A 71,254-nucleotide genomic window follows, 5' to 3' on the forward strand; every position below is an offset into this window, starting at 1 on the left:
CTGGGGGCTATTCTAGATTGCATTAAAGAAATGTGGAACTTTAAAACACAACGAAAGAAGGAAGGTCTCCGTTTAAGATCCCCCCATTATTCTATGTTTTGGTTCTATTGGCAAAGCGTATGTTACTAGGCTGCTGGTTGGAACCTTCAATCCCGACTTTACAGGATTTCATCTCACAATTAAATCTATTATATCTAGAAAGAATAGAAGCAGAAAAAAATAAGAAACTCACGAGCAAATAATTTGTTAAATGGAAAAGTTTTATTGAAAAACACTGTAATAAAGAAGAAATCACATATTGTAACGTCATTTGTTAACTCTGTTTGGTGTCACACCGAGACATTGAGAGGGTCCCTAGAAAAACTACAAGACCCAACAGATGATTCTGCAAATATTGTTTGATACATAAGAATCTATTGGGAAAAGTAATAGATATTAGAGCATAATGAGAAACCAACTTGCATAAAGGTGTGAAATGGTTAGACAAAGATTAATAATCAATAGCATGTAGATCAGGGAAAGGAAGGAGGATGAGAATAAGAACAAATTAGAAAGGAAGGATTGGTCTATGTCATAACGTATGGCAAGATCCATTTGGATTGATTTTTTTCTTGTGTTTATGTTTGGATGTGTTTTGAATGATCTTTACAATCAAACCAATAAAATGTTTTAAAAAAATAATAATAATACTATGGGAGGCCATGAAGGCCTATGCTAGAGGAACACTTATAAGAGATATTATTAGATACAAAGCTAAAACTAAAGAATTCACACAAAATTTCCAAAATGGGGTACAACAGGCTGAGGTGCAATACACCCTAAACCCATCAGCTGGTAATGGCCGGGAGTAAGAGGCAGCTCAGAGATTATTTCATGATCATCTTATCTCTAAGGCGGAAAACAAGCAGTTCTTTACAAAGCAAAAATATTTTGAACAGGCGGAAAGTGTGAGGCATCTTCTCTCTACCGTAGATAAATCACAGGAGGGTCCATCTTATGTCACTCAGTTGATTATGGAAAATGGAGATACCACATCAGGAAACAATAATGTGCTAAATGCCTTTCATACTTACTATTCTAATATTTATGAATCAAGATTTAGAGGTAATGAGGACGAACTTGGGATTGTTTCAAGATGATATAAAATTACCTAAAGTTTAAAGAGGAAAGTAGCTCCTAGGAAACCCACTGACAATGTCTGATCTTGAGGATGCATTACAGTCCCTTGCTAATGAAAAGGCACCGGCTCTGATCGACTGCTATGTGAATTTTTTTAAAAATATAAGGTTCTCCTAGTTCCTAAACTATTAGATACTTTTAATGAAGCATTAGATTCGAGTCACATGCCAAAATCTACGAATGAGGCAATTGTGGTGGTCCTTTTAAAACCAGGGAAAGACTCGCTGCATCCGAGTCATATCGTCCCATTTCTCTTCTATCGGTAGACACTAAAATTATTGCAAAGGCCTGACAATTAGATTATTTCACATTATTGCAGAGATTATTCATCAGGATCAATCAGGCTTTATGCCAAACAGCAATGAATTTATTATAAGGCTCTTTTTGAATATTCATAAATCAGATGTAATAATGGGACACAAAGCTATTCTTTCTTTCTCGCAAAGCGGCTAAAGCATTTGATGGCGTAGAATGGAAATACCTGTGGGAGGTTCTGAAAAGGTTTGGGGTGGGTCCCAAATTCCTATCATACATACAGGTTTTGTACTCTGGACCTCAGACTAAAATAAGAAATAACGGTCTCTTATATGCTTCAATCATGTTGGGGAGGGGCACGCGGCAGGGATGCCCCCTGTCTCCCCTCCTTCTCGCGATGGCCATTGAACCTTTGGCCTGTATGTTGAGTGCTAGTCCGGATATTGTAGGCTGTAAATATGGTAACTTAGATGAACAAGTTTCACTCTATGCTGACGATTTACTGATATATATATATATATATATATACACAGTTGAAACCAGAAGTTTACATACACTATATAAAAAGACACATATGCATACTTTTCTCAATATCTGACATTTGCGATGAGCGAGCATGCTTGTTTAACCCTTTAAACGAGCGCACTTGGGTACTCGCCGAGTAGTTTCAGCGTGCTTGGCATTTCAGTTGAAACAGCCGCGTCTGCATGTGTCGCGGCTGTTACACAGCTGTGACATATGCAGTGATTGCCTGTTTGTTAGGCAATCCCTTCATGTGTCACAGCTGTATAACAGCAGCGGATGATGGCGGAAGCTGGTAAGATTGTGTCAATATCCACCATGAAACGAGTACTGTATCAAGATGGGCTGAAAGGCCACTCTGCCAGGAAGAAGCCATTATTCCAAAAGAAACATAAAGAAGGCAGATTAATGTTTGCAAATGCACACAGGAACACACACCTTAATTTTTGGGGACATGTCCTGTGGTCTGATGAAATTAAAATTGAACTTTTTGGGCATAATAACCATTGTTGCGTTTGGAAGAAAAAGGGAGAAGCTTGGATGCCTAAGAACACCATCCCAACTGTGAAACACGGGGGTGGCAGCATCAAGTTGTGGGTTTGTTTTGCTGCAGGAGGAACTGGTGCACTTCACAAAATAGATGGCATAATGAGAAAAGAAGATTATGTGGCAATACTGAAGCAACATCTGAAGACACCAGCCAGGAAGATAAAGTTTGGGCGGAAATGGGTCTTCCAAATGGACAATGACCAAAAGCATACTGCCAAAATGGTAACAAAGTGGCTTAAGGATAACAAAGTCAATGATTTGGAGTGGCCATCACAAAGCCCTGATCTCAATCCTATTGAAAATTTATGGGCAGAGCTGAAAAGGCTGCGAGCAAGGCGACCTACACACCTGGATCAGTTACAGCAGTTTTGTCAGGAGGAATGGGCCCAAATTCCCACCAACTATTGTGAGAAGCTTGTGGAAGGATATCCCAAACGTTTGACCCAAGTCATTCAGTTTAAGGGCAATGGCACCAAATACTAATGAAATGTATATAAACTTTTGACTTTGCAGTAAGTTATAAAAATTCCTTATAACATTCTCTCTCTCATTATTCTGGCATTTGGCAAATATTATAAATTATGGTAATCCTAATTAACCTGAATCGGGAAAGGCTTAATCTGATTTCATGTCAGATATTGAGAGAAACACACTGATGTGTCTTTTTATATAGTGTATGGAAACTTCTGGTTTCTACTGTAGGTGATATCCAGACGTCTATTGATCCTATTCTGAACATTATTGGAGAGTTTGGTGAATGGTCAGGACTGTCCATTAATTGGGATAAGTTGGTTATTCTACCATTTGATGATATCCCTAATTCGAGCATATTAGAACATGCACGAACACAAACGGTTGAGAAATTCTAATACCGAGTATAAGTATAACAAAAAGATCTCCGGATTACATTGCACTGAATCTATATCTTCTTCTGGAAAAGTATAAAAAGAAAATCGATGTGTGGTGCAGATTACCATAATCATGCACACGGGAGCGATTCAACCATATCACCGAGCAGCTGTAAATACTCGGAGCTCGGCCCGAGCATACTCGGCGAAAGGGTTAATAGAACATACTCACTCATCACTACTGAGGATCAATGGAGAGCGGTATTAGAACTGGTACCCCAATTATCTGTAAATGAGGCGCAGAGATTTTCCCAGATCATATTAATACACAGGAAATATAAGACGCCTAGATTCCTATGTAACATAGGATACCGGACTGCTGCTGAATGTCCAGGATGTAACATGGATGCTGCGGGCCTATTACATACGCTATGGGAATGCCGGGAGATAGGTAAATACTGGAAAGGAGTTCTGTCTATTATAAAGAGGGTGTATAAAATAGATATTCAACCAGACCCAAAAAATGCCTATTAGGTATATTAGAGGATGATATGGAATTTGACCCAATTTCATTAGGATTTCACATATTTTATTTCAAGCTAGGAAACATATTGCATCCAAATGGATTAACCCCTCACCTCCAGAAATGAGTGAACTCAAAAATAGGATAAATAATATTATCAGATTAGAAAAAGGGGTATATAAAAAACAAAACTGAATGAATACATTTGAGAAAATATGGGGCTTATGGTCGGATACACCTGGAATGCCATCAAGGGGTTATTGTTGGAGAGACAATGACTTATGGGAGAAGGGGGGTATTGGTGAGGTCTAATGTTTCATTGTAATGTGTATTGGAATTCCTTAACATGTGGTATGGGTAATATAGCACACCTATATGTGTATAGGATTATAATGTTTATTACAATATTATGGTTATAAAAGAGATTTCAAGAATGTGGAATGTTAATTGTAAGATATAGTAACTGCAAGTTATCAGACGGTAATCGGCAAGCTGAAAGGATATATAGGAGAGATGCATGTATGTCATCCCTATGGTATGTTATTTGATTATTGTATGTACTGGTTTATTGCTTTGTCAAAAAAAAAAACTAGTGAAAAAAATCTCAGAAGTGAATTGGATTTAAAAAAAAAAGATCACGAAAAAGGCTTCTCCCCTGTGTGGGTTCTCGTGACTATCAAGAATCATTTTACGATTAAAACATTTCCCACATTCTAAACATGAAAAAGGCTTCTCCCCTGTGTGAGTTCTTTGGTGATTAACAAGATTTGATTTCTGGTTAAATCATTTCCCACATTCTGAACAAGAAAAAGGCTTCTCCCCTGTGTGAGTTCTTTGGTGATTAACAAGATTTGATTTCTGGTTAAATCATTTCCCACATTCTGAACAAGAAAAAGGCTTCTCCCCTGTGTGTATTTTTTTGTGGCTATCAAGATGCGCTTTCCGGTTAAAACATTTCCCACATTCTGAACAGGAAAAAGGCTTCTCCCCTGTGTGAGTTCTCTGGTGACGAACAAGATCTGATTTCTGGTTATAAAATTTCCCACATTCTGAACATGAAAAAGGCTTCTCCCCTGTGTGTATTTTTTGGTGGCTATCAAGATGCGCTTTCCGGTTAAAACATTTCCCACATTCTGAACATGAAAAAGGCTTCTCCCCTGTGTGTATTTTTTGGTGGCTATCAAGATGCGCTTTCCGGTTAAAACATTTCCCACATTCTGAACAGGAAAAAGGCTTCTCCCCTGTGTGGGTTCTCTGGTGTTTATTAAGATGTATTTTCTGGCTAAAACATTTCCCACATTCTGAACATAAAAAAGGCTTCTCCCCTGTGTGAGTTTTCTGGTGACGAACAAGATCTGATTTCTGGTTACAACATTTCCCACATTCTGAACATGAAAAAGGCTTCTCCCCAGTGTGTATTTTTTGGTGGCTATCAAGATGCGCTTTCCGGTTAAAACATTTCCCACATTCTGAACATGAAAAAGGCTTCTCCCCTGTGTGAGTTCTCTGGTGACGAACAAGATCTGATTTCTGATTACAACATTTCCCACATTCTGAACATGAAAAAGGCTTCTCCCCTGTGTGAGTTCTCTGGTGATTAACAAGATTTGTTTTCTGGTAAAAACATTTCCCACATTCTGAACAGGAAAAAGGCTTCTCCCCTGTGTGGGTTCTCTGGTGTTTATTAAGATGTATTTTCTGGTTAAAACATTTCCCACATTCTGAACATAAAAAAGGCTTCTCCCCTGTGTGAGTTTTCTGGTGACGAACAAGATCTGATTTCTGGTTACAACATTTCCCACATTCTGAACATGAAAAAGGCTTCTCCCCTGTGTGTACTTTTTGGTGGCTATCAAGATGCGCTTTCCGGTTAAAACATTTCCCACATTCTGAACATGAAAAAGGCTTCTCCCCTGTGTGAGTTCTCTGGTGACGAACAAGATCTGATTTCCGGTTAAAACATTTCCCACATTCTGAACATGAATAAGGCTTCTCCCCTGTGTGACTTCTCTGGTGATTAACAAAAACTGATTTCTGGTTAAAACATTTTCCATATTTGGAACAAAAAAATCTATTGTCCGCTTTGTGTATTTTTTGATGTTTAAGAATAGACTTTTCGAGAGTAAAACTATTTCCATTTTCTGAATGTGAAAATGACTTCTTTGCTTTAGGAGCAGTTTGTTTTTTAATGCTTATTTTATTTTGATTTTCCTTAGTAGTCGGTAATGAATCAGAAGATAGGACCTGTTTCATAGAAGAAGTAATGGCATTCACTTCAATTGTATCCTGTGGGATCTCAAGATCATCCAATTTAAAAATCTCTTGTCCCTCTGATCTCCCGGTACAGTCATCTGCCAAGAAAAAAAACAATTATTAATTTTTAATAAAATATCCTTGAAATTTATATTTTTTAACATTTCTACTTAAAATGTCTAAACAATCAGATCCCTGGGCTACATGCTAATCCAGGGAAATGAAGAGATATATGCGCAAGTTTAAAAATCTATTTTATTAGACACAAATCTAAAAAATAGAGGATTTTAAATATTCCTCTATTTTTTAGATTTGTGTCTAATAAAATTGATTTTTAAACTTGCGCATATATCTCTTCATTTCCCTGGATTAGCATGTAGCCCAGGGATGTGTTTGTTTAGATTGATTTAGAAGTGGTATTTTTCAGTGGGATTCTTGTGTTAATTGTACTTAAAATGTCTGTAGAAATGGGAAGTTATTGACAGAATGACAGTTCACAGTCTAATAGAAAACCTCATAGGATGAACCAGTAGAGCGTGGTGTCCAACTGTTCATTCTGCCTCCAAAATATGGAATAAGAAGCCATCAAAAAATGTTATGTAGGCAAAAATAATACCAATAAAAACTTCTACTCATCTCACAAAAAACAAGTCCCCACTCAAGTCAAACAGAGGATTCCACATTATTAGATTCTCAAAGGCTCTTTAGAATCAACATGGCTTCCATAAACCAATCCAGCAAAATCCGCTCTTTCGAAGTCAAATCCCCCACTCGCTTCTGCGCCCAAACAACATTTGGCATCCATGTATTTGGCATTACTATAGTGAGAAGAACCCACGTAATTTACGGTGTGTGTCTCCTGGAGCACAATCTGGGCACTATGTGTTTGGTAAAAAATGGCCAATGTGCAATTTTTACTCTCCAACATCCACTGCGTGCTAATTTTCAGAAAGTGCTTATTGAGTCAAAATAATCAAAACTCCTATAGATTCATTCACTGAGGGTTATAATTTCCAAAATGAAGTCACTTTATGGGGATTTCTACTGCCCTGGTTTTCTGACATTTTGTCATATTAGGGCTTCTGTAAATGGTGCATCCCATCTCCTCTGGGATCTGCTCCTGCGACGTCGGCTTCTGTCACCAGGAGCCGCATTATTCATCCTGCAGGGGGTGCTGGTGATGGAGGAGACATATGAGCCAGAAGCTCTGGGCGGGGCAGGCTCTATCCAACCATTAGGATTTGGATGCCTGTGACCTGTAGTACCATCCAGTCTGGCAGTATGGGTGTGTGTGCTGTCCAGCTGGAGTAATCTGCTCCCTGCTTCAGCCATTTGGAAAGCACCACACCCTACTAAAGCTGGAAGCATATTGCCAGAAGCTGCCAGATACAGCCTTGTTCTCCTCTGGTTCAGTCCTCTGTGCTCAGCTCCCGACTGGTGTGTTTTTGTATCTGTTGTGACCTCGGCCCGTTTACTGACTACTCTTGTGTCTTCTGATTTTGTATTTTCTCTGACCTCCATGGTTCTGACCCAACTACCTGACTATTCTTCTTGCCATCTCTCACCACAGAACAGCAGGTAACACAGTGGCCCAAGCCTAGGGGTCTCTGTGCAAGTCCAAATCCATGTAGTGGGGTTAAATAAGTGATGAGCAAGACGATCCCTGGGATCTAGAAAATGGAGTATATAGCGCCAAGCTTGTTCGTGGTAGCCATCTTTTGAGCTGCCAGGTGACCATGAACAGCGCCCCCAATACATTGTGTCCGCAAACTATTCCAGCAAGATCTGCATTCAAATATCTAAATGTTGCTCCTTCCCTTCTTAACCTGCCATGTGCCCAGACAGTAGTGTACAACCGTATATAGGGGATTGTCGGACTCAAGAGAAGCTGGAAAATAATTTGTAAGGTCCATTTGTTTCCTATTATCCTTTGTGAAGAATTCCAAGGTTATCACCACATAAAGTGACACACGTCAGATTTCAAAAATGGGGCATAATTAGGAACACAATACTGGCTGCGGGAAGAGGTTAAATCAGAGTATTGTCTTCATCAGTAATAAATGAGTAACTAGTGGGGAAACCTCTCTGGGGTAATTAGAGTATGTGGCTCGGTGGCTCTTGACAATCTAAACTATCATAAGGGACAATATTTTCTGTCAGATGACTTTCAAGAAGAAATATTAGACATTGAAGGAGAACTTTTTATAATAGTGAAGAGATGAGGTGTCTTAAATTTAGACCTTGGGCATTGGGAAGACGTAATGGAGACCTTCTTTTAAAGACTACCAGGGAGTTACAGAGTCACATAAGTGAGTCAGGCCGATCCCACCACAATAAAGGTATCATACAAAATGAACCTGTAAAAAAATACAGAATAAAAGATATGTTACATCCCCAACAACAACATATGTATCAGGGGAGAGAACTTCAGATCTAAACCGGAGTGGCATTCATTTATGGTGGACCATTGGAGCTACTATGACTCCTGAGCAGAAGAATAGAGAAAGTATTAATGCCCCCATTTCAGGAGAGATTGTGCAGTAATCTGAATTCCTTAGGATTGAAAAATAATGGAATTTATGACGTTGAGTGAATCCATGAAACCAGGGCTGGAGCCAACACATCTCCTGCAGGCGTGAATAAATGTATATTACAGCCATCAGCCACGCACAGCTTAGAGATATATCATGGCACAGGAGTAATGTTTTCTGTATAGTTTATCACAATCCTGTTTGAAGTTACTTGGTTTGAAAAGAAATAGAAAAGTCAGGATAAAGGGAAACTCTGTTGTTATTGTACAGAAATTCACACTTGACCTCACTGCACATTTAATATTTTCAATCATAAAAGTTAAGTTAGGTCAGGGAGACTGGACCTGGTCTTGTAGGGACCATATGAACACATTCAGCAGCACAGAAGAGAGAGAAGGTAGATTCATCCAATAAGATATCAGGGATCTAGGAAGCCAACAGCATCATTACCCTCCGCTTTCTCTTCAACTGAGTTTCTCACTTGTCAGCACATTCTACGTACGTTGTCATTTGGTTTTGTAGTTTACAGATCTGGGTAGGTAACGGTCAGGATCATCTAATCCCAGGGGGTAGGTGGATCCTCCAGGTTGTAAGTTCTACAGAAAAGGTCTTTCACAATCACACAAATTAATGTGAACATTTTTGGATGGAGGAAAATGTTGTGGTCTAGAGGTAAAATGGTGATCACACAATTATGATACAACCGGACTACACCACTGATAAAGCAGCCACAGCCGGTGACTGGGAAGAATCTGTGACTTCTCTGCATTTAGTGGTCACTACTCACCTGGGTAGTCATATGTAGGAATCTCCTCTTTACACCACTCATCACCCCTCACATATGCCTCTGTAGTATCAATATGGGTCAGATCTTCACCCTGAAACAAATATTGTAGAAGTCACAGACAGATGGAGAAGTCACATCTATGATCAGCTCTTATCCTGCCATCTCCACCGTCCTCATTACACAAGTATAAAACATATAATACTGGTGGATAAAACAAGACTGAACACAAGACCATCACAGCCGTCTACACATCATAGGGGAGATCTCATGACACCTTCTCTCCATCTACCTGATGATCCTGAGGAACATTGGGCTCTTCTTGTTTACAGTCCTGTGGAAGAAGAGGACGGGGACATCTCTCTGGTGTTGTCCTCTTACTGGATAGATCTGGAGGAAACACATACAGGGACTGAATTCATTCTTTACATACAGATAATTATAGGCCGTGTGTATTCAGTCCTGTCTATTACCTGGTGATGTGAGGGGCTGGGGAACCTCCATCATGAAGTCCCTGTACAGATCTTTGTGTCCTTCTAAATACTCCCACTCCTCCATGGAGAAATAGACAGTGACATCCTGACACCTTATAGGAACCTGACACATACAATGATACCGTCATCCCCCCGATCCCTTCATAGCATTACTGTATAATGTCCCAGCATTCCCAGCAGTGTCACCTCTCCAGTCAGCAGCTCAATCATCTTGTAGGTGAGATCTAGGATCTTCTGGTCATTGATGTCCTCATGTATCAGGGGGTGTGGTGGAGGCCCTGTGATTGAGCTCAGGGGTCTTCCCCATCCCTCAGACATAGGGTCCTGACAGCGCTCACTAGAGGTCTTCTTCACTACTGTGTAATCCTGGTTATGGAGAGACACGTTAATAAATCTCACTACAGAGATTTCCAGAGTCCTCACCTCTCCAGTTCTGTCCATCTGTTATTCCCATAGATAAGAATGATGTAATGTGATGTCATCAGAATCTCTCACCTCTCCAGTAAGCCTGAAGAGGATTTCTAGGGTGAGGTGTAATATCCTTTCCGCCATCTTCTTTCTGTCTCTATCCATTCTTCTCTAGGAAAATTATATAGATAAATTATTAGTATCTCATATTGTATCAGATGGTAATGGGCAAGCTGAAAGGATATACAGGAGAGATGAATGTATGTCATCCCTATGGTATGTTACTTTATTATTGTATGAACTGGTTTCTTGTTTTCTAAAAAAAAAAAACTAATGAAAAAATCTCGATAAAAATTTATTGGATTAAAAAAAAAAAAAAAAAGAATAGGAATAAGGCTTCTCCCCTGTGTGAGTTCTCTTGTGACTATCAAGAATCATTTTACGATTAAAACCTTTCCCACATTCTGAACAGGAAAAGGGCTCCTCCCCTGTGTGGGTTCTCTTGTGACTATCAAGAATCATTTTACGATTAAAATATTTCCCACATTGTGAGCATGAAAAGGGCTTCTCCCCTGTGTGGGTTCTCATGTGACTTTCAAGAATCATTCTATGATTAAAACATTTCCTACATTCTGAACAGGAAAAGGGCTTCTCCCCTGTGTGGGTTCTCGTGACTATCAAGAATCATTTTACGATTAAAACATTTCCCACGTTCTGAACAGGAAAAGGGCTTCTCCCCTGTGTGGGTTCTCTGGTGCTTAATCAAACCTGATTTCCTTGTAAAACCTTTCCCACATTCTGAACAGGAAAAGGGCTTCATCCCTGTGTGGGTTCTCTTGTGACGTTCAAGAATCATTCTATGATTAAAACATTTCCCACATTCTGAACAGGAAAAGGGCTTCTCCCCTGTGTGGGTTCTCTAGTGACCATCAAGAATCATTTTACGATTAAAATATTTCCCACATTCTGAACAGGAAAAGGGCTTCTCCCCTGTGTGAGTTCTCTTGTGACTTTCAAGAATCATTTTACGATTAAAACATTTCCCACATTCTGAACAGGAAAAGGGCTTCTCCCCTATGTTGGTTCTCTGGTGGTTAACCAAAGCTGATTTCTGGTTAGAACATTTCCCACATTCTGAACATGAAAAAGGCTTTTCCCCTGTGTGAATTCTCTGGTGGATATCAAGATGCGCTTTCTGGTTAAAACATTTCCCACATTCTGAACATGAAAAAGGCTTCTCCCCTGTGTGGGTTCTCTGGTGATCAACAAAAACTGATTTCTGGTTAAAATATTTTCCACATTTGGAACAAAAAAATCTATTGTCCGCTGTGTGTATTTTTTGATGTTTAAGAATAGACTTTGAGGGTAAAACTATTTCCATTTTCTGAACGTGAAAATGATTTCTTTGCTTTAGGAGCAGTTCGTTTATTAATGCTTATTTTATTTTGATTTTCCTTAGTAGTCGGTAATGAATCAGAAGACAGGACCTGTTTCAAAGGATCAGATGACAGATCTTTGCTGTGAAGGGATGATGGTATATCTGGAGTAATGATATTCACTTCAATTGTATCCTGTGGGATCTCAAGATCATCAGATTTAAAACTCTCCAGTCCCTCTGATCTCCTGGTACAGTCATCTGCCAAGAAAAAAACAATTATTAATTTTGAATAAAATATCCTTGAAATTTAAATTTTTGAACATTTCTACTTAAAATGTCTAAACACACACATCCCTGGGCTACATGCTAATCCGGGGAAATGAAGAGATATATGCTCAAGTTTAAAAATCAATTTTATTAGACACAAATCTAAAAAATAGAGGAATATTTAAACTTGAGCATATATTTCTTCATTTTCCTGGATTAGCATGTAGCCCAGGGATGTGTTTGTTCTTAGATTGATTTAGAAGTGGTATGCAATCTTTATTTATTTGTCTATGGGATTCTTGTGTTAATTGTACTTAAAATGTCTGTAGAACTGGGAAGTTATTGACAGAATGACCGTTCACAGTCTAATAGAAAACTACATAGGAGGAACCAGTAGAGCGTGGTGTCCAACTGTTCATTCTGCCTCCAAAATATGGAATAAGAAGCCATCAAACAATGTTATGTAGTGTAGGGTTCGGTACTCACTTAGCCACGTTAGAGGTAGACACAGGACACTGTCTCTTTAAAAATGTCCAAGGCAGGTTTATTATGCTGCATAAACCGCACTTCCAGAAGTAAGCAAAAGAAAACCTTGTCCGGCACAGTGTAACAAAACGGAAAGGAAACAGTCCATCCAATATGGCGGGTTCACCCGCTCACGGTCAGTGTCTTTTTACCCTCAAACACTGGAGGTCTCCACACCTCCAGCCACAGACACTGAATGAGACACTTGGTCTCCATTTTATACACACGCCCTGGGGTGGAGATATGTGAGCAGCCAATCGCCCCCCATCTCTTATGACTGCTCGAAAAAAACAGCCCTGATACGCCCTATTAAAACTATCAGCACTATGTGTGCTGGAGCATGCTTTCCCGGTTTCACATCACTGAAGCTGCCAACTTCAGCGACACATATCTTCCCTCAAGGACATGTCCGGCGGCCCTCTTACAGTAGGCAAAAATGATACCAATAAAAATTCCACATTATTAGATTCTCAAAGGGTCTTGAGAATCAACATGGCTTCTGTGGCGCCCCTGCAGGTTCAGTTGCCACAGAGGTACTGCATCTCACCCAGTGGTGTGGTACCCCACTCTCAGGTAAGGAGGGAGTACTACCCGGGACCCACACACTCGCATCCAATACACTCCACTTCAGTAGGGAAGGGCGAGATTGCTCCTAAGGGAGAGCACAGTCCCTGGTCCCTAGCTAGAGGGTGGAACCATGTAGTGGGTATGGGAAAAGGAAGTAGATCAAGGGAGCACCGACAGAAGGAGTATAAGAAGAAGGGGAACCATCTAGGAGTTCAGTCAGTCCAATTCGGAGGAGAGAGAGTTGGGAGCAGGAGCTCGGCTCAGAGGAGTGGAGAAAGGAGCAGGGCCCAGTCTGAGAGGCCCAAGAGGAGAGACTGAAGAGAATAGAGGAGCGGTGAGGAGGGCTCCAAGAGGAAGTGAGGGGATCCCAGGGGCACAGCGAGTGCGGAAGCCACCCGGGCGCCTGAATCTATATGGACGTGGAGGGATCAGGCAGCAGAGAGGGGACGGGCCCCTAAACTAGTGGAGAACAACCAGGCTCAGCTAGATAACCGGAGGCTGCTGCATTTTCAAGGTGCTGCAGCCAACAACCACAATTACATCGCCGAAAAGGTGGCCGCATAGGGTCCAGGGGACTGCACGTCACCCGACAAGACCCGAGGCTACTGGCTTGGGACACTGATTGTGAGGCGCAGGACAGGATAGTGAGAACCAGCTCAGTGAGACAACTGGGAAAGGTACATAGAACGGGGTCCCGTGCAAGTGCTCCTGAAATACCTGAGAGTTTGCTGGATCACTACCCCGGAGGACACAGGACGATGTGGGCGGTTATAATCTGGAAAGTGCAACCTGAGGAACTTAACAACTGTGAGTAAAATCTGAAGACTGCACCCCACTGTGTCCTTGAATAATTACTGCGCCATCACCAGCCCTGCACTACACTGCACCAACAAACATCTACCTCATAAAATACCCATCTACTGCCCTGGAGCTAATCTCTGCCTGTGGAGAGCTGAACCAACTCTGCTGCATCACCATCAGCTCCAGAGGATCTGCACCGCAGTGGCGGGCCATATAGCCGCATACCACAGGTGGCGTCACGAACATTATCTCTAAAAACTTTATTCCCCTTTTACTTTTCCCCTTTAATTGACCGCCCTGAGTCACGGACCGGGTCACCGCCACTGTGACCTCCCCCAGCATCGACCAGGACGGCTACCTAGTACCCCACGGCCCAGGGGGCGCGTCACTTCCATAAACCAATCCAGCAATATCCGCTCTCCCAAAGTCAGATCGCCCCCTCGTTTCTGAGCCTTGCAGTGCGCCCAAACCACATTTAGCATCCATGTATTTGGCATTACTATAGTGAGAAGAACCCACTTAATTTACGGTGTGTGTCTCCTGAAGCACAATCAAGGGCACTATATGTTGGGTAATAAAATGGCATATTTGCAATTTTCACTCTCCAACATCCACTGCGTGCTAATTTCTGGAAAGTGACTGTGGAGTCAAAATAGTCACTACTCCTATAGATTAATTCACTGAGGGTTATAATTTCCAAAATAGTGTCACTTTATGGGGATTTCTACTGCTCTGGTTTTCTACCATTTTGTTATATTAGGGCTTCCGCAAATGGTGGGTCCCATCTCCTCTGGGATCTGCTCCTGCGACGTCTGCTTCTGTCACCAGGAGCCGCCTTATTCATCCTGCAGGCGGCGCTGGTGATGGAGGAGACGTCAGAACCAGAAGCTCTGGGCGACGCAGGTTCTGTCCAGTCACTAAGATTAGGGTTGCTGGGACCAGTAGTACCATCCAGTCTGGCAGTATGGGTGTGTGTGCTGTCCAGCTGGAGTAATCTGCTTCCTGCTTCAGCCACTTGGGAGAGCACCACACCCTACTAAAGCTGGAAGCATATTGCCGGAAGCTGCCAGATACAGCCTTGTCCTCCTCTGGTTCAGTCCTCTGTACTCAGCTCCCGGCTTGTGTATTTGCTTCCTGTTGTGACCTCGGCCCGTTTACTGACTACTCTTGTGTCTTCTGATTTTGTACTTTCTCTGCCCTCCTGCTTATGACCTGGTTACCTGTCTGTTCGTCTTGACGTTAAAGGGTGATGAGAAAGGCAATCCCTGGGATCTGGAGTATATAGCGCCAAGCCTGTTCGTGGTGACCATCTTTTGATCTTCCAGGTGACCATGAACAGCGCCCCCAATATATTGTGTCTGCAAACTACTCTAGCAAGATCTGGATTCAAATAGCTAAATGGCGCTCCTTCCCTTCTTAACCTGCCATGTGCCCAGACAGTAGTATACAACCGTATATAGGGGATTGTAGGATTCAAGAGACGTTAGAAAATAATTTGTAAGGTCCATTTGTTTCCTATTATCCTTTGTGAAGAATTACAAAGTTATCACCACATAAAGTGACACACGTCAGATTTAAAAAATGGGGCCTAATTAGGAACACAAAACTGGCTGCAGGAAGGGGTTAAATCAGAGTATTTTGGGCACTAACTACTGTAGTCAAAAACTGTGACTATAGACAAGAACACATCTACTGAAATGATCAAACTCTTCAAAAAGTCTTCATCAGTAAAAAATTAGTAACTAGTGGTGAAACCTCTCTGAGGTCTAAACAATGATAAAGGCCAATATTTTCTGTGAGATGAGTTTCAAGATGAAATATTAGACATTGAAAGAGAACTTTTTATAAATAGTGCAGAGATGAGGTGCCTTAAATTTAGACCTTGGGCATTGGGAAGAGGTAATGGAGACCTTTTAAAGACTACCAGAGAGTTACAGAGTCAAATAAGTGAGTCAGGCCGATCCCATCACAATAAAGGTATTATACAGAATGAACCTGGAAAAAAATACAGAATAAAAGATATGTTACATCCTCAACAACAATGTATGTATCAGGGGAGAGAACTTCAAACCTAAACCGGAGTTGCACTCATTTATGATGGAGCATTGGAGCTACTATGAGTCCTGGGCAGAAGAGTAGAGAAAGTATTAGCGCCCCCATTTCAGGAGAGATTGTGCGGTAATCTGAATTCTTTAGGATTGAAAACATAATGGAATTTATGACGTGGAGTGAATCCATGAAACCAGGGCTCGAGCCAACACATCTCCTGCAGATGAATAAATGTATATTATAGCCATCAGCCACGCACAGCTTAGAGATATATCATGGCACAGGTGTAATGTTTTCTGTATAGTTTATCACAATCCTGTTTGAAGTTAGTTGGTTTGAAAAGAAATTGTAAACTCAGGATAAAGGGAAACTCTGTTGTTATTGTACAGAAATTCACACTTGGCCTCACTACACATTTAATGTTGTAGATCATAAATGTGAAGTTTGGCCAGAAAGACTGGACCTGGTCTTGTAGGGACCATATGAGCACATTCAGCAGAACAGAAGGGAGAGAAGGTAGATTCATCCAATAAGATATCAGGGTTCTAGGAAGCCAACAGCATCATTACCCTCCGCTTTCTCTTACAGACCCATCATAATATTATTCTTCAAGTGATTTTCTCACTTGTCAGCACATTCTACGTACACTGTCATTTGACTTTATAGTTTACAGATCTGGGCAGGTTACGTCTCCTAATCCCAGGGGGTAGGTGGATCCTCCAGGTTGTAAGTTCTATAGAAAAGGGCTTTCACAATTACACAAAGTAATGTGAACATTTTTGGATGGAGGAAAATGTTGTGATCTAGAGGTGAAATTGTGATCACACAATTGTGATACGACCGGACTACACCAGCGATAAAGCCGCCACAGCCGGTGACTGAGAAGAATCTGTGACTTCTCTGCATTTAGTGGTTAATACTCACCTGGGTAGTCATATGTAGGAATCTCCTCTTTACACCGATCATCACCCCTCACATATGTCTCTGTAGTATCAATATGGGTCAGATCTTCACCCTGAAACAAATATTATAAAAGTCACAGACAGATGGAGAAATCACATCTATGATCGGCTCTAATCCTGCCATCTCCACCATTCTCATTACACAAGTATAAAACACATAATACTGGTGGATAAAACAAGACTGAACACAAGACCTTCACAGCCGTCTACACATCATAGGGGAGATCTCATGACACCTTCTCTCCATCTACCTGATGATCCTGAGGAACATTGGGATCTTCTTGTTTACAGTCCTGTGGAAGAAGAGGACGGGGACATCTCTCTGGTGTTGTCCTCTTACTGGATAGATCTGGAGGAAACACATACAGGGACTGAATTCATTCTTTACATACAGATAATTATAGGCCGTGTGTATTTAGTCCTGTCTATTACCTGGAGATGTGAGGGGCTGGGGAACCTCCATCATGACGTCCTTGTACAGATCTTTGTGTCCTTCTAAATACTCCCACTCCTCCATGGAGAAATAGACAGTGACATCCTGACACCTTATAGGAACCTGACACATACAATGATACCGTCATCCCCCCGATCCCTCCATAACGTTATTGTATAATGTCCCAGCAGTGTCACCTCTCCAGTCAGCAGCTCAATCATCTTGCAGGTGAGTTCTAGGATCTTCTGGTCATTGATGTCCTCATGTATCAGGGGGTGAGATGGAGGTCCTGTGATTGGGCTCAGGGGTCTTCTCCATCCCTCAGACATATGGTCCTGACAGCGCTCACTAGAGGTCTTCTTCACTACTATGTAATCCTGGTTATGTAGAGACACATTAATAAATCTCACTCCAGACATTTCCAGAGTCCTCACCTCTCCAGTTCTGTCCATCTGTTATTCCCATAGATAAGAATGATGTAATGTGACGTCATCAGAATCTCTCACCTCTCCAGTAAGCCGGAAGAGGATCTCTAGGGTGAGGTGTAATATCCTCTCCACTATCTTCTTTCTGTCTCTATCCATTCTTCTATAGGAAAATTATATAGATAAACTATTAGTATCTCATACTGTGGGAATCTGAGTGGATTGAAGATGAGTTGGTGTAAAATATATAAAATTCTGTGTAATAAAAAACATGAATAGCATTGTGATGCCGGTATAAAGCAATAATGTGGTAGAGCACTTCATACATCTTGAGGTCATACAGAGATACCTATGTGCTATCAGTTGGGATTATGGAAGTTATAAAATAATTCAGGTAATTTAACAATATAAAGAAACAGCAGTCTTTGTACAGCCAATAAAATATGTTAATGGTTTATTTATATACATCTCACCACTCCATGATAAGTTCTGGAAAGAAGACGTCTTCTATCTCCACCATCTACTCTACACTGTGTGCACATTAGACAATTTGTATTTTTGATGATTACATTTATTATTTAACATCTCCAATGCTGTTGGTCAATCCAAAGAGTAATAAACCTGAAACCTGAATATTTAAGAAAGTAAAAGTGAGGTGTTGTTTTAGGAGAATATCTCTGTGTCCAGAATTATTATGCAACTATATGAAAAATGTAAATTTTCCATCTTAACTGTTTATTTTCATCTGGTATATTGAGAATAAGAACCAAACATCTCAATGTCCAAAAATACATTTCTGACATTTAACAAAAATTTATCAGTGACCAATATAGCCACCATTCTTATCAACACCAGTGATAAGCCATCCATCCATAGAATCCATTAGTTTCTTAATCTGTTGACGATCATCTTTGTGGGCAGCACCAGGCACAGCCCCCGACACTTAGCAAAGAGGGGACTGTTCTCCTTCACCATAAATCTCGAGTTTAAGAAAAGCTCAAAAGTTCTCCGGAAGGTTTAGATCCAGTGAGGAAAAGGTCATGTCATTACTCTTTCATCTTTAAGGCCTTTCCGGGTACTGAGCAGTGAAGACTTCGATGCTGCGATTGAGCATTCTCCCGCAGAACAATCCTGCTGTTTTTTTTTAAAGATGCAGATTTTTTCTGTACCTCTGTTTAAAGAAAGCGTCATCTAAAAACTTGCAGTAGGTTTGGGATTTGATTTTGAGTCCATATTCAATTAAAAAAAGTCCAACTAGCTCATCTGTAATAATACCAGCCCATAGCATTGCCCAACTCCATCTCGCTGGCGTCTGAGTTGAAGTATAGGTCTGTGCCCATTAATGATTCAGCCACGAGCCCATCCGTCTGCTCCATCGAGAGTCACTCTCATCAGTCCATAAAACCTTTAAAAAAAATCTGTCTTCAGCTTTCTTTTGGTTAAGTCTTGATGTTTGCACTTGTGTCTTGTTGGTGGAGATTGATATTCAGCCTCGGCCTTGTCTCTGAGCACTGAACACCTAGTTCTTCTGGGCCTCCAGGGAGGCTGCAATTCTGGAATACGACAGCACTGGAGGATAATATCTTCCTGGTCGCTTCACGTTTGAGTCTTCTGAAATCTTTTGCAGTTAATGTTATTCTGTATATTTTTTTTCAACCCTGTAGACTTTTGAAGCTTCTGTGGTCACTCCCCAATATCTGAGCAATTTAAGGAGTGCTGCATCCCTCTGTAAGACTTTTAACCATTTTTGACTTTTTTAGAGTCAGTTAAAACTCTTTTTGGCCCATTTTGTCTGAGGACAAGAAGCTGTCCAATAATTCCCCCCCCCCTGATAAAGGGTGTCAATATCCATAGGCCACACACCCCTCATTACACAAATACACATCACCTGATCTACTTTATTTTTTGGACTATAAGACGCACCAGACCATAAGATGCACCTAGGTTTTAGAGGAGGAAAATAGAAAAAAAAATTTAAGCCAAAAATGTGGTCATGATGCCCTGTTAAGGGGGAGGGGGTCTACTGCTGACACTGTTATTGTCCCCCAATTCTGTTAATATGCCCCATCCTGGTATATATGGCCCCCTTTTCTCTGTTATATGTGGCCCTCATCCCCATCCTGATATGTATGGACCCCTCTTCCTGGTATGTATGGCACCCTTCATTCTGGTATGTATGGCCCCCCTCACACCCATCCTGGCATGTATGGCACCTTCATCCCTCTTCTTCGTATGTATGGTACCTTCATTCCTCTTCCTGGTATGTATGGCACTCTTCATCCCTGTGTGTACGGCCGCCTTCATCCCTGTATGTATGGACCTCTTCATCTCTGTATGTATGGCCCCTCTCATGCCTCATCCCTGTATGCATGGCCCCCCTTATGCCTCATCCCTGTGTGCATGGCCCCCTTTATCCTTGCATGCATGGCCCACTTCATCCCTGTATGTATGGCCCCCTCATCCTGGTATGCTTGGCACCCCCTGATCTCCATCACGCTGCACAGAAAAAAATAAACAATCATACTCACCTCCTCTCTCTTCCAGCGCTGTATTCCGCTCTGTGCCGGAAAAGTCACTGCTCCCCACGCTGGGACTGCGTGCGTGGGGAGCAGTGACCTTCATTCTCCCTAATAGCGCGCACGCTGTAGCCGTAGCACGGCTCCTGCTGTGCTCAGCTGTCAACATGCCCGCTATCAAAGTCCAATAATATTCACCACACCCATGGGATATTCACTGGGCGTGGGGAGCAGTGAATATTCATTTTCTTTAGTAGCGGCCACAGTGTAGGCTGCAGCAGGCGGCTGCTGCCTCCTGTGCCCCACTACTTCGCCACTGTCACTGTCGCTTCCCTCACAGCTACAGTATTTATGTATATCGAACTTTAAGACGCACCTCCGACTTATCTCCAAAATTTTGGAGGAAAAAAGGTGTGTCTTATAGTCCGAAAAATACAGTACTTCATCCAATAACAAATGTTTATATAGCTTGCATTTGTAAAATTTGCAGAAAAATGATCATATGGTCAAAATTTTCACTGGCCTAATAAATGCGCACACAGTGTATGTTTCAAAGTGATCAAGAAAACTATTTTTTATTCTCAACTGCTACAAGCTATGGGTGCAATGTTCAGGAATCATCCCTCAATCCATAGATCGTGGATTCCACATCTCACCTTGACAAAGCCAAAAAGTGAAAATAGTTGGGCAATAATCTGAAGCTTGTCTCCATTGTGATTATGATATGTTATAAGCAAGTTTAAATCTCTCAGTTATGTTAATGTGTATTAGGGGTGCACTGTTTTTTTTATGGTAATACAAAAAGAAACACTGGTATGGTGGCACCTAGCAGTGTGTAGTGCATGCTCAGGTGTTACAAAAAATAAATGATTACAACCATATCCTGTAGATTACAGCAAAAGAGAAGAATGACCCTATCAGTGGTGTGGGGCACTAAAACTATGGGGGCTAACAAAGATGAGGATCATTACTGCATATGGCAATGAGAGGGGGGCTATTACTTTATAGGGCACTATAGATGGTTATAGCACTATGTGGAAGTGGGGACAAATGGGCAGGACAACTAAGGAGAGTAATGAAAAATATATATATGAAAAAGACAAAATATTAAAAAACACACAAACAATAAATGTTTATATCATTCCCCTCCCCCCAAAGTAAATAGCAAAATGTAATACATTGAAAAAATTATTCGGTATTGCCATGTACTGAACTGCCTGAATTAATAACATTTTGAAATATTTTTTCCCATGTCGTATAAATTGAAACACTAGGAATAATGTTTTTTGATCACTTCAATTCCACATAAAAATGTAATAAAAAGCTATTAAAATGTCATATTTCCTCCAAAATTGTATCAGCAAAAACAAAGAAAACAAGAAATAATCATTGAAACCGGGCCATCGATGGAAGAATGAAAATAGTTACAGGTCTCAGAAAATGGCGACACGAAAAAATTGTTAGATACTACATTTTCAGCCCCGGTGACATCATACCTGTAGCGCATTAGACCGCTGCAGTCAACCACTGATCTCAGAACTGATGCCAATTTATTCAGTATGAACCGTTGAGCTCAGTGATTGGCTGCGGTTGTCACACACGCTAAAGACATGACATCACCACTGCAACCTATAAAGAAGACCCGAGCAGCAGCAGAGAGCCGGCACTGGAGCAGGGGAAGGTGAGTAATGCTGATTATAGTATTTGTTACACAGGCTCGTAGATTGTGTACAGAACACTGAAAGGGGAAACCTCTTCAATGATACTACTCTCTGCTGTTGGTCCAGGGCACATTGTGATGTTCAAAGTTGTAATGAGCCTTAGCCTGAGGACAGACAGGAATAATGATGAGATGGCCACATCATGCTGAGGATTTTGCCACACACTTCAAAAAAAAAGATCTACCAATTAAGGCAAGTCTTTATTTTCCCCCCACCACAACCCCTTTGTGTACCAGACCAATTCCCTTTTCCTATTACCTCCCTCTCCAACATCATTGAAGGACAGCTTACTTTCCTCCTCTCCAAATCACACCTCACCACTTGTGCACTCGACCCCATTCCATCCCACATCCTCCCCAACCTCACTATCCCACTTGTCCCATCCCTAACCCACCTCTTCAACCTATCAATAACTTCTGGTACCTTCCTTTCTGCTTTCTAACATGCCACAATCACGCCTGCCCTCAAAAAGCCATCCCTCGACCCGACCGCTATGTCAAGCTATCACCCCATATCGCTGCAACATGTTCACGCTAAACTTTCTCCCCATCTCTCATCTAACTTGCTCTTCAACAGCCTACAATCCGGCTTCAGCCCCCACCATTCCACTGAAACTGCCCTGACCAAAATTACTAATGATCTGCTTACAGCCAAAGCTAACAGACAATTCTCCATACTCCTCCTTCTAGACCTGTCCTCTGCCTGCGACACAGTTGACCACTGCTTCCTACTGCATATCCTCTCTTCTTTTGGTGTCAAAAGACCTCGCCCCATCCTGGATCGACTCATACCTTTCCAGCCGCACATTCAGCGTCTCCCACTCCCACACTACCTCCTCACCCCATCCCCTCTCTGTTGGAGTCCCACAAGGCTCTGTCCTAGGACCCCTACTCTTCTCCATCTGTACCCTTGGCTTGGGACAGCTCATAAATCCCCATGGCTTTCAGCACCATCTGTACGCTGATGACACCCAGATCTACCTCTCTGGCTCAGACGTCACCTCTCTGCTGTCCAGAGTCCCGGAGTGTCCATCAGCCATATCCTCCTCCTTCTCCTCTCGCTTCCTCAAGCTCAACGGTGATAATAATGTGTGTACAGCGCTGTGGAGCATGGAGGCGATATAGAAGGGAGAGGAATATCCCGATAGAGAGTAATGGGGAATCTCCACATACCTCCACCTGCAGAGTCGCCACCACATATATGGCTGTTCCGTGCGCACAGGACCTGTGATGAGGTCACAGGAGGGGAGGAGTCAGGGGTCACATGATCAGGGGCTCAGTGGGTGCAGGACTCTGCTGTGCTGGATTATGGGTGGGGTCTGTGTCCCCCCAGTTTTCAGATAATTACAGATTGTTCTCAGGGGGAAACAAGATGATCCTGGAGTTCTGAAGCCTTTAATGTCTGACGAAGATAAATAATGATGTTACCAGCGAGCTGCTGTCAGACATCTTAGGTGTCACCAGTCCATGAGGAAGACACCGGAGTCCCTTATCTATTATCTATCTATCTATCATCTATTAATCATCTATTATCTATCTATCATCTATCTATTATCTATCTATCATCTATCTATTATCTATCTATCATCTATGTATTATCTATCATCTATCTATCTATTATCTATCATCTATTTATTATCTATCATCTATTATCTATCATCTATCTATTATCTATCTATTATCTATCTATTATCTATCTATCATCTATCTATCTAGTAATCATTTATCTATTATCTATCAATTATCTATCTATTATTTATCATCTATTATCTATCTATTTATCATCTATTATCTATCATATATCTATCCATATATCTATCTATAATCTATCATCTATTTATCATCTCTCTATTATCTATATCATCTATTTACAGTTATATGAAAAAGTTTGGGCACCCCTATTAATCTTAAGCTTAATGTTTTATAAAAATTGGTGTTTTTGCAACAGCTATTTCAGTTTGATATATGTAAGAACTGTTGGACACAGTAATGTTTCTGCCTTGAAATGAGGTTTATTGTACTAACAGAAAGTGTGCAATCTGCATTCAAACAAAATTTGACAGGTGCATAAGTATGGGCACTCTTATCATTTTTTTGTTTTAAATACTCCTAGCTACTTTTTACTGACTTACTAAAGCACTTTTTTGGTTTTGTAACCTCATTGAGCTTTGAACTTCATAGCCAGGTGTATGCAATCATGAGAAAAGCTACTTAAAGTGGCCACTTGCAAGTTGTTCTCCTGTTTGAATCTATTCTGAAGAGTGGCATCATGGGCTCCTCAAAACAACTGTCAAATGATCTGAAAACAAAGATTATTCAACATAGTTGTTCAGGGGAAGGATACAAAAAGCTGTCTCAGAGATTTAACCTGTCAGTTTCCACTGTGAGGAACATAGTAAGGAAATGGAAGAACACAGGGACAGTTCTTGTTAAGGCCAGAAGTTGCAGGCCAAGAAAAACTTCAGCAAGGCAGAGAAGAAGAATGGTGAGATCAGTCAAGGACAATCCTCAGACCACCTCCAGAGAGCTGCAGCATCAACTTGCTGCAGATTGTGTCACTGTGCATCGGTCAACTATACAACGCACTTTGCACAAGGAGAAGCTGTATGGGAGAGTGATGCGAAAGAAGCCGATTCTGCAAGCACGCCACAAACAGAGTCGGCTGAGGTATGCAAAAGCACATTTGGAGAAGCCAATTTCTTTTTGGAAGAAGGTCCTGTGGACTGATGAAACCAAGATTGACTTGTTTGGTCATACAAAAAGGCGTTATGCATGGCGTCAAAAAAACACAGCATTCCAAGAAAAACACTTGCTACCCACAGTAAAATTTGGTGGAGGTTCCATCATGCTTTGGGGCTGTGTGGCCAATACCGGCACCGGGAATCTTGTTAAAGTTGAGGGACGCATGGATTCCACTCAGTATCAGCAGATTCTTGACAATAATGTTCAAGAATCAGCGATAAAGTTGAAGTTACGCAGGGGATGGATCTTTCAGCAAGACAATGATCCAAAACACCGCTCCAAATCTACTCAGGCATTCATGCAGAGGAACAATTACAATGTTCTGGAATGGCCATCCCAGTCCCCAGACCTGAATATCATTGAACATCTGTGGGATCATTTGAAGAGGGCTGTCCATGCTCGGCGACCATCAAACTTAACTGAACTGGTATTGTTTTGTAAAGACGAATGGTCAAAAATACCTTCATCCAGGATCCAGGAACTCATTAAAAGCTACAGGAAGCGACTAGAGGCTGTTATTTTTGCAAAAGGAGGATCTACTAAATATTAATGTCACTTTTCTGGTGGGGTGCCCATACTTATGCACATGTCAAAATTTGTTTGAATGCAGATTGCACATTTTCTGTTAGTATAATAAACCTCATTTCAAGGCAGAAACATTACTGTGTCCAACAGCTATTACATATATCAAACAGAAATAGCTGTTGCAAAAATACAAATTTTTGTAAAACTATAAGCTTAAGATTAATAGGGGTGCCCAAACTTTTTCATATAACTGTATCATCTATCTATTATCTATCTATTATCTATATCATCTATTTATCATCTATTACCTATCAGCTATTATCTATATTTATTTATCATCTATCTATTATCATCTATCTATTTATCATCTATTACTTATCATCTATCTATTTATCATCTATTACCTATCATCTATCTATTTGTCATCTATCTATTACCTATCATTGATCTATTATCTCTCTATCAACTATGTATTTCTCATATATTTATTATCTATCATCTATATATTATATATCTATTATCTATCTATCTATCTATCTATTATCTATCGTCTATCTATTATCTATCTATGAGGGTCAGTCAATAAGTAATGCCTCCTATTTTTTTTCTCCTTTTAATTGGCAAGAAATTCATTTACATAGGTTGAAAACCACAACATGAACAATTAATTTGTCACTTTTCAATATAATCTCCATCCATTTCCACAGTCTTGGTCCACCGTTTAACAAGGGCATGTATTCCAGCATGGTAAAAAGAATTCTTGGGACCCACCGTGCACAAACTTTTCTGTATCCCAGTTGTCCAATAATTTTCATCACACTGCCTTTACTGAGGCAGATAATGGCACACAATTCATCTGCAGTCACCCGGCGGTCACCACGAATGATGTCATCGACTCGCTGAATGTTGCATGGAGTCACTGCGGTTACTGGCCAGCCACTCCGCATTTTGTCAGCCAACGGTGATGGCCCTTCAGCTGTGTTACAGCGACGAACCCATCGTCTAACAGTACTGACATCCACTGTTGCATCACCGTACACATTTTTCAGTCTCTCATGAATTCGAATGGGAGTTTCACCTTCTGCATGCAAGAATTCAATCACAGAACGTTGTCTAATACCAACATTGATGTCAGCCATTTTGCAAACGGATACAGTCCTGCCACCTGTTGGTGCAGGAAGTTGCAATTGCTGTGGATTGGAGAAGAAGGTTTGAGGAATTATGCCAAATTCGAATATTTAACATAACTACCTTATTTAAGGAGAAATAAAATAGGAGGCATTACTTATTGACTGACCCTCGTATCATCTATCCATTTATCTATCATCTATCCATATATCTATCTATTATCTATCTATTATCTATCATCTATCTGTTATCTATTTATCATTTATCTATCTATTATCTCTCATATACAGTACAGACCAAAAGTTTGGACACACCTTCTCCTTTAAAGATTTTTCTGTATTTTCTTGACTATGAAAATTGTACATTCACCCTGAAGGCATCAAAACTATGAATTAACACATGTGGAATTATATACTTAACAAAAAAGTGTGAAACAACTGAAAATATGTCTTATATTCTAGGTTCTTCAAAGTAGCCACCTTTTGCTTTGATAACTGCTTTGAACACTCTTGGCATTCTCTTGATGAGCTTCAAGAGGTAGTCACCGGAAATGGTTTTCACTTCACAGGTATGCCCTGTCAGGTTTAATAAGTGGGATTTCTTGCCTTATAAATGGGGTTGGGACCATCAGTTGTGTTGTGCAGAAGTCTGGTGGATACACAGCTGATAGTCCTACTGAATAGACTGTTAGAATTTGTATTATGGCAAGAAAAAAGCAGCTAAGTAAAGAAAAACGAGTGCCCATTATTACTTTAAGAAATGAAGGTCAGTCAGTCCGAAAAATTGGGAGAACTTTGAAAGTGTCCCCAAGTGCAGTTGCAAAATCCATCAAGCACTACAAAGAAACTGGCTCACATGAGGACCGCCCCAGGAAAGGAAGACCAAGAGTCACCTCTGCTTCTGAGGATAAGTTTATCCAAGTCACCAGCCTCAGAAATCGCAGGTTAACAGCAGCTCAGATTAGAGACCAGGTCAATGCCACACAGAGTTCTAGCAGCAGACACATCTCTTCAACAACTGTTAAGAGGAGACTTTGTGTAGCAGGCCTTCATAGTAAAATAGCTGCTAAAAACGCTATACCTCTGGGAACAAGGGGAGCAAAAATCGAAAATGCAAAAATGGGGTTAATTGCATATTTATGCAAGGCCAGTTTACGGGCGAATAAGTTGACATCCTTCGTCCATACAAAGAGATCAAACCTTGGGGTTGGAGTAAATGACAGCCCTTTCCTTAGAAGTCCTATCTGTATGTCACTAAGTGAAAATCTGTAAATTGTCATCATTACCGAGAGACCTATTATTACTTTCTATGTCTATTATTTGTTCCTTAAAAAAGGGAAAGTCTGTCCAGTGGCGCCTATTGATGGCATTGTTGTTGCCACAGTCATGGGGGTTGCAGGTAAAGCTGCCGCTACTGACATTTGGGGGACAATTGGTGTTCCCGTTGACATCATATTTCTAAACACAGCAGGTATAGTGGGCTGAGTTTTCCACTCCTTGAGTTACTGGTTCTGTTCTCATAGTGGTTAATGGAGATGAAAATAAGCAGGAGAGGGGGGTTCTGGAAAACAATTTTGAATTGTTCCAGAAATTGTCCCCCCAATGATTTAGAGAAGGACAATTTCCTTTGTCTCCGATTCCTTTTATATTCGCTCTTTCTCTTCATTCCTAACCTAAAATCTCCCTGCCCACTGACAGAGCTATCAGACTCCGATAGATCAGTACGCGAAAGGTCAGTAAACCTGGGTCTTGTTGATCTTTGTCCACTACATTTATTTTTCTACACCTCTCCTGTCTCGAAGTCTTTCAGATCTCATATAAACTCCCGATGCTTCCTTTCTTTGATGTCCCTATTAAATATTTCAAGATGTTTTTGTAATTTTAACTCCAAATTTACGAAATCAGGCTGTGAAGCAAACTGTAGAATTTCTCTTATCTCTTTCTCTAATTTTTGATTCATCAGTAACAGGTTCTTCTCATATTCGAGAAGGTGACTAATCATCCGTAAGGAGCTGTCCGGAGATCTTCCCAACCTTTCATAAACGCCTCATCATCTCTATGTGCATCGGGAAGGACTGGGATTCTCACACCCCCATATACGATTCTCCTCTGAAAATAAGTTTCAAAACTCGCAATTTCCCACCATGTCCTTATCTGCTGCTTGTAAGTCCTGTAGATATTATCAGAGGAGTTATTCAAATTCCCTTGTGAAGAAGAAGAACTGTGTAGAAAAAACTTGTGTTGCCTCCGTACGCCTCGTACTCGCGTGGCTCCGCTCCGCACATCTCGTACACACGCGGCTCCGCTCCGTACACCTCGTACACACGCGGCTCCGCACATCTCGTACACACGCCGCGCCGCTCCGTACACCTCGTACACACACGGCTCCGCTCCGTACACCTCGTATATGCGGCTACACTCTGTACGCCTCGTACACGAGCGGCTCCGCTCCGTAAGCCTCGTACACGCGCGGCTCCGCTCCGTACGCCTCGTACACACGGCTCTGCTCCGTACACCTCGTACACACGCGCCTCCGCTCCGTACATCTCGTACACACGCGTCTCCGCTCTGTACACCTCGTACACGCGCGGCTCCGCTCCGTACACCTCGTACACGCGCGGCTCCGCTCCGTACGCCTCGTACACGCGCGGCTCCGCCCCGTACGCCTCGTACACGCGCGGCTCTGCTCCGTACACCTCGTACACGCGCGGCTCCGCTCCGTACACCTCGTACACGCGCGGCTCCGCTCCGTACACCTCATACACGCGCGGCTCCGCTCCGTACAACTCGTACACGCGCGGCTCTGCTCCGTACACCTCGTACACGCGCGGCTCCGCTCCGTACACCTCGTACACGCGCGGCTCCGCTCCGTACACCTCGTACACGCGCGGCTCCGCTCCGTACACCTCGTACACGCGCGGCTCCGCTCCGTACACCTCGTACACGCGCGGCTCCGCTCCGTACACCTCGTACACACACGGCTTTGCTCCGTACACCTCGTACACACGCGGCTCTGCTACATCCACACTGTAAACCCCTCCTGACCCCACACATAAACTTCAGCTCATCCAGCACCATGACAACCAGCACAGCAGAGTCCTGCATCCACTGAGGCCCCTGATCATGTGACCCCTGACTCCTCCCCTCCTGTGACCTCATCACAGCTCCTGTGCGCACAGAGCAGCCATATATGTGGTGGCGGCTCTGGAGGTGGAGGTATGTGGAGACCCCATTACTGGGCGCAGGGGGCATTAACCCCTTCAGCACCGAGACTCTTTTGGGGTCTTGTGTTGCCCCTTTATAAGAATCATAATGTTTTTGTTCTGTTTCCTGTAATAATGTATTGTTCTCATAGTACAGGGCCCCTTTCTTGCCCACAGTGTAATGCCCCCATTATGCCCCTTATGCAGGATGTATGATGCCCCCACACAGTGTAATGCCCCCATTATGCCCCTTATGCAGGATGTATGATGCCCCCACACAGTGTAATGCCCCCATTATGCCCCTTATGCTGTATGTATGATGCCCCACAGTGTAATGCCCCCATTATGCCCCTTATGCAGGATGTATGATGCCCCCCACACAGTGTAATGCCCCCATTATGCCCCTTATGCAGGATGTATGATGCCCCCCACACAGTGTAATGCCCTCATTATGCCTCTTATGCAGTATGTATGATACACCCACACAGTGTAATGCCCCCATTATGCCCCTTATGCAGTATGTATGATGCGCCACAGTGTAATGCCCCATTATGCCCCTTATGTAGGATGTATTATGCCCCCACATAGTGTAATGCCCCCATTATGCCCCTTATGCAGTATGTATGATACCCCACAGTGTAATGCCCCCATTATGCCCCTTATGCAGTATGTATGATGCCCCCACACAGTGTAATGCCCCCCATTATGCCCCTTATGCAGTATGTATGATGCCCCCACACAGTGCAAGGCCCCCATTATGCCCCTTATGCAGTATGTATGATGCCCCCCCCACACAGTGTAATGCCCCCATTATGCCCCTTATGCAGTATGTATGATGCCCCCACACAGTGTAATGCCCCCATTATGCCCCTTATGCAGTATGTATGATGCCCCCACACAGTGTAATGCCCCCATTATGCCCCTTATGTAGTGTGGTCACTGCTTTCTGAGTCTTCTATCCTTTGGATTACGATATCGGAGAGAGACTGAGACACAGGACAGGATGTGTGTCAAACAAGCTCTAAACTTTATTACAAAGCATAGGGTTTTATATTCACCCTGAAGGCAGGAAACGGATTTACCATATATGGTTTGATTATACAATTTTAGCACACAAAGACTGATTTCTATTCTCGTGCTTGTGTTGAAACATTCATTCGGACACATTAAATTAGACACATTCAATCAGATACATTCTGATGACAGGCAAGGACGCATTATTGATTCAAGAAGGAACATTCGTAGCTGGTGTTTTTTGACCTAAAGTAACTTTCAGACTTATATAGCATAGATGGGGTCCTTAAACTTAAGGGGCCTCATCTTCTGCTATAACAGTAGTATGTATGATGCCCCCCACAGTGTAATGCCCCCATTATGCAGTATGTATGATGCCCCCACACAGTGTAATGCCCCCATTATGCCCCTTATGCAGTATGTATGATGCCCCACACACACAGTATAATGTTTCCACAGTTAGTATATAGATTTGGACATATAGACCCATTGTAGTTTTCCATATTTACTTATAGATAATGGGGGAACCCAATAGTGTCATATCTAAAGAGGTTGTTCACTACTATAGAGAATGTCCCCATCGATGTAAACAGTGGAAGGAAATAAGACTTTTTGTAAATATCTTGCACTGTCAATCTTGCCTGTGAGTGGCACTATTGCTGACCGCTCACCAGGCATAACGTGACCCTCGGCTGCAGCTGGCTCTGGCATCCGCTGATGCCACGTCAAGTTCCGGCTGCAGCCAGGCGTGACCCAGTGACGTGCTCTCCAGTCATACCAGCATCATGTTATAATAATGCCGAAATATAAATTTTGGTATCAGAACCACACAGCTGTGTACACAGAAATTAGTTGCACATAAGGCAGTCATAAGCTTAACCATAATATGTTTCAATAGACACCGAGTGCCATAGTAGCAGAAACCACACTGCCTAGTACCTCAACACCCGTTTCGCGTATTGCTTCGTCAGGAGGCCATAATGTTCCCACAGTACCGCCTGAGGTCCTGCAGTTGGAATAAGTCTTGACTCTTTACAGTTGAAATAATTCCTCTGGAAAATGGTTTTACCTTTTTCTGCTCCCCTACATGTATACCTTCGAGCGTGTATACAAGCATGTAGGGGAGCAGGCCTTACTAGATATCGAGGCTTTGTACAGTAATATAATGCATGAGGATGGTATCTGAGGGGTAAGACATCGAGATCAGTAGAGTGTAGAAGACAAAATGACTTCATGGAGGATCTTCTAAAACTCACTCTTACTCATAACTTCTTTCTTTTGACAGGAAGTACTTCCACCAACTCAAGGTTACTGCAATGGGGAGCCCCTGTGCCCCCTCATATGCTAACCTATTCCTGGGCTGGTGGGAGAAAACCACAATATTCAGGGATGATCATAAGTGGTGGTATCCATATATTAGAGTATGGTATAGATATATTGACGACATTTTTATCATCTGGTCAGGGACGAGTGAACAATTTCTTGAATTTCAGGGAATTCAACGTCAATAGAGTGGGCCTTAGATTTACATGGGAGTTTAATTATTACTAGTTGCCTTTCCTGCATGTACTAATCAAGAAAGAACTAGATGGGACCCAAGGTACACTCATCTATCCTAAACCTACAAGCGCTAATAAACTATTGAAGTGGGTGTCACGCAAGGTGTAGGAAAGACTGCGTGCAACACGAAGGGATGAGGGGAAGGGGGAGTGGAGATCTCCTAGGCTGATCTGATATCACCCGTGACAAGTGGCCTCCGGACACTCAGGACCAGGTTTCTCAGGGTAAGAGGTGTGAAATGAAGGAACCTACCTGGGAGCGCCCACCTCTGATGCTGAAACCCACATCTTCTCTTCTGGACCATAACCCTTCCAGTGCACCAAGTATTGTAAGGAACGACACTGGAGACGAGAATCTACAATCCTCGAATTCTGAAACTCCAGATTACCATCAACCATTATTAGGGGTGGTGGTATGGGTGAGGGCTCAAGAGGTTCCACATATTTCTTGAGTAAGGACCTGTGGAAAACATTGTGGACCTTAAGGGCCTGGGAAGCTCAAGACGAAACGCTGCTGGGTTAATGACAGCAGTTATTTTATAGGGACCAATAAACCTAGGCCCCAGCTTGAAAGAAGGGACTTTCAACCTAATATTTCTGGTAGACAACCACACAAAGTCATTCACATTCATGTCTGGACCTGGCAAGCGTTCTCTGTCGGTCATGCGTTTATACCTGTCTCCCTTAATCTTTAAATTACTCAGAACCCCACAGCAAGGAGAGCGACGAAGCAACACTTTCCTCCTCAGGAACTCCCGAAGCTCCTCCCCAACTAATGGTACCAAACTGTGGATGGTAACCGTATTCACCAAAGAACGGTGAACTGCCAGTGGATTCTTGGCAATGATTATTGATGGCAAATTCTGCCAGCGGTAAGTAGGATGCCCAATCCTCCTGATTTTCGGAGACTAAACACCTGAGATAGGTCTGCAAATTCTGATTGACGCACTCAGTCTGTCCATTTGACTGAGCGTGGAAGGCAGAGGAAAAGGACAGCTGTATCCCCTCTTAAGAACAGAATGCTTTCCAGAACTTGGAAACAAACTGGGTCCCCCAATTTGACACCACATCGGAGGGAACCCCATGAAGCTTCACAATTTCATTTATAAACACTTGAGCAAGTGTCTTGGCATTTGGAAATGCAGGTAATGCGACAAAGTGAACCATTTTACTGAACCTATCTACTACCACCAAAACCACCACTTTGCCTGCAGAAACCAGTAGGTCAGTAATAAAATCCATGGACATGTGTATACATGGCCTGCTAAGGATAGGTAGTGGAAGAATTATACCAGACGGTATGCGAAACCTTAGAACGTGCGCAAATACTACAGATACGTGTTCAATCACATCCCGATGCAACCCCGGCTACCAAAAACGACAAGTGAGGAGGTCCGCATTTGCCTTACCACCTGGATGACCAGCAAGCACAGAATTGTGATGTTCCTTAATTACTTTGCGGCGCAGATTAGATGGTACAAATAACTTTCCTGAAGGGCTGGAGACATGGACTTCCCCCTTGAGCCTCCAACACCTCACACTCCAGTTCAGGATATAATGCTGAAATGACTACCCCCTTCTGTAATATAAAGGCAGGGTTCTCATAGTTACCACCACCAAGGAAGCTCCGGGACAAAGCATCAGCCTTGACATTTTTGACCCCTGGACGAAAACTGACAACAAAATTTAACCTAGTAAAAAACAGCGACCATCTGGCTTGCCTAGGATTGAGACGTTTAGCTGACTGGAGATATGACAGGTTCTTATGGTCAGTAATAACAGTAATAGGATGGACAGCGCCCTCCAACCAATGTCACCATTCTTCGAATGCCATTTTGATGGCCAAAAGTTCCCTATTACCCACGTCATAATTTCTCTCAGCCGAAGACAAGTTTTTAGAAAAGAAATTGCATGGGCGCCATTTACTAGGAGATGGAACCTGAGACAACACAGCCCCAACACCCACATCCGACTCATCAACTTCCACAATAATGGGTTGGGAAACATCGGGTTGACTGAGTAATCGTGCAGTAGCAAAATAATTCTTTAAAGAAGACGAAAAAGCTTGGAGGGAGGCATCTGACCATTTGGAAAAATCAAAAACGTTGTAGAGTACTGATGAGCGAGCATACTCGCAAGTACTCGCCCGAGCATCTCAGTACTCGAGATGCTCGGAGCTCGCCGAGTACTTCCGAGATGCTCTGGCGGATTCTTGGGTCCCCTCCCTGCATGTTTGGCGCTCTTTAGAGAGCCAATCAACATGCAGGGATTGTCTGCCACACACTGTAATGCCGCAGCCATGTTGGTTGTGGCATTACAGTGATTGGCTGGCCGCACAGCGTCATCAGGTCTATATCAGACCTGGCGCTGCTGTGCTCATCACAGTCTACTCCTCAATCAGACAATGTAGGAAGAGGTGCTGCTGAGCTAGGGATAGATTTGGTTGTTTTTTAGTTAGTGTAGGTATTCCACAAGATTCTCTACATACCAATCTCAATTAACAGTCCTGAGGACTAATCCAGCTGCAGAGATATCAGTGATAGGCAGGAGGCAGTGTATATAGCAGACTGCAGTGCATATAACAAGAGGCTCCATTCCAGTTCAGCCTGTTGCAGCTTCATTCAGGAAGTGGTGGAGGTGGAGCCTGCAGTGAACTGTGTGCCGTGTGCTGTCTGGACTGTGTGCTGCTGTGGAGAGAGCTCCTGGGAAGGGAGGTAATCGTTTCCATCTGGGACTTTTTGTCTGCCCCCTTCCCAGGAAAAAAGGCTCATAGTGGGACTGGCCTCCGGGGCTGGGCCCCCGGCTCCCACCTCCCGGTCCATGCTGGCGGGGGGTGGGAGGAACACCAAGCCGGCTAAGGCGACAAGATCTGGCCAAGACAGCAGGGGTTCCAGCATGAGGACCCGGAGGACCCCCGAGGCTGCGACCGCGGCGGCTCCTCCCTCCGGAGGTAGGTCGAGTACCAGCGGAGGTGCTGCAGCGGTGCCCCCTGATTGGGGTACCAAGGCGGCGAGGGAGGCAACCGTCACCTATGCCTCCCGTATACATGCGCACCTCTGTGAATATGAGGACGCTACAAAAAAGCTAAGTTCCCTCTGGGGGGAGTTGAGGGTGGCTCAGGAGAGGTCCGAGAGGGCCTCTGGCAGTAAGAAGCCTGAGCTATCCGCCGCGGTCCGGAAGATCAAGCGGGCCATACAAGACCTGGAGGACCGCAGGAGCACCATCATGGCGGGCAGCGGACCCTTTAAGGAAAAGTTGCAGAATGATAGCCGGTTCAGAGCCATGACCGGTGGGGCTCTGGAGGGGTCGCAGGGCCCCAGCCAGGCGGTGGTGGAGGAGGAAGAGGTATGCGTGGAGGAGGCTGAACCCTACCCACCGCCTGGTGGCCTGGTAAGTGATCTCCAGGCATCGCATAGCGGGATAGCCCCTGAGCAGATGGCTCTCCCGTCGGATTCTAGCCCTTCAGAGGGCAGCGGGAGCGAGGGGGAGGATGGGAGCAGTAGCAGTGAGGGGGGCTGCCTTATCATGCAGCAGATCCAGCAGATCGAGTCCCCGGTGCGTTTTGGTCAGCTTACGTTCGGGGATGAGATCTGCGAGGATGAGGCACCCGTGAGGGGGATGAAGAGAAAAGCAAAAAAAAAGAGAAAAACAACTGTTGCGCACAAATTTGTGTATGTCCCCCTCTCTGGGGCCCCCCTGTCCCGTTGTGCGGCACCCGCTACCCACCCCGGCTTGGACTCTGTTGTGGGTCCACAGCGAGGGAGCGGGGAGAATATAGGCCATGGCATGCGGAGCGCTGTCTCTGTTTGTGGTAATGGAGGCAGTGGGGCGGAGGTGTCTGATATGGAGCATGGCACGGAGGGCGGCCCGACGGTGGGTGTGATCTATGGTGGTGCTCAGGCTGGATCCCCTGTAAAAGGGAGGTCTGGCCTGGCACCTGGTGCGCCTGCTGGCGTGCAGGGGGCGGCTTGTACATCTGCCGCTGCCTCCTGCTCTGCTGGCGGCGCACCGACAGCCGGGGCCGCATCTCCGGCGGCGTGTGCTGGGGTTTCTGGGTCCCTCACGCGCGGATCCACTAAATCTGGATCACTTTCAGGGACCCAGAGACCTGGTAAGGTGAAGGGCGCGGGGCCTGCCGCTCCGGCAGAGCCGGCTCATAAAGGAAAGGTGGGGCTTGCTCCCATGGCAAAATCCGTGGCGAGGTCGGGCCCCCCTGCGCAGGGGCCCAGTAATGGGTCAGCGCGGGGGGCTCCACCGCCGCTGGGTGCCGAGGGGGAGTGGCCTAGCCTGTGGCCGGCCGCCGGAGCTGGGGTGGCCAGGCTTTTTGTGGCAACGGGTGTGACGGTAGGGGGTGCTATGCCCCTGAGAGCTGGTGCCGCTGGTCCAGGGGCCCCTGTGAGTAGACCCGGCTCCGGGTCAGCTTTGGGGGTCCCTGCGCGGCCGGCTTCGGGGGGTGTGGCCTCCCAGCCGTCCACGGCGCCAGTGGGAGTGGCCTCTGGGGCCCCCACCGTGCTGCCTGGTGCGGGGGGCGTGGCCTCCCTGTCACCAAAGGCACCGGTGGGAGTGGCCTCTGGGGCCCCCGCCGTGCTGCCTGGTGTGGGGGGCGTGGCCTCCCTGTCATCCACGGCACCGGTGGGAGTGGCCTCTGGGGCCCCCACTGTGCTGCCTGGTGCGGGGGGCGTGGCCTCCCTGTCACCCACGGCACTGGTGGGAGTGGCCTCCGGGGCCCCCACCGTGCTGCCTGGTGTGGGGGGCGTGGCCTCCCTGTCATCCACGGCACCGGTGGGAGTGGCCTCTGGGGCCCCCACTGTTCTGCCTGGTGCGGGGGGCGTGGCCTCCCGGTCACCCACGGCACCAGTGGGAGTGGCCTCTGGGGCCCCCACTGTGCTGCCTGGTGCAGGGGGCGTGTCCTCGCCGGTAAATCCCGCACAAGTGGGCGTGGCTTCACCCGAAAAGGGGCGGGGCTTAGCGCCGGCAGCTGCTGGGAGCAGTAGTGCCACAGCTGTGGCTAAAAATGGAGGTGGTGCCTGCCTGCCAGTGTCCTCTGTGCCCACGGGCTTATCTGGGGCAGGGGCGCCGGCAAAAATAGCTGCAGCACCAGGCTCCCAAAACCCCCCGGCAGGGAAGGTGCTGCCAGCAGGTGGCAGCAGTAGTAATGCTGTTGGAAAACCTGCTGGCAGAAAGTGTGTGAAGAAAAAAAACAACTGTGACCCCAGTGTGCATGTGAGTGGGAGTGGGGCAAGTGGGGTGACTGTCGGTATGGATGTGTCTGTGGTGGAGGAAGCGAGTGCTGGTGTGTCTGTTGCTAGTGGGGGGAGTGGGGGTGGGGCTGGTCCATCTGCCCCCCCGGCTGCTGGTCCCCGGAGTTTTGCGGGGGTAGTAGCCGGGGCCTCGGGGTCTTCTCGGGGGGCTTCCTCACCTCTGGACCTCAGGGACGGTGACTTGTGACGCCGTTTCCTGGAGGCCCTCAAGAAGGGAGAACGGACGATCCAGGTAGAGGGAAGAGAGGTGGACCTGGCCTTTTGGCTAGATAGACACGGCCTGGCCGCCTTCCAAGATAAAAAGGAGGGGGAGACAGCGTGGTCCCTCCCGACAGCCGGGCATGGGGTGGCCAGGAGGAATGTAGTTCGTCTTCGGTGGAGGGGCAGTGAAGCGTGCCCGCCAAGAGCAAGGGTCGTGGAGCTCCTCCTGAAGATGAACTTCAGGGCGACTGACATCTTTGCCCTGATCCATCCTTTTGGTACCCCCATCTTCGACATCAGTTTTGTTCGGCCGGAGGGCCTAGAGCTTTTTTGGTCGAATTTTGAACTGGTGAAGGGGGAGCCCGGCTGGCGAGACTTTGCCGTGCAGGCGGTGTCTCGCCAAAATGGAGTAAAGAGAGTGACCGTTCTAACTAATAACGAGTCGCTCTCTGGGGTCGATATTATGACGTGGCTTTCCCGCTATGGGGAGGTCACGGACGTCCCAAAAAAGAACAGGGACGAGTTTGGCATCTGGTCAGGGGGCTGGACCTTCATGATGAGGTTGAAGGTCTCAGGCGGTACTGTCACCCACATCCCCTCCTCAGCATTCCTGGGGAGGGACAGGATCCTGATCTTCTACCAGGGGCAACCAAAGGTCTGCCACAGGTGCGGTGATCCCCGCCACTTCAGCGCGGGCTGCAAGGTGCAGAAATGTGCCTTGTGTGGCGGGGTAGGTCATCTTGCCGCTTCCTGTGGTGACATTAGGTGTCACCTGTGTGGTGACCTAGGTCACCTGTACAGCCGCTGCCCCCGCTCCTTTTCTAACACCATCTCTGGTCAGGCGGGGGAGAGCCATGGGGGGGTCCCCAGCGGTGCATCCTCTGCTGGAGCCGGAGGTGGGGGCGGGAGAGGAGCTGAGGGGCCGGTGAAGGAAGGCGTGGCCAGTACATCTGCCCACCAGTGGCATCAGGTGAGGCACCGTGGGGGTAGGGGGCAGGATAAGCCCCAGGCGACTGGGGTGATGTCTGTACCCTCCTCGGAAGCGGCAGCCGGTGCCCCTGAGGCCCTGGGGGAGGAGGCGGTGAGCGAGGAGATCAGGAAGATGGAGAGGGAGGAGGTGGCTGCTTCTGATGACTCCTCCCAGTATGAAAGTCTGGACGAGGAGGTGGTGGAGCAGCCTAAAACAAAAGGTGACAATAAGACCAGTAAGAGTCGGAGGAGGAACCGAAAAGGGGCAAAAACATCTAAGGCCCCCCCCCTGGCCACTAAGGTGCCTACGGAAGGGCTCACCGGCTCCCCTCTGATCCCCCTCTCCAACCGGTTGCATGCCCTCGATGACTCTGCTGTGTCGGAGGTCGGGGGTGAGGGACCGGCGGTAACATCTAAGGTGCCTTCAGGGAGCGGCGGGGTCCGTCCTCCGGAGGGCTCACTTTCCTCTGGGGGGGGGGACTGCCCTGGGGTCCAGGGGTGAGGAACCCGGTAAGACTGGGAAGGTGGTGACGGGTGCTATGGACACCTCGGTGTCACTAAAGAGGAGGGGAGAGTCTGGCTCCTCCTCTGAGGGTGAAAAAGGTAAATTGAGGGGTGCGGTTAAAAAGAAGGCCGTCTAACTCAATCACCCATGATGGCGGAACCTACCCCGTTGACTCTGGCGTCGATTAATGTCGCCAGTATAAAGTCAGATGCGGCCAGATTTATGGCCTTTGATTTTTTCAACCGAGTTGAGGCTGACATTTTATTTTTGCAGGAGACCAGACTAACGGACATGGGGGCCATTTACAAAGCAAGGAGGGAGTGGAGGTGCGGGCCCTCATTCTGGTCTCTTGCGGCCGAGCCGTATAGCGGGGTAGCGGTCCTTTTTAAGGCCGCTTCGGTGGAATGCAGACGGGTGATCGAGGTAGAAATGGGGAGGTGCTTGGTCCTTGACGTCTTCATGGGGGGACAGGAGCTCCGGCTCATTAACATCTATGGTCCACAGTCAGAGTGGGACCGTAAATGTCTCTTCCTGAAGATCAAGCCCTATCTTTTTACCAGCCGGCAGGTGGTCTTCGGTGGGGACTTTAATACTATAACTAGATCCCGTGATAGGGGAGGCCCCGGAGACCGAAGGCTGGCTTTTGATAGTAATACCCTTAACAGCATAGCAAGCGAAGCTCGCCTGGTGGATGTCCACATCCGGCACACCCCAGGTCACGGGGGTTTCACCTTTCATAGGGGTAGTTGTAGGTCTAGGATAGATAGGTTTTTTTAAAAGGAGGAAGCTGTCTCTTCTGCAGTGTCCGCTGTTGAGGTGGAATTCTCCGATCACTGTTTCATTTCCTTTTCTTTGAATGTTGCAGAGACTCCCCGGATAGGGAGAGGCCTATGGAAGCTGAATTCGTCCCTGTTGGAAGAAGTGGATGTGAGACAATCCTTTGAGGAATTTCTTCAGAGCCAGGTGCCTCTCTTGGGTCTCTGTAGCAGTAAGTCTGAGTGGTGGGAGATCTTCAAAACAAGGGTTGCGGGGTTCTTCCGTCAGCTTTCGAGCCTCAGAGGCCTGAACAGGTACCGCCTGTATCGGGAGCTGGGGAGGAAACTCGAGCAGCTCGTCTCGACTGGAGGGGACCGTGAGGAAATCTCCAGGGTGAAGGCCTTGCTCAAGGGGTGCCAGTATGATAGGCACACATCCTTAGTTTTTGAGAGGGATTTCGGGAGGTACCGCTCGCCCGACCCCTACAGGAACTGCAGGATGTCAGTGAGTTGCAAGATGGTAGCAGGACTGATCGACAGTACGGGTTCCCTGAACAGATCCAAATCAGGGATCCTGGAGGTGGTCAGATCCTTCTACTCGCATCTCTTGGGAAGGAGGGATCCAGATCGGGATGAGATGTCGGCTTTCCTGGCTGAAACCATCCCTGAACCAGGGGATGACCCCTCTCTTCATGGTTTGGCAGAAGCAATCAGGGAAGAGGAAGTGAGACGGGCCATTGATGGGCTCCGGCCCAAAAAATCGCCCGGTCCGGATGGCTTAACATCCGAGTTTTACAGGACTTTTAGGGACTCTTTGGTCCCCCTCATGACTGAGGTTTTTAATGAATGTCTCTCCTCGGACATTCTTCCCGGTTCAATGAGGAAGTCCGCCCTGATTATCCTGTCAAAGGGTAAAGACTCGTCCCGTATTGAGAATTGGCGTCCCATAGCGCTTCTCAATACGGACCGAAAGGTTCTGGCAAAGGTGCTTTTCAATCGGTTGGTGAAGTTTGCACCCCGGCTCCTTTCGGGGGCCCAGCACTGCTCTGTTCCAGGCCGCAGTACTTTTAGTGCTGTGCTCGGTGTCCGAGAGGCAGTGGAGCAGGGCAGGGCAGGTCTCTGGAAGGGGTACTTGCTGTCCTTAGACCAGGCGAAGGCCTTTGACCGGGTTAACCATGAGTACCTCTGGTCCGTCCTTCTGAGGTACGGTCTGCCCGGGAGGTTTGTTGATTGGTTGAGAGTATTATACAATGGGGCAGAGACTTTTCCGCTTGTGAACGGTTGGGTCGGACCCCCTTTTGAGGTGAGGTCTGGTGTCCGCCAGGGCTGTCCTCTGAGCCCACTGTTATACGTGTTCGCGATCGACCCCTTTTTAAGGAGAGTGGAACGCGGACCGTTGGTGGGAGTCGGGATGGACCGGGCGGAGCCAGAGGCCACCTTGAGGGTAGTGGCGTACGCCGACGACGTTTCCCTCTTTGTATCCTCGAGAGAGGAGGCGGACTGGGTCATGTCTGAAGTTGAGCGCTACTCGGTGGCTTCTGGGTCCATGATCAACCGGGATAAGTGTGAGAGTCTCTGGCTGGGAGGGGGAGATCCAAGTTTCGATCTCCCGGACACCCTCCCAGGGCCTCAGGCCACAGCAAAAATTTTAGGCATCAGTTTCGGCCCGGGGGACTATCCCCAGCAAAACTGGGAGGGCAGACTTAAGATTGCCGCCCAGAAGGTGGATCAGTGGAAGGGTTGGTCCTTGACCCTGAGGGAAAGGGTTAACCTGGCCAAGGGGTATTTGCTCCCTTTATTAATATACCTGGGCAGCGTCTGCATCTTGCCAGAACCTCTTTGGACACGGGTCTACAGCCTGTTCTTCCAACTATTATGGGGGAATAGGCTGAACCTGATCAAGAGGGAGGTCACGTACCGCACGAGGAGACTAGGAGGGTTGGGTATGGTCAACCCGGTGGTGTTTCTAGTAAACACCTTTCTTAAGGCAAACATCGCCAACCTCTGGTTAGAGAGGGCTCCTCCATGGGTATTCTCCTGTAGGGGGTAGTTTCGGCCTTTCTTCCAGGAATGGGAGAGAGGAGGGCGGGTGAAGGACCTTCGCACGCCTCATGGGCATCTTCCGGCTTATGCTACCCTGGTTGTGAAGGCGATCCGCCGGTGGGGTCTGGGAGTGTGGGAGATCAGGACCTTGTCAAGGAGGTTACTTGACAATAGGGTTCTGTTGACCCACTTCCAGAAGCCCCTGGCCCTCAAGGATTGCCCAAGCCGGGATCTGGAGGTGGGGCTCGGGTTATTAAACTCTAAGCGGATCCCCTTGAAGTTTTGGGACTTGACTTGGCGCTGCTTCCATGGGAGACTGTATGTGAGGGGCAACCTGAAGTACAGGAACTCTGATGACCGGGATTGTCCCCGCGAGGAGTGTGGCGGCATGCTTGAAAGCATGGAGCACTTCCTGCTTCAATGTCCCTTTAATACAGAGGTCTACAGTAGAGTGGGTGCTTCCATTGGCTGGCCTAGGCTGGCAGGCCTTTCCTATGCGGAGTGGGCCTATGGGGCATTCAGGTTCCTTGGTGGCCGAGATCGGGGCACTGTCTTCTTAGTTAGTTTAGTGACTAGGTTTTACACGTGGAATGCACGGTGTTTAGTGTCCACCCAGCATAAAGTCCTCCCCCGGGAAGAGGTGATTAGGAACATCCTGGGTGACCTGGCAAAAGTGCGCTCGCTGGAGTATGAGAGGCTGGGTGCAGGGAGGGCTTCCCTTCTATGGAGGGGGTTCTCATTTAATGTGCCCTAGGGAGAGTTAGGGTATGTGTGTCTGTGATAGGGTTAGTTTAGTCCTTTCTATATTTTATATTTATTTGTAGGGTCAGGTGGATGTGTAGGGTCAGGGAGGGACAGGTAGGGACAGTCTTTAGGGATAGGTAGTTAGCATTAGGTTGGTAGTGAGGGTCAGAGAGGGACAGGTAGGGATAGATTGGTAGGGCGGTAGGGACAGGTTTTTCTTTTTCTTTAATAGGGAGGGACAGGGTGTTTGTGTGCTAGATTAGGGTGAGAACCTCGGTAGTCTCCAGTTTCCTGGTGGTGGGCTGCTCCCCTCGCATTATAGTTTTTTGTTTTACGGTATTGGAAACCCGAATATAGGGCTTGCAAGTACTGAACTTGGGTCTGACTTTTGTTCATGGTTATGGTCATTTGTTTATATTGTGCTATTGTTATGTTGTGTTTGCTTTGGTTATGTTGAGTACTGTATATACATGTATAGTTTTGTGTATTGTATGTATGTGTAATTTGCGCACGGGGGGGTTTAGTGTAGGTTGGGTGGGGGGTTTCAGGGGGGGAGGGGGAGTGGTTTTTGGGAGAATGGACGTTATTTGTGGGCCACAAACTTTCGTGGGACCTAAAAAGAGATGCTGTGATAAGGCCACAGACTTTCGTGGGACCTTGGGTGTTAAAAAATGGTGGTGGGGAAAAAAAAAAAAAGAAATTAGGGTTGCTGTGCATTAAATTTTCGGCCAGGTGGCCTATTTCTTTATTTTTTGGCGATGGGCCAGTTATTTAGTTTTCCTTTTTTTTTTAGGGGGTTAGGTATGAATGTGCAGGTATGGATGTTGTGTATGCTGGGGGTCGGGTGCGTTTTAGGGCGCACCCTGGAGGTATGGTAGGGTCTTCCCTTGCTGGGGGGTCTCCTAGAGAGTCTGCTGGAGGACTTGGACTTTGTGTCGTCACATATTTCTTTGTTGGACTTGTATAATTTCAGATTTTAGGTTATGTCTTGCTGGGGTTTTGTTGGTTGTTAGTTGTTTGTTTGTTGTATAATTGTATCTGTGGTTTGGTTTTTGTGTTTTGTATATGTGTTGTTGTACTTTTATAATAAAAGAGCTCCAGTTCAGCCTGTTGCAGCTTGTTTCAGGAAGTGGTGGAGGTGGAGCCTGCAGTGAGCTGTGTGCCGTGTGCTGTCTGGACTGTGTGCTGCTGTGGAGAGAGCTCCTGGGAAGGGAGGTAATCGTTTCCATCTGGGACTTTTTGTCTGCCCCCTTCCCAGGAAAAAAGGCTCATAGTGGGACTGGCATCCGGGGCTGGGCCTCCGGGGCTGGGCCCCCGGCTCCCACCTCCCGGTCCAAGCTGGCGGGGGGTGGGAGGAACACCAAGCCGGCTAAGGCGACAAGATCTGGCCAAGACAGCAGGGGTTCCAGCATGAGGACCCGTAGGACCCCCGAGGCTGCGACCGCGGCGGCTCCTCCCTCCGGAGGTAGGTCAAGTACCAGCGGAGGTGCTGCAGCGGTGCCCCCTGATTGGGGTACCAAGGCGGCGAGGGAGGCAACCGTCACCTATGCCTCCCGTATACATGCGCACCTCTGTGAATATGAGGACGCTACAAAAAAGCTAAGTTCCCTCTGGGGGGAGTTGAGGGTGGCTCAGGAGAGGTCCTAGAGGGCCTCTGGCAGTAAGAAGCCTGAGCTATCCGCCGCGGTCCGGAAGATCAAGCGGGCCATACAAGACCTGGAGGACCGCAGGAGCACCATCATGGCGGGCAGCGGACCCTTTAAGGAAAAATTGCAGAATGATAGCCGGTTCAGAGCCATGACCGGTGGGGATCTGGAGGGGTCGCAGGGCCCCAGCCAGGCGGTGGTGGAGGAGGAAGAAGTATGCGTGGAGGAGGCTGCACCCTACCCACCGCCTGGTGGCCTGGTAAGTGATCTCCAGGCATCGCATAGCGGGATAGCCCCTGAGCAGATGGCTCTCCCGTCGGATTCTAGCCCTTCAGAGGGCAGCGGGAGCGAGGGGGAGGATGAGGAGGATGGGAGCAGTAGCAGTGAGGGGGGCTGCCTTATCATGCAGCAGATCCAGCAGATCGAGTCCCTGGTACGTTTTGGTCAGCTTACGTTCGGGGATGAGATCTGCGAGGATGAGGCACCCGTGAGGGGGATGAAGAGAAAAGCAAAAAAAAAAGAGAAAAACAACTGTTGCACACAAATTTGTGTATGTCCCCCTCTCTGGGGCCCCCCTGTCCCGTTGTGCAGCACCCGCTACCCACCCCGGCTTGGACTCTGTTGTGGGTCCACAGCGAGGGAGCGGGGAGAATATAGGCCATGGCATGCGGAGCGCTGTCTCTGTTTGTGGTAATGGAGGCAGTGGGGCGGAGGTGTCTGATATGGAGCATGGCACGGAGGGAGGCCCGACGGTGGGTGTGATCTATGGTGGTGCTCAGGCTGGATCCCCTGTAAAAGGGAGGTCTGGCCTGGCACCTGGTGCGCCTGCTGGCGTGCAGGGGGCGGCTTGTACATCTGCCGCTGCCTCCTGCTCTGCTGGCGGCGCACCGACAGCCGGGGCCGCATCTCCGGCGGCGTGTGCTGGGGTTTCTGGGTCCCTCACGCGCGGATCCACTAAATCTGGATCACTTTCAGGGACCCAGAGACCTGGTAAGGTGAAGGGCGCGGGGCCTGCCGCTCCGGCAGAGCCGGCTCATAAAGGAAAGGTGGGGCTTGCTCCCCTGGCAAAATCCGTGGCGAGGTCGGGGCCCCCTGCGCAGGGGCCCAGTAATGGGTCAGCGCGGGGGGCTCCACCGCCGCTGGGTGCCGAGGGGGAGTGGCCTAGCCTGGGGCCGGCCGCCGAAGCTGGGGTGGCCAGGCTTTTTGTGGCAACGGGTGTGACGGTAGGGGGTGCTATGCCCCTGAGAGCTGGTGCCGCTGGTCCAGGGGCCCCTGTGAGTAGACCCGGCTCCGGGTCAGCTTTGGGGGTCCCTGCGCGGCCGGCTTCGGGGGGTGTGGCCTCCCAGCCGTCCACGGCGCCAGTGGGAGTGGCCTCTGGGGCCCCCACCGTGCTGCCTGGTGCGGGGGGCGTGGCCTCCCTGTCACCAAAGGCACCGGTGGGAGTGGCCTCTGGGGCCCCCGCCGTGCTGCCTGGTGTGGGGGGCGTGGCCTCCCTGTCATCCACGGCACCGGTGGGAGTGGCCTCCGGGGCCCCCACCGTGCTGCCTGGTGTGGGGGGCGTGGCCTCCCTGTCATCCACGGCACCGGTGGGAGTGGCCTCTGGGGCCCCCACTGTGCTGCCTGGTGCGGGGGGCGTGGCCTCCCTGTCACCCACGGCACCAGTGGGAGTGGCCTCTGGGGCCCCCACTGTGCTGCCTGGTGCAGGGGGCGTGTCCTCGCGGGTAAATCCCGCACAAGTCGGCGTGGCTTCACCCGAAAAGGGGCGGGGCTTAGCGCCGGCAGCTGCTGGGAGCAGTAGTGCCACAGCTGTGGCTAAAAATGGAGGTGGTGCCTGCCTGCCAGTGTCCTCTGTGCCCACGGGCTTATCTGGGGCAGGGGCGCCGGCAAAAATAGCTGCAGCACCAGGCTCCCAAAACCCCCCGGCAGGGAAGGTGCTGCCAGCAGGTGGCAGCAGTAGTAATGCTGTTGGAAAACCTGCTGGCAGAAAGTGTGTGGAGAAAAAAAACAACTGTGACCAAAGTGTGCATGTGAGTGGGAGTGGGGCAAGTGGGGTGACTGTCGGTATGGATGTGTCTGTGGTGGAGGAAGCGAGTGCTGGTGTGTCTGTTGCTAGTGGGGGGAGTGGGGGTGGGGCTGGTCCATCTGCCCCCCCGGCTGCTGGTCCCCGGAGTTTTGCGGGGGTGGTAGCCGGGGCCTCGGGGTCTTCTCGGGGGGCTTCCTCACCTCTGGACCTCAGGGACGGTGACTTGCGACGCCGTTTCCTGGAGGCCCTCAAGAAGGGAGAACGGACGATCCAGGTAGAGGGAAGAGAGGTGGACCTGGCCTTTTGGCTAGATAGACATGGCCTGGCCGCCTTCCAAGATAAAAAGGAGGGGGAGACAGCGTGGTCCCTCCCGACAGCCGGGCAGGGGGTGGCCAGGAGGAATGTAGTTCGTCTTCGGTGGAGGGGCAGTGAAGCGTGCCCGCCAAGAGCAAGGGTCGTGGAGCTCCTCCTGAAGATGAACTTCAGGGCGACTGACATCTTTGCCCTGATCCATCCTTTTGGTACCCCCATCTTCGACATCAGTTTTGTTCGGCCGGAGGGCCTAGAGCTTTTTTGGTCGAATTTTGAACTGGTGAAGGGGGAGCCCGGCTGGCGAGACTTTGCCGTGCAGGCGGTGTCTCGCCAAAATGGAGTAAAGAGAGTGACCGTTCTAACTAATAACGAGTCGCTCTCTGGGGTCGATATTATGACGTGGCTTTCCCGCTATGGGGAGGTCACGGACGTCCCAAAAAAGAACAGGGACGAGTTTGGCATCTGGTCAGGGGGCTGGACCTTCATGATGAGGTTGAAGGTCTCAGGCGGTACTGTCACCCACATCCCCTCCTCAGCATTCCTGGGGAGGGACAGGATCCTGATCTTCTACCAGGGGCAACCAAAGGTCTGCCACGGGTGCGGTGATCCCCGCCACTTCAGCGCGGGCTGCAAGGTGCAGAAATGTGCCTTGTGTGGCGGGGTAGGTCATCTTGCCGCGGCCTGTGGTGACATTAGGTGTCACCTGTGTGGTGACCTAGGTCACCCGTACAGCCGCTGCCCCCGCTCCTTTTCTAACACCATCTCTGGTCAGGCGGGGGAGAGCCATGGGGGGGTCCCCAGCGGTGCATCCTCTGCTGGAGCCGGAGGTGGGGGCGGGAGAGGAGCTGAGGGGCCGGTGAAGGAAGGCGTGGCCAGTACATCTGCCCACCAGTGGCATCAGGTGAGGCGCCGTGGGGGTAGGGGGCAGGATAAGCCCCAGGCGACTGGGGTGATGTCTGTACCCTCCTCGGAAGCGGCAGCCGGTGCCCCTGAGGCCCTGGGGGAGGAGGCGGTGAGCGAGGAGATCAGGAGGATGGAGAGGGAGGAGGTGGCTGCTTCTGATGACTCCTCCCAGTATGAAAGTCTGGACGAGGAGGTGGTGGAGCAGCCTAAAACAAAAGGTGACAATAAGACCAGTAAGAGTCGGAGGAGGAACCGAAAAGGGGCAAAAACATCTAAGGCCCCCCCCTGGCCACTAAGGTGCCTACGGAAGGGCTCACCGGCTCCCCTCTGATCCCCCTCTCCAACCGGTTCCATGCCCTCGATGACTCTGCTGTGTCGGAGGTCGGGGGTGAGGGACCGGCGGTAACATCTGAGGTGCCTTCAGGGAGCGGCGGGGTCCGTCCTCCGGAGGGCTCACTTTCCTCTGGGGGGGGGACTGCCCCGGGGTCCAGGGGTGAGGAACCCGGTAAGACTGGGAAGGTGGTGACGAGTGCTATGGACACCTCGGTGTCACTAAAGAGGAGGGGAGAGTCTGGCTCCTCCTCTGAGGGTGAAAAAGGTAAATTGAGGGGTGCGGTTAAAAAGAAGGCCGTCTAACTCAATCACCCATGATGGCGGAACCTACCCCGTTGACTCTGGCGTCGATTAATGTCGCCAGTATAAAGTCAGATGCGGCCAGATTTATGGCCTTTGATTTTTTCAACCGAGTTGAGGCTGACATTTTATTTTTGCAGGAGACCAGACTAACGGACATGGGGGCCATTTACAAAGCATGGAGGGAGTGGAGGTGCGGGCCCTCATACTGGTCTCTTGCGGCCGAGCCGTATAGCGGGGTAGCGGTCCTTTTTAAGGCCGCTTCGGTGGAGTGCAGACGGGTGATCGAGGTAGAAATGGGGAGGTGCTTGGTCCTTGACGTCTTCATGGGGGGACAGGAGCTCCGGCTCATTAACATCTATGGTCCACAGTCAAAGTGGGACCGTAAATGTCTCTTCCTGAAGATCAAGCCCTATCTTTTTACCAGCCGGCAGGTGGTCTTCGGTGGGGACTTTAATACTGTAACTAGATCCCGTGATAGGGGAGGCCCCGGAGACCGAAGGCTGGCTTTTGATAGTAATACCCTTAACAGCATAGCAAGCGAAGCTCGCCTGGTGGATGTCCACATCCGGCACACCCCAGGTCACGGGGGTTTCACCTTTCATAGGGGTAGTTGTAGGTCTAGGATAGATAGGTTTTTTTTAAAGGAGGAAGCCGTCTCTTCTGCAGTGTCCGCTGTTGAGGTGGAATTCTCCGATCACTGTTTCATTTCCTTTTCCTTGAATGTTGCAGAGACTCCCCGGATAGGGAGAGGCCTATGGAAGCTGAATTCGTCCCTGTTGGAAGAAGCGGATGTGAGACAATCCTTTGAGGAATTTCTTCAGAGCCAGGTACCTCTCTTGGGTCTCTGTAGCAGTAAGTCTGAGTGGTGGGAGATCTTCAAAGGAAGGGTTGCGGGGTTCTTCCGTCAGCTCTCGAGCCTCAGAGGCCTGAACAGGTATCGCCTGTATCGGGAGCTGGGGAGGAAACTCGAGCAGCTCGTCTCGACTGGAGGGGACCGTGAGGAAATCTCCAGGGTGAAGACCTTGCTCAAGGGGTGCCAGTATGATAGGCACACATCCTTAGTTTTTGAGAGGGATTTCGGGAGGTACCGCTCGCCCGACCCCTACAGGAACTGCAGGATGTCAGTGAGTTGCAAGATGGTAACAGGACTGATCGACAGTACGGGTTCCCTGAACAGATCCAAATCAGGGATCCTGGAGGTGGTCAGATCCTTCTACTCGCATCTCTTGGGAAGGAGGGATCCAGATCGGGATGAGATGTCGGCTTTCCTGGCTGAAACCATCCCTGAACCAGGGGATGACCCCTCTCTTCATGGTTTGGCAGAAGCAATCAGGGAAGAGGAAGTGAGACGGGCCATTGATGGGCTCCGGCCCAAAAAATCGCCCGGTCCGGATGGCTTAACATCCGAGTTTTACAGGACTTTTAGGGATTCTTTGGTCCCCCTCATGACTGAGGTTTTTAATGAATGTCTCTCCTCGGACATTCTTCCCGGTTCAATGAGGAAGTCCGCCCTGATTATCCTGTCAAAGGGTAAAGACTCGTCCCGTATTGAGAATTGGCGTCCCATAGCGCTTCTCAATACGGACCGAAAGGTTCTGGCAAAGGTGCTTTTCAATCGGTTGGTGAAGTTTGCACCCCGGCTCCTTTCAGGGGCCCAGCACTGCTCTGTTCCAGGCCGCAGTACTTTTAGTGCTGTGCTCGGTGTCCGGGAGGCAGTGGAGCAGGGCAGGGCAGGTCACTGGAAGGGGTACTTGCTGTCCTTAGACCAGGCGAAGGCCTTTGACCGGGTTAACCATGAGTACCTCTGGTCCGTCCTTCTGAGGTACGGTCTGCCCGGGAGGTTTGTTGATTGGTTGAGAGTATTATACAATGGGGCAGAGACTTTTCCGCTTGTGAACGGTTGGGTCGGACCCCCTTTTGAGGTGAAGTCTGGTGTCCGCCAGGGCTGTCCTCTGAGCCCACTGTTATACGTGTTCGCGATCGACCCCTTTTTAAGGAGAGTGGAACGCGGACCGTTGGTGGGAGTCGGGATGGACCGGGCAGAGCCAGAGACCACCTTGAGGGTAGTGGCGTACGCCGACGACGTTTCCCTTTTTGTATCCTCGAGAGAGGAGGCAGACTGGGTCATGTCTGAGGTTGAGCGCTACTCTGTGGCATCTGGGTCCATGATCAACCGGGATAAGTGTGAGAGTCTCTGGCTGGGAGGGGGAGATCCTAGTTTTGATCTCCCGGACACCCTTCCAGGGCCTCAGGCCACAGCAATAATTTTAGGCATCAGTTTCGGCCCGGGGGACTATCCCCAGCAAAACTGGGAGGGCAGACTTAAGATTGCCGCCCAGAAGGTGGATCAGTGGAAGGGTTGGTCCTTGACCCTGAGGGAAAGGGTTAACCTGGCCAAGGGGTATTTGCTCCCTCTATTAATATACCTGGGCAGCGTCTGCATCTTGCCAGAACCTCTTTGGACACGGGTCTACAGCCTGTTCTTCCAACTATTATGGGGGAATAGGCTGAACCTAATAAAGAGGGAGGTCACGTATCGCACGAGGAGACTAGGAGGGTTGGGTATGGTCAACCCAGTGGTGTTTCTAGTAAACACCTTTCTTAAGGCAAACATCGCCAACCTCTGGTTAGAGAGGGCTCCTCCGTGGGTATTCTCCTGTAGGGGGTGGTTTCGGCCTTTCTTCCAGCAATGGGAGACAGGAGGGCGGGTGAAGGACCTTCGCACGCCTCATGGGCATCTTCCGGCTTATGCTACCCTGGTTGTGAAGGTGATTCGCCGGTGGGGTCTGGGAGTGTGGGAGATCAGGACCTTGTCAAGGAGGTTACTTGACAATAGGGTTCTGTTGACCCACTTCCAGAAGCCCCTGGCCCTCAAGGATTGCCCAAGCCGGGATCTGGAGGTGGGGCTCGGGTTATTAAACTCTAAGCGTATCCCCTTGAAGTTTTGGGACTTGGCTTGGCGCTGCTTCCATGGGAGACTGTATGTGAGGGACAACCTGAAGTACAGGAACTCTGATGACCGGGATTGTCCCCGCGAGGAGTGTGGCGACATGCTTGAAAGCATGGAGCACTTCCTGCTTCGGTGTCCTTTTAATACAGAGGTCTACAAGAGGGTGGGTGCTTCCATTGGCTGGCCCAGGCTGGCAGGCCTTTCCTATGCGGAGTGGGCCTATGGGGCATTCAGATCCCTTGGTGGCCGAGATCGGGGCACTGTTTTCTTAGTTAGCTTAGTGACTAGGTTTTACACGTGGAACGCACGGTGTTTAGTGTCCACCCAGCAGAAAGTCCTCCCCCGGGAAGAGGTGATTAGGAACATCCTGGGTGACCTGGCAAAAGTGCGCTCACTGGAGTATGAGAGGCTGGGTGCAGGGAGGGCTTCCCTTCTATGGAGGGGGTTCTCATTTAATGTGCCCTAGGGAGAGTTAGGGTATGTGTGCCTGTGATAGGGTTAGTTTAGTCCCTTTCTATATTTTATATTTATTTGTAGGGTCAGATGGATGTGTAGGGTCAGGGAGGGACAGACAGGAACAGTCTTTAGGGATAGGTAGTTAGCATTAGGTTGGTAGTGAGGGTCAGAGAGGGACAGGTAGGGACAGGTAGGGAAAGATTGGTAGGGCGGTAGGGACAGGTTTTTCTTTTTCTTTAATAGGGAGGGACAGGCTGTTTGTGTGTTAGATTAGGGTGAGAGCCTCTGTAGTCTCCAGTTTCCTGGTGGTGGGCTGCTCCCCTCACATTTGTAGTTTTTTGTTTTACGGTTCAGAATCTGTATATAGGGCTTGCAAGCACTGAACTTGGGTCTGATCCTTTGGTTCATGTTTAGTAGTCTTACGGTTAAGTTGTTATGTCATGATGATTTGGTTAGTTGTTGTTACATCGTTATGTTGTGTATTGTTGTTACTGTTATGTTATGTTGTGTATTGTATATAAATAATGTATGTAATGTATGTGTATTGTGTGTGTGGGGGGGTTAGTTTAGGTTGGGTGGGGGGCTTTAGGGGGGAGGGGTTGCGGTGGTTTTGTGAAAAATGTGGACGTCCTGCGCGATGCCGGAAGAGGCAAAGGGACCTTTTTGTGTGTGAAATGGCCACAAACTTTAGTGGGACCTTGTTGTGATAAGGCCACAGACTCTCGTGGGACCTTGGGTGTTAAAAAATGGTGGTGGGGAAAAAAAAAAAAAAAAAAATTATATATAAAAAAAAAAAAAAAAAAAAGAGAGTTTGCTGTGTATTGTGCTTTCGGCCAGATGGCCTATTTCTTTACATTTTTGGCAGTGGGCCAGTTTTGTTGTTTTTCTTTAGGGTTAGTTATAAGTGTATGGGTATGGATGTGAGTGAATGTTGTAGGGGTTTTTTCTGGTATAAAATAAAAAAAAAAGAGGTTAAGGTCTTCCCTTACTGGGGGGGATTTTGGGAAAATGAACAACTTATGTTCGAGGACATTTTAACTGGACATTATAATTTTGGACTTGGGGTTTCCTTTGGGATGTGTTTTGTTGGGGTTTTGTGTTTTGTATTTTATATAGTGTGTAATTATGGTTTGTTTTATATTTTTATAATAAAAGAGCTCCAGTTCAGCCTGTTGCAGCTTGTTTCAGGAAGTGGTGGAGGTGGAGCCTGCAGCGAGCTGTGCTGAGTGTGCTTCCTGGACTGTGTGCTGCTGTGGAGAGAGCTCCTGGGAAGGGAGGTTTTTTTTTTTTTCATCTGGGACTTTTTGTCTGCCCCCTTCCCAGGAAAGAAGGCTCATAGTGGGACTGGCCTCCGGGGCTGGGCCCCCGGCTCCCACCTCCCGGTCCAAGCTGGCGGGGGGTGGGAGGAACACCAAGCCGGCTAAGGCTACAACATCAGGCCGAGGCAGCAAGGGGTCCGCCATGAGGACCCGGAGGACCCCCGAGGCTACGACCGCGGCGGCTCCTCCCTCCGGAGGTGGGTCGAGTGCCAGCAGAGGTGCTGCAGCGGTGCCCCCTGATTGGGGTACCAAGGTGGCGAGGGAGGCAACCGTCACCTATGCCTCCCGTGTCCATGCGCACCTCTGTGAGTATGAGGACACCGCAAAAAAGCTAAGTTCCCTCTGGGGGGAGTTGAGGGTAGCTCAGGAGAGGTCCGAAAGGGCCTCTGGCACCAAGAAGTCTGAGCTATCCGCCGCGGTCCGGAAAATCAAGCAAGCCATCCAAGAGCTGCAGGACCGCAGGAGCACAATACTGGCAGGCAGTGGACCCTTCTTGGAGAAGCTGCGGAATGATGACCGGTTCAGAGCCATGACCGGTGGGGCTCTGGAGGGGTCGCAGGGCCCCGGCCAGGCGGTGGAGGAGGAGGAAGAAGAGGTATGCGTGGAGGAGGTCGCACCCTACCCACCGCCTGGTGACCTGGTAAGTGATCTCCAGGCATCGCATAGCGGGATAGCCCCTGAGCAGATGGCTCTCCCGTCTGATTCTAGCCCTTCAGAGGGCAGCGGGAGCGAGGGGGAGGATGGGAGTAGCAGCAGTGAGGGGGGCTGCCTTATCATGCAGCAGATCCAGCAGATCGAGTCCCCGGTACGTTTTGGTCAGCTTACGTTCGGGGATGAGATCTGCGAGGATGAGGCACCCGGGAGGGGGACGAAGAGAAAAAAAAAAAAAAAAAAAGGAAACATCTATTGCACATAAGATCGTGTATGTCCCCCTCTCTGGGGCCCCCCTGTCCCGTTGTGCGGCACCCGCCACCCACCCCGGCTTGGACTCTGTTGTGGGTCCACAGCGAGGGAGCGGGGAGAACATAGGCCATGGCACGCAGAGCGCTGCCTCTGTTTGTGGTAATGGAGGCAGTGGGTCCAAGGTGTCTGATATGGAGCATGGCGCGGAGGGCGGCCCGATGGTGGGAGTCATCAGTGGAGGTGCTCGGGCTGGATCCCCTGTAAAAGGGGGGTCTGGCCTGGCACCTGGTGCGCCTGCTGGCGTGCGGGGGGCGGCGTGTACATCCGCCGCTGCCTCCTGCGCTGCCGGGGGTGCACCGACAGCCGGGGCCGCATCTCCGGCGGCGTGTGCTGGGGTGTCTGGGTCCCTCACGCACGGATCCACTAAATCTGGATCACTTTCAGGGACCCAGAGACCTGGTAAGGTGAAGGGCGCGGGGCCTGCGGCTCCGGCAGAGCCGGTTCATAAAGGAAAGGTGGGGCTTGCTCCCCTGGCAAAATCCGTGGCGAGGTCGGGGCCCCCTGTGCAGGGGCCCAGTAATGGGTCAGCGCGGGGGGCTCCACCGCCGCTGGGTGCCGAGGGGGAGTGGCCTAGCCTGGGGCCGGCCACCGGAGCTGGGGTGGCCAGGCTTTTTGTGGCAACGGGTGTGACGGTAGGGGGTGCTATGCCCCTGAGAGCTGGTGCCGCTGGTCCAGGGGCCCCTGTGAGTAGACCCGGCTCCGGGTCAGCTTCGGGGGTCCCTGCGCGGCCGGCTTCGGGGTGTGTGGCCTCCCAGCCGTCCACGGCGCCAGTGGGAGTGGCCTCTGGGGCCCCCACCGTGCTGCCTGGTGCGGGGGGCGTGGCCTCCCTGTCACCAAAGGCACCGGTGGGAGTGGCCTCTGGGGCCCCCGCCGTGCTGCCTGGTGTGGGGGGCGTGGCCTCCCTGTCATCCACGGCACCGGTGGGAGTGGCCTCTGGGGCCCCCACTGTGCTGCCTGGTGCGGGGGGCGTGGCCTCCCTGTCACCCACGGCACCGGTGGGAGTGGCCTCCAGGGCCCCCACCGTGCTGCCTGGTGTGGGGGGTGTGGCCTCCCTGTCATCCACGGCACCGGTGGGAGTGGCCTCTGGGGCCCCCACTGTGCTGCCTGGTGCGGGGGGCGTGGCCTCCCTGTCACCCACGGCACCAGTGGGAGTGACCTCCGGGGCCCCCACCGTGCTGCCTGGTGCGGGGGGCGTGGCCTCTCAGGCAAAACCCGCCCAAGTGGGTGTGGCTTTGCCCGATAATGGGCGGGGCTTAGCGTCGGCAGCTGCTGGGAGCAGTGGTGCCACAGCTGTAACAGGCAGCAGAGGTGGTGCCTGCCTGTCGGTGTCCCCTGTGCTCGTGGGCTTATCTGGGGCAGGGGCACCGGCAAAAGTCTCAGTACCTGGCTCCTAAATCCCCCCGGCAGGGAAGGTGCTGCCAGCAGGTGGCAGCAGTGGGAAAACTGCTGGCAAAAAATGCTTGAAAAAAATGAAGAACTGTGACCCCAGTGTGCATGTGAGTGAGAGTGGCCCAGGTGGGGTGACTGTTGACATGGATGGGGATGGCGTGGGTATGAATGTGGCTGTGGTTGAGGATACGAATGTTGGCGTGTCGGTGGCCGGGGGTAAGAATGGTATGTCTGTTGGTAGTGGGGGGAGTGGGGACAGGGCTGGTCCATCTGCCCCCCCGGCTGCTGGTCCTCAGAGTTTTGCGGGGGTAGTAGCCGGGGCCTCGGGGTCCTCTCGGGGGGCTTCCTCACCTCTGGACCTCAGGGATGGTGACTTGCGGCGCCGTTTTCTGGAGGCCCTCAAGAAGGGAGAACGGACGATCCAGGTAGAGGGAAGAGAGGTGGACCTGGCCTTTTGGCTGGATAGACACGGCCAGGCCGCCTTCCAAGATAAAAGGGAGGGGGAGACAGTGTGGTCCCTCCCGACAGCCGGGCAGGGGGTGGCCAGGAGGAATGTAGTCCATCTTCTGTGGAGGGGCAGTGAAGCGTGCCCGCCAAGAGCGAGGGTCGTGGAGCTCCTCCTGAAGATGGACTTCAGGGCGACTGACATTTTTGCCCTGATCCATCCTTTTGGTACCCCCGTCTTCGACATCAGTTTTGTTCGACCGGAGGGCCTAGAGCTTTTATGGTCGAATTTTGAACTGGTGAAGGGGGAGCCCGGCTGGCGAGACTTTGCCGTGCAGGCGGTGTCTCGCCAAAATGGCGTAAAGAGGGTGACCGTTCTAACCAATAACGAGTCACTCTCTGGAGTCGATATCTTGACGTGGCTTTCTCGCTATGGGGAGGTCACTGACGTCCCAAAAAAGAACAGGGACGAGTTTGGCATTTGGTCAGGGGGCTGGACCTTCATGATGAGGTTGAAGGTCTCAGGCGGTACTGTCACCCACATCCCCTCCTCAGCGTTTCTGGGGAGAGACAGGATCCTGATCTTCTACCAGGGGCAACCGAAGGTCTGCCACAGGTGCGGTGATCCCCGTCACTTCAGCGCGGGCTGCAAGGTACAGAAATGTGCCTTGTGTGGCGGGGTAGGTCATCTTGCCGCGGCCTGTGGTGACATTAGGTGTCATCTGTGTGGTGACCTAGGTCACCCGTATAGCCGCTGCCCCCGCTCCGTTTCTAACACCATCTCTGGTCAGGCAGGGGAGAGCCGTGGGGGGGTCCCCAGCGGTGCATCCTCTGCTGGAGCTGGAGGTGGGGGTGGGAGAGGAGCTGAGGGGCTAGTGAGGGAAGGCGAGGCCAGTTCATCTGCCCACCAGTGGCAATAGGTGAGGCGCCGTGGGGGTAGGGGGCAGGATAAGCCTCAGGCGACTGGGGTGATGTCTGTCCCCACCCCAGAAGCGGCAGCCGGAGCACCTGAGGCCCTGGGGGAGGAGGCGGTGAACGAGGAGATCAGGAGGATGGAGAGGGAGGAGGTGGCTGCTTCTGATGATTCCTCCCAGTATGAAAGTCTGGACGAGGAGGTGGTGGAGCAGCCTAAAAAATCAGGTGACGGTAAGACCATTAAGAGTCGGAGGAGGAGGAACAAAAAAGGGGCAAAAACATCTAAAGCCCCCCCCCCTGGCCGCTAAGGTGCCTACGGAAGGGCTCACCGGCTCCCCTCTGATCCCCCTCTCCAACCGGTTCCATGCCCTCGATGACTCTGCTGTGTCGGAGGTCGGGGGCGAGGGACCGGCGGTAACATCTGAGGTGCCTTCAGGGAGCGGCGGGGTCCGTCCTCCAGGGGGCTCTCTTTCCTCTGGGGGGGGGACTGCCCCGGGGTCCAGAGGTGAGGAAACCAGTACTGGGAAGGAGGTGTCTAGTACTATGGACACCTCTGTGTCACTAAAGAGGAGGGGAGAGTCTGGCTCCTCCTCTGAAGGTGAGCACAAAAATCTGGGGGTATGGTCAAAAAGAAGGCCGTCTAACTCAATCACCCATGATGGCGGAACCTACCCCGTTGACTCTGGCGTCGATTAGTGTCGCCAGTATAAAGTCAGATACGGACAGATTTATGGCCTTTGATTTTTTCAACCGAGTTGAGGCTGACATTTTATTTTTGCAGGAGACCAGACTAACGGACATGGGGGCCATTTACAAAGCAAGGAGGGAGTGGAGGTGCGGGCCCTCATACTGGTCTCTTGCGGCCGAGCCGTATAGCGGGGTAGCGGTCCTTTTTAAGGCCGCTTCGGTGGAATGCAGACGGGTGATCGAGGTAGAAATGGGGAGGTGCTTGGTCCTTGACGTCTTCATGGGGGGACAGGAGCTCCGGCTCATTAACATCTATGGTCCACAGTCAAAGTGGGACCAAAAATGTCTCTTCCTGAAGATCAAGCCCTATCTTTTTACCAGCCGGCAGGTGGTCTTCGGTGGGGACTTTAATACTATAACTAGATCCCGTGATAGGGGAGGCCCCGGAGACCGAAGGCTGGCTTTTGATAGTAATACCCTTAACAGCATAGCAAGCGAAGCTCGCCTGGTGGATGTCCACATCCGGCACACCCCAGGTCACGGGGGTTTCACCTTTCATAGGGGTAGTTGTAGGTCTAGGATAGATAGGTTTTTTTTAAAGGAGGAAGCCGTCTCTTCTGCAGTGTCCGCTGTTGAGGTGGAATTCTCCGATCACTGTTTCATTTCCTTTTCCTTGAATGTTGCAGAGACTCCCCGGATAGGGAGAGGCCTATGGAAGCTGAATTCGTCCCTGTTGGAAGAAGCGGATGTGAGACAATCCTTTGAGGAATTTCTTCAGAGCCAGGTACCTCTCTTGGGTCTCTGTAGCAGTAAGTCTGAGTGGTGGGAGATCTTCAAAACAAGGGTTGCGGGGTTCTTCCGTCAGCTTTCGAGCCTCAGAGGCCTGAACAGGTACCGCCTGTATCGGAAGCTGGGGAGGAAACTCGAGCAGCTCGTCTCGACTGGAGGGGACCGTGAGGAAATCTCCAGGGTGAAGGCCTTGCTCAAGGGGTGCCAGTATGATAGGCACACATCCTTAGTTTTTGAGAGGGATTTCGGGAGGTACCGCTCGCCCGACCCCTACAGGAACTGCAGGATGTCAGTGAGTTGCAAGATGGTAACAGGACTGATCGACAGTACGGGTTCCCTGAACAGATCCAAATCAGGGATCCTGGAGGTGGTCAGATCCTTCTACTCACATCTCTTGGGAAGGAGGGATCCAGATCGGGATGAGATGTCGGCTTTCCTGGCTGAAACCATCCCTGAACCAGGGGATGACCCCTCTCTTCATGGTTTGGCAGAAGCAATCAGGGAAGAGGAAGTGAGACGGGCCATTGATGGGCTCCGGCCCAAAAAATCGCCCGGTCCGGATGGCTTAACATCCGAGTTTTACAGGACTTTTAGGGACTCTTTGGTCCCCCTCATGACTGAGGTTTTTAATGAATGTCTCTCCTCGGACATTCTTCCCGGTTCAATGAGGAAGTCCGCCCTGATTATCCTGTCAAAGGGTAAAGACTCGTCCCGTATTGAGAATTGGCGTCCCATAGCGCTTCTCAATACGGACCGAAAGGTTCTGGCAAAGGTGCTTTTCAATCGGTTGGTGAAGTTTGCACCCCGGCTCCTTTCAGGGGCCCTGCACTGCTCTGTTCCAGGCCGCAGTACTTTTAGTGCTGTGCTCGGTGTCCGGGAGGCAGTGGAGCAGGGCAGGGCAGGTCACTGGAAGGGGTACTTGCTGTCCTTAGACCAGGCGAAGGCCTTTGACCGGGTTAACCATGAGTACCTCTGGTCCGTCCTTCTGAGGTACGGTCTGCCCGGGAGGTTTGTTGATTGGTTGAGAGTATTATACAATGGGGCAGAGACTTTTCCGCTTGTGAACGGTTGGGTCGGACCCCCTTTTGAGGTGAAGTCTGGTGTCCGCCAGGGCTGTCCTCTGAGCCCACTGTTATACGTGTTCGCGATCGACCCCTTTTTAAGGAGAGTGGAACGCGGACCGTTGGTGGGAGTCGGGATGGACCGGGCGGAGCCAGAGACCACCTTGAGGGTAGTGGCGTACGCCGACGACGTTTCCCTCTTTGTATCCTCGAGAGAGGAGGCGGACTGGGTCATGTCTGAAGTTGAGCGCTACTCGGTGGCTTCTGGGTCCATGATCAACCGGGATAAGTGTGAGAGTCTCTGGCTGGGAGGGGGAGATCCAAGTTTCGATCTCCCGGACACCCTTCCAGGGCCTCAGGCCACAGCAAAAATTTTAGGCATCAGTTTCGGCCCGGGGGACTATCCCCAGCAAAACTGGGAGGGCAGACTTAAGATTGCCGCCCAGAAGGTGGATCAGTGGAAGGGTTGGTCCTTGACCCTGAGGGAAAGGGTTAACCTGGCCAAGGGGTATTTGCTCCCTTTATTAATATACCTGGGCAGCGTCTGCATCTTGCCAGAACCTCTTTGGACACGGGTCTACAGCCTGTTCTTCCAACTATTATGGGGGAATAGGCTGAACCTAATAAAGAGGGAGGTCACGTATCGCACGAAGAGACTAGGAGGGTTGGGTATGGTCAACCCAGTGGTGTTTCTAGTAAACACCTTTCTTAAGGCAAACATCGCCAACCTCTGGTTAGAGAGGGCTCCTCCGTGGGTATTCTCCTGTAGGGGGTGGTTTCGGCCTTTCTTCCAGCAATGGGAGACAGGAGGGCGGGTGAAGGACCTTCGCACGCCTCATGGGCATCTTCCGGCTTATGCTACCCTGGTTGTGAAGGTGATCCGCCGGTGGGGTCTGGGAGTGTGGGAGATCAGGACCTTGTCAAGGAGGTTACTTGACAATAGGGCTCTGTTGACCCACTTCCAGAAGCCCCTGGCCCTCAAGGATTGCCCAAGCCGGGATCTGGAGGTGGGGCTCGGGTTATTAAACTCTAAGCGGATCCCCTTGAAGTTTTGGGACTTGGCTTGGCGCTGCTTCCATGGGAGACTGTATGTGAGGGACAACCTGAAGTACAGGAACTCTGATGACCGGGATTGTCCCCGCGAGGAGTGTGGCGACATGCTTGAAAGCATGGAGCACTTCCTGCTTCGGTGTCCTTTTAATACAGAGGTCTACAAGAGGGTGGGTGCTTCCATTGGCTGGCCCAGGCTGGCAGGCCTTTCCTATGCGGAGTGGGCCTATGGGGCATTCAGATCCCTTGGTGGCCGAGATCGGGGCACTGTTTTCTTAGTTAGCTTAGTGACTAGGTTTTACACGTGGAACGCACGGTGTTTAGTGTCCACCCAGCAGAAAGTCCTCCCGCGGGAAGAGGTGATTAGGAACATCCTGGGTGACCTGGCAAAAGTGCGCTCGCTGGAGTATGAGAGGCTGGGTGCAGGGAGGGCTTCCCTTCTATGGAGGGGGTTCTCATTTAATGTGCCCTAGGGAGAGTTAGGGTATGTGTGTCTGTGATAGGGTTAGTTTAGTTCCTTTCTATATTTTATATTTATTTGTAGGGTCAGATGGATGTGTAGGGTCAGGGAGGGACAGACAGGGGCAGTCTTTAGGGATAGGTAGTTAGCATTAGGTTGGTAGTAAGGGTCAGAGAGGGACAGGTAGGGACAGGTAGGGAAAGATTGGTAGGGCGGTAGGGACAGGTTTTTCTTTTTCTTTAATAGGGAGGGACAGGCTGTTTGTGTGTTAGATTAGGGTGAGAGCCTCGGTAGTCTCCAGTTTCCTGGTGGTGGGCTGCTCCCCTCACATTATAGTTTTTTGTTTTACGGCATTGGAAACCCGAATATAGGGCTTGCAAGCACTGAACTTGGGTCTGACTTTTGGTTCATGTTTATGGTCAGTTGTTTATATTGCTATTGTTATGTTGTGTTTGCTTTGGTTATGTTGTGTAATGTATATACGTGTATAGTTTTGTGTATTGTATGGGTGGGGGGTTTAGTGTAGGTTGGGTGGGGGGTTTCAGGGGGGGAGGGGGGAGGGGTTTTGGGAAAATGGACGTCCTACGGGATGCGGGAAAAAGGACCCGTTATTTGTGATTTTGATGGCCACAAACTTTCGTGGCTTGCTGTGATAAGGCTACAAACTTTCGTGGGACCTTGGGTGTTTTAAAAAATGGTGGTGGGGAGAAAAAAAATAAATAAATAAAAATAAAAATAAAAAAAATAAATAAATAAAAAAAAAATAAATAAAAATAGGGTTGCTGTGCATTAAATTTTCGGCCAGGTGGCCTATTTCTTTATTTTTGGCGATGGGCCAGTTATTTAGTTTTCCTTTTTTGTTAGGGGGTTAGGTATGAATGTGCAGGTATGGATGTTGTGTATGCTGGGGGTCGGGTGCGTTTTAGGGCGCACCCTGGAGGTATGGTAGGGTCTTCCCTTGCTGGGGGGTCTCCTAGAGAGTCTGCTGGAGGACTTGGACTTTGTGTCGTCACATATTTCTTTGTTGGACTCGTATAATTTCAGATTTTAGGTTATGTCTTGCTGGGGTTTTGTTGGTTGTTAGTTGTTTGTTTGTTGTATAATTGTATCTGTGGTTTGGTTTTTGTGTTTTGTATATGTGTTTTTGTACTTTTATAATAAAAGAGCTCCAGTTCTGCCTGTTGCAGTTCCCTACAGGAAGTGGTGGAGGTGGAGCCTGCAGCGAGCTGAGTGCAGTGTGCTTCCTGGACTGTGTGCTGCTGTGGAGAGAGCTCCTGGGAAGGGAGGTTTTTTTTTCCATCTGGGACTTTTTGTCTGCCCCCTTCCCAGGAAAGAAGGCTCATAGTGGGACTGGCCTCCGGGGCTGGGCCCCCGGCAACCACCTCCCGGTCCAAGCTGGCGGGGGGTGGGAGGAACACCAAGCCGGCTAAGGCTACAACATCAGGCCGAGGCAGCAAGGGGTCTGCCATGAGGACCCGGAGGACCCCCGAGGCTACGACCGCGGCGGCTCCTCCCTCCGGAGGTGGGTCGAGTGCCAGCAGAGGTGCTGCAGCGGTGCTCCCTGATTGGGGTACCAAGGTGGCGAGGGAGGCAACCGTCACCTATGCCTCCCGTGTCCATGCGCACCTTTGTGAGTATGAGGACACCGCAAAAAAGCTAAGTTCCCTCTGGGGGGAGTTGAGGGTAGCTCAGGAGAGGTCCGAAAGGGCCTCTGGCACCAAGAAGCCTGAGCTATCCGCCGCGGTCCGGAAAATCAAGCAAGCCATCCAAGAGCTGCAGGACCGCAGGAGCACCATACTGGCAGGCAGTGGACCCTTCTTGGAGAAACTGCGGAATGATGACCGGTTCAGAGCCATGACCGGTGGGGCTCTGGAGGGGTCGCAGGGCCCCGGCCAGGCGGTGGAGGAGGAGGAAGAAGAGGTATGCGTGGAGGAGGTCGCACCCTACCCACCGCCTGGTGGCCTGGTAAGTGATCTCCAGGCATCGCATATCGGGATAGCCCCTGAGCAGATGGCTCTCCCGTCTGATTCTAGCCCTTCAGAGGGCAGCGGGAGCGAGGGGGAGGATGGGAGTAGCAGCAGTGAGGGGGGCTGCCTTATCATGCAGCAGATCCAGCAGATCGAGTCCCCGGTACGTTTTGGTCAGCTTACGTTCGGGGATGAGATCTGCGAGGATGAGGCACCCGGGAGGGGGACGAAGAGAAAAGCAAAAAAAAAAAAGAAAACATCTATTGCACATAAGTTCGTGTATGTCCCCCTCTCTGGGGCCCCCCTGTCCCGTTGTGCGGCACCCGCCACCCACCCCGGCTTGGACTCTGTTGTGGGTCCACAGCGAGGGAGCGGGGAGAACATAGGCCATGGCACGCAGAGCGCTGCCTCTGTTTGTGGTAATGGAGGCAGTGGGTCCAAGGTGTCTGATATGGAGCATGGCGCGGAGGGCGGCCCGATGGTGGGAGTCATCAGTGGAGGTGCTCGGGCTGGATCCCCTGTAAAAGGGGGGTCTGGCCTGGCACCTGGTGCGCCTGCTGGCGTGCGGGGGGCGGCGTGTACATCCGCCGCTGCCTCCTGCGCTGCCGGAGGTGCACCGACAGCCGGGGCCGCATCTCCGGCGGCGTGTGCTGGGGTGTCTGGGTCCCTCACGCACGGATCCACTAAATCTGGATCACTTTCAGGGACCCAGAGACCTGGTAAGGTGAAGGGCGCGGGGCCTGCGGCTCCGGCAGAGTCGGCTCATAAAGGAAAGGTGGGGCTTGCTCCCCTGGCAAAATCCGTGGCGAGGTCGGGGCCCCCTGCGCAGGGGCCCAGTAATGGGTCAGCGCGGGGGGCTCCACCGCCGCTGGGTGCCGAGGGGGAGTGGCCTAGCCTGGGGCCGGCCACCGGAGCTGGGGTGGCCAGGCTTTTTGTGGCAACGGGTGTGACGGTAGGGGGTGCTATGCCCCTGAGAGCTGGTGCCGCTGGTCCAGGGGCCCCTGTGAGTAGACCCGGCTCCGGGTCAGCTTCGGGGGTCCCTGCGCGGCCGGCTTCGGGGGGTGTGGCCTCCCATCCGTCCACGGCGCCAGTGGAAGTGGCCTCTGGGGCCCCCACCGTGCTGCCTGGTGCGGGGGGCGTGGCCTCCCTGTCACCAAAGGCACCGGTGGGAGTGGCCTCTGGGGCCCCCGCTGTGCTGCCTGGTGTGGGGGGCGTGGCCTCCCTGTCATCCACGGCACCGGTGGGAGTGGCCTCTGGGGCCCCCACTGTGCTGCCTGGTGCGGGGGGCGTGGCCTCCCTGTCACCCACGGCACCAGTGGGAGTGGCCTCCGGGGCCCCCACCGTGCTGCCTGGCGCGGGGGGCGTGGCCTCTCAGGCAAAACCCGCCCAAGTGGGCGTGGCTCCGCCCGAAAATGGGCGGGGCTTAGCGTCGGCAGCTGCTGGGAGCAGTGGTGCCACAGCTGTAACAGGCAGCAGAGGTGGTGCCTGCCTGTCGGTGTCCCCTGTGCTCGTGGGCTTATCTGGGGCAGGGGCACCGGCAAAAGTCTCAGTAACTGGCTCCCAAATCCCCCCGGCAGGGAAGGTGCTGCCAGCAGGTGGCAGCAGTGGAAAAACTGCTGGCAAAAAATGCTTGGAAAAAATGAAGAACTGTGACCCCAGTGTGCATGTGAGTGAGAGTGGCCCAGGTGGGGTGACTGTTGACATGGATGGGGATGGCGTGGGTATGAATGTGGCTGTGGTTGAGGATACGAATGTTGGCGTGTCGGTGGCCGGGGGTAAGAATGGTATGTCTGGTGGTAGTGGGGGGAGTGGGGACAGGGCTGGTCCATCTGCCCCCCCGGCTGCTGATCCTCGGAGTTTTGTGGGGGTAGTAGCCGGGGCCTCGGGGTCCTCTCGGGGGGCTTCCTCACCTCTGGACCTCAGGGATGGTGACTTGCGGCGCCGTTTTCTGGAGGCCCTCAAGAAGGGAGAACGGACGATCCAGGTAGAGGGAAGAGAGGTGGACCTGGCCTTTTGGCTGGATAGACACGGCCAGGCCGCCTTCCAAGATAAAAGGGAGGGGGAGACAGTGTGGTCCCTCCCGACAGCCGGGCAGGGGGTGGCCAGGAGGAATGTAGTCCGTCTTCGGTGGAGGGGCAGTGAAGCGTGCCCGCCAAGAGCGAGGGTCGTGGAGCTCCTCCTGAAGATGGACTTCAGGGCGACTGACATTTTTGCCCTGATCCATCCTTTTGGTACCCCCGTCTTCGACATCAGTTTTGTTCGACCGGAGGGCCTAGAGCTTTTCTGGTCGAATTTTGAACTGGTGAAGGGGGAGCCCGGCTGGCGAGACTTTGCCGTGCAGGCGGTGTCTCGCCAAAATGGCGTAAAGAGGGTGACCGTTCTAACCAATAACGAGTCACTCTCTGGAGTCGATATCTTGACGTGGCTTTCTCGCTATGGGGAGGTCACGGACGTCCCAAAAAAGAACAGGGACGAGTTTGGCATTTGGTCAGGGGGCTGGACCTTCATGATGAGGTTGAAGGTCTCAGGCGGTACTGTCACCCACATCCCTTCCTCAGCGTTTCTGGGGAGAGACAGGATCCTGATCTTCTACCAGGGGCAACCGAAGGTCTGCCACAGGTGCGGTGATCCCCGTCACTTCAGCGCGGGCTGCAAGGTACAGAAATGTGCCTTGTGTGGCGGGGTAGGTCATCTTGCCGCGGCCTGTGGTGACATTAGGTGTCATCTGTGTGGTGACCTAGGTCACCCGTATAGCCGCTGCCCCCGCTCTGTTTCTAACACCATCTCTGGTCAGGCAGGGGAGAGCTGTGGGGGGGTCCCCAGCGGTGCATCCTCTGCTGGAGCTGGAGGTGGGGGTGGGAGAGGAGCTGAGGGACCAGTGAGGGAAGGCGAGGCCAGTTCATCTGCCCACCAGTGGCAACAGGTGAGGCGCCGTGGGGGTAGGGGGCAGGATAAGCCTCAGGCGACTGGGGTGATGTCTGTCCCCACCCCAGAAGCGGCAGCCGGAGCCCCTGAGCCCCTGGGGGAGGAGGCGGTGAACGAGGAGATCAGGAGGATGGAGAGGGAGGAGGTGGCTGCTTCTGATGATTCCTCCCAGTATGAAAGTCTGGACGAGGAGGTGGTGGAGCAGCCTAAAAAATCAGGTGACGGTAAGACCATTAAGAGTCGGAGGAGGAGGAACAAAAAAGGGGCAAAAACATCTAAAGCCCCCCCCCCTGGCCGCTAAGGTGCCTACGGAAGGGCTCACCGGCTCCCCTCTGATCCCCCTCTCCAACCGGTTCCATGCCCTCGATGACTCTGCTGTGTCGGAGGTCGGGGGCGAGGGACCGGCGGTAACATCTGAGGTGCCTTCAGGGAGCGGCGGGGTCCGTCCTCCGGGGGGCTCTCTTTCCTCTGGGGGGGGGACTGCCCCGGGGTCCAGAGGTGAGGAAACCAGTACTGGAAAGGAGGCGTCTAGTACTATGGACACCTCTGTGTCACTAAAGAGGAGGGGAGAGTCTGGCTCCTCCTCTGAAGGTGAGCACAAAAAATCTGGGGGTACGGTCAAAAAGAAGGCCGTCTAACTCAATCACCCATGATGGCGGAACCTACCCCGTTGACTCTGGCGTCGATTAATGTCGCCAGTATAAAGTCTGATACGGCCAGATTTATGGCCTTTGATTTTTTCAACCGAGTTGAGGCTGACATTTTATTTTTGCAGGAGACCAGACTAACGGACATGGGGGCCATTTACAAAGCAAGGAGGGAGTGGAGGTGCGGGCCCTCATACTGGTCTCTTGCGGCCGAGCCGTATAGCGGGGTAGCGGTCCTTTTTAAGGCCGCTTCGGTGGAATGCAGACGGGTGATCGAGGTAGAAATGGGGAGGTGCTTGGTCCTTGATGTCTTCATGGGGGGACAGGAGCTCCGGCTCATTAACATCTATGGTCCACAGTCAAAGTGGGACCAAAAATGTCTCTTCCTGAAGATCAAGCCCTATCTTTTTACCAGCCGGCAGGTGGTCTTCGGTGGGGACTTTAATACTATAACTAGATCCCGTGATAGGGGAGGCCCCGGAGACCGAAGGCTGGCTTTTGATAGTAATACCCTTAACAGCATAGCAAGCGAAGCTCGCCTGGTGGATGTCCACATCCGGCACACCCCAGGTCACGGGGGTTTCACCTTTCATAGGGGTAGTTGTAGGTCTAGGATAGATAGGTTTTTTTTAAAGGAGGAAGCTGTCTCTTCTGCAGTGTCCGCTGTTGAGGTGGAATTCTCCGATCACTGTTTCATTTCCTTTTCCTTGAATGTTGCAGAGACTCCCCGGATAGGGAGAGGCCTATGGAAGCTGAATTCGTCCCTGTTGGAAGAAGCGGATGTGAGACAATCCTTTGAGGAATTTCTTCAGAGCCAGGTACCTCTCTTGGGTCTCTGTAGCAGTAAGTCTGAGTGGTGGGAGATCTTCAAAACAAGGGTTGCGGGGTTCTTCCGTCAGCTTTCGAGCCTCAGAGGCCTGAACAGGTACCGCCTGTACCGGGAGCTGGGGAGGAAACTCGAGCAGCTCGTCTCGACTGGAGGGGACCGTGAGGAAATCTCCAGGGTGAAGGCCTTGCTCAAGGGGTGCCAGTATGATAGGCACACATCCTTAGTTTTTGAGAGGGATTTCGGGAGGTACCGCTCGCCCGACCCCTACAGGAACTGCAGGATGTCAGTGAGTTGCAAGATGGTAACAGGACTGATCGACCGTACGGGTTCCCTGAACAGATCCAAATCAGGGATCCTGGAGGTGGTCAGATCCTTCTACTCGCATCTCTTGGGAAGGAGGGATCCAGATCGGGATGAGATGTCGGCTTTCCTGGCTGAAACCATCCCTGAACCAGGGGATGACCCCTCTCTTCATGGTTTGGCAGAAGCAATCAGGGAAGAGGAAGTGAGACGGGCCATTGATGGGCTCCGGCCCAAAAAATCGCCCGGTCCGGATGGCTTAACATCCGAGTTTTACAGGACTTTTAGGGACTCTTTGGTCCCCCTCATGACTGAGGTTTTTAATGAATGTCTCTCCTCGGACATTCTTCCCGGTTCAATGAGGAAGTCCGCCCTGATTATCCTGTCAAAGGGTAAAGACTCGTCCCGTATTGAGAATTGGCGTCCCATAGCGCTTCTCAATACGGACCGAAAGGTTCTGGCAAAGGTGCTTTTCAATCGGTTGGTGAAGTTTGCACCCCGGCTCCTTTCAGGGGCCCAGCATTGCTCTGTTCCAGGCCGCAGTACTTTTAGTGCTGTGCTCGGTGTCCGGGAGGCAGTGGAGCAGGGCAGGGCAGGTCACTGGAAGGGGTACTTGCTGTCCTTAGACCAGGCGAAGGCCTTTGACCGGGTTAACCATGAGTACCTCTGGTCCGTCCTTCTGAGGTACGGTCTGCCCGGGAGGTTTGTTGATTGGTTGAGAGTATTATACAATGGGGCAGAGACTTTTCCGCTTGTGAACGGTTGGGTCGGACCCCCTTTTGAGGTGAAGTCTGGTGTCCGCCAGGGCTGTCCTCTGAGCCCACTGTTATACGTGTTCGCGATCGACCCCTTTTTAAGGAGAGTGGAACGCGGACCGTTGGTGGGAGTCGGGATGGACCGGGCGGAGCCAGAGACCACCTTGAGGGTAGTGGCGTACGCCGACGATGTTTCCCTTTTTGTATCCTCAAGAGAGGAGGCAGACTGGGTCATGTCTGAGGTTGAGCGCTACTCTGTGGCATCTGGGTCCATGATCAACCGGGATAAGTGTGAGAGTCTCTCGCTGGGGGGGAGATCCTAGTTTTGATCTCCCGGACACCCTTCCAGGGCCTCAGGCCACAGCAAAAATTTTAGGCATCAGTTTCGGCCCGGGGGACTATCCCCAGCAAAACTGGGAGGGCAGACTTAAGATTGCCGCCCAGAAGGTGGATCAGTGGAAGGGTTGGTCCTTGACCCTGAGGGAAAGGGTTAACCTGGCCAAGGGGTATTTGCTCCCTTTATTAATATACCTGGGCAGCGTCTGCATCTTGCCAGAACCTCTTTGGACACGGGTCTACAGCCTGTTCTTCCAACTATTATGGGGGAATAGGCTGAACCTAATAAAGAGGGAGGTCACGTATCGCACGAGGAGACTAGGAGGGTTGGGTATGGTCAACCCAGTGGTGTTTCTGGTAAACACCTTTCTTAAGGCAAACATCGCCAACCTCTGGTTAGAGAGGGCTCCTCCGTGGGTATTCTCTTGTAGGGGGTGGTTTCGGCCTTTCTTCCAGCAATGGGAGACAGGAGGGCGGGTGAAGGACCTTCGCACGCCTCATGGGCATCTTCCGGCTTATGCTACCCTGGTTGTGAAGGTGATCCGCCGGTGGGGTCTGGGAGTGTGGGAGATCAGGACCTTGTCAAGGAGGTTACTTGACAATAGGGTTCTGTTGACCCACTTCCAGAAGCCCCTGGCCCTCAAGGATTGCCCAAGCCGGGATCTGGAGGTGGGGCTCGGGTTATTAAACTCTAAGCGGATCCCCTTGAAGTTTTGGGACTTGGCTTGGCGCTGCTTCCATGGGAGACTGTATGTGAGGGACAACCTGAAGTACAGGAACTCTGATGACCGGGATTGTCCCCGCGAGGAGTGTGGCGACATGCTTGAAAGCATGGAGCACTTCCTGCTTCGGTGTCCTTTTAATACAGAGGTCTACAAGAGGGTGGGTGCTTCCATTGGCTGGCCCAGGCTGGCAGGCCTTTCCTATGCGGAGTGGGCCTATGGGGCATTCAGATCCCTTGGTGGCCGAGATCGGGGCACTGTTTTCTTAGTTAGCTTAGTGACTAGGTTTTACACGTGGAACGCACGGTGTTTAGTGTCCACCCAGCAGAAAGTCCTCCCCCGGGAAGAAGTGATTAGGAACATCCTGGGTGACCTGGCAAAAGTGCGCTCACTGGAGTATGAGAGGCTGGGTGCAGGGAGGGCTTCCCTTCTATGGAGGGGGTTCTCATTTAATGTGCCCTAGGGAGAGTTAGGGTATGTGTGTCTGTGATAGGGTTAGTTTAGTCCCTTTCTATATTTTATATTTATTTGCAGGGTCAGATGGATGTGTAGGGTCAGGGAGGGACAGACAGGGACAGTCTTTAGGGATAGGTAGTTAGCATTAGGTTGGTAGTGAGGGTCAGAGAGGGACAGGTAGGGACAGGTAGGGAAAGATTGGTAGGGCGGTAGGGACAGGTTTTTCTTTTTCTTTAATAGGGAGGGACAGGCTGTTTGTGTGTTAGATTAGGGTGAGAGCCTCGGTAGTCTCCAGTTTCCTGGTGGTGGGCTGCTCCCCTCACATTATAGTTTTTTGTTTTACGGTATTGGAAACCCGAATATAGGGCTTGCAAGCACTGAACTTGGGTCTGACTTTTGGTTCATGTTTATGGTCAGTTGTTTATATTGTGCTATTGTTATGTTGTGTTTGCTTTGGTTATGTTGTGTAATGTATATACGTGTATAGTTTTGTGTATTGTATGGGTGGGGGGGTTTAGTGTAGGTTGGGTGGGGGGTTTCAGGGGGGGAGGGGGAGGGGTTTTGGGAAAATGGACGTCCTACGGGATGCGGGAAAAAGGACCCGTTATTTGTGATTTTGATGGCCACAAACTTTCGTGGCTTGCTGTGATAAGGCCACAAACTTTCGTGGGACCTTGGGTGTTTTAAAAAATGGTGGTGGGGAGAAAAAAAAAAAAATAAATAAATAAATAAAAAAAATAAAAATAAAAATCGGGTTGCTGTGTATTAAATTTTCGGCCAGGTGGCCTATTTCTTTATTTTTGGCGATGGGCCAGTTATTTAGTTTTCCTTTTTTGTTAGGGGGTTAGGTATGAATGTGCAGGTATGGATGTTGTGTATGCTGGGGGTCGGGTGCGTTTTAGGGCGCACCCTGGAGGTATGGTAGGGTCTTCCCTTGCTGGGGGGTCTCCTAGAGAGTCTGCTGGAGGACTTGAACTTTGTGTCGTCATATATTTCTTTGTTGGACTCTATATAATTTCAGATTTTAGGTTATGTCTTGCTGGGGTTTTGTTGGTTGTTAGTTGTTTGTTTGTTGTATAATTGTATCTGTGGTTTGGTTTTTGTGTTTTGTATATGTGTTTTTGTACTTTTATAATAAAATAGAGTTCCAGTTCTGCCTGTTGCAGTTCCCTACAGGAAGTGGTGGAGGTGGAGCCTGCAGTGAGCTGAGTGCAGTGTGCTTCCTGGACTGTGTGCTGCTGTGGAGAGAGCTCCTGGGAAGGGAGGTTTTTTTTTTCCATCTGGGACTTTTTGTCTGCCCCCTTCCCAGGAAAGAAGGCTCAGAGTGGGACTGGCCTCCGGGGCTGGGCCCCCGGCTCCCACCTCCCGGTCCAAGCTGGCGGGGGGTGGGAGGAACACCAAGCCGGCTAAGGCTACAAGATCTGGCCAAGACAGCAGGGGTTCCAGCATGAGGACCCGGAGGACCCCCAAGGCTACGACCGCGGCGGCTCCTCCCTCCGGAGGTGGGTCGAGTACGAGCGGAGGTGCTGCAGCGGTGCCCCCTAATTGGGGTACCAAGGCGTCGAGGGAGGCAACCGTCACCTATGCCTCCCGTATACATGCGCACCTCTGCGAGTATGAAGACGCCACAAAGAAGCGAAGTTCCCTCTGGGGGGAGTTGAGGGTGGCTCAGGAGAG

General features: G+C 49.8%; 1 protein-coding gene across 4 annotated transcripts; it reads right to left on the reverse strand.

The window, feature by feature from the left end:
- Positions 1-239: 239 nt before the first annotated feature.
- LOC141182636 (uncharacterized) lies at positions 240-23,255 on the reverse strand. Of its 4 annotated transcripts, none has more exons than XM_073660797.1 (13): positions 23,163-23,255; positions 17,835-17,916; positions 17,526-17,705; positions 17,328-17,451; positions 17,147-17,244; positions 16,858-16,948; positions 11,834-11,982; positions 10,434-10,517; positions 10,125-10,304; positions 9,918-10,041; positions 9,737-9,834; positions 9,448-9,538; positions 240-6,227 (listed from the first exon to the last, which is right to left on the reverse strand). In XM_073660797.1, the coding sequence occupies exons 1-13, from the start codon at positions 23,186-23,188 to the stop codon at positions 4,744-4,746; spliced, it is 2,811 nt and encodes a 936-aa protein (XP_073516898.1). In that variant the 5' UTR covers positions 23,189-23,255; the 3' UTR covers positions 240-4,743. The 4 variants fall into 4 exon arrangements, with proteins under 4 accessions (XP_073516898.1, XP_073516901.1, XP_073516897.1 ...); XM_073660800.1 differs by having other exon boundaries at positions 17,328-17,406; positions 22,991-23,214; XM_073660796.1 differs by having other exon boundaries at positions 22,991-23,214.
- Positions 23,256-71,254: the final 47,999 nt, after the last annotated feature.

Source organism: Phyllobates terribilis, unplaced genomic scaffold, assembly GCF_046119375.1.
Source record: "Phyllobates terribilis strain yellow unplaced genomic scaffold, ASM4611937v1 Scaffold_35__1_contigs__length_13245226, whole genome shotgun sequence".
NCBI lineage: Eukaryota > Metazoa > Chordata > Amphibia > Anura > Dendrobatidae > Phyllobates > Phyllobates terribilis.

Bases quoted from the DNA above. Each gene is read 5' to 3' on its own strand.
- LOC141182636 (XM_073660796.1), bottom strand. From the start codon at position 23,022: ATGGACACTCCGGGACTCTGGACAGCAGAGAG. The intron at 17,245-17,327 runs GTAATAGACAGG...TGTTTCCTCCAG, and splicing joins CCAGCCCCTCACATCTCCAG to ATCTATCCAGTAAGAGGACA. The intron at 10,042-10,124 runs GTGACACTGCTG...TGTATGTGTCAG, and splicing joins TTGAGCTGCTGACTGGAGAG to GTTCCTATAAGGTGTCAGGA.